Source organism: Haliotis rubra, unplaced genomic scaffold, assembly GCF_003918875.1.
Source record: "Haliotis rubra isolate DU_JTF1 unplaced genomic scaffold, ASM391887v1 Scf1444, whole genome shotgun sequence".
NCBI classification, from domain to species: Eukaryota; Metazoa; Mollusca; class Gastropoda; order Lepetellida; family Haliotidae; genus Haliotis; species Haliotis rubra.
Genome location: NW_025765386.1, coordinates 42060 through 114148, shown reverse-complemented (window position 1 = coordinate 114148; position 72089 = coordinate 42060). Strand labels below are relative to the sequence as shown.

General features: G+C 40.6%; 2 protein-coding genes and 1 long non-coding RNA gene across 4 annotated transcripts in view; 2 read left to right on the top strand and 1 right to left on the bottom strand.

Moving 5' to 3' along the window:
• Nucleotides 1–13963: 13963 nt before the first annotated feature.
• LOC124269377 lies at nucleotides 13964–22337 on the bottom strand (the record flags this gene model as incomplete). Its single annotated transcript, XM_046704394.1, has 4 exons — nucleotides 22320–22337; nucleotides 21097–21220; nucleotides 16767–20278; nucleotides 13964–14864 (listed from the first exon to the last, which is right to left on the bottom strand). Coding segments are annotated over exons 1-4 (4555 nt in total), but the record flags the coding sequence as incomplete, so codon positions are not given.
• Nucleotides 22338–34073: 11736 nt separating this feature from the next.
• On the top strand, nucleotides 34074–41014 carry LOC124269375. The gene is made up of 3 exons (XR_006896498.1): nucleotides 34074–34085; nucleotides 34222–34223; nucleotides 40799–41014. It is a non-coding gene; the product is annotated as an uncharacterized LOC124269375 (long non-coding RNA).
• Nucleotides 41015–63174: 22160 nt separating this feature from the next.
• LOC124269378 (scavenger receptor class F member 1-like) overlaps nucleotides 63175–72089 on the top strand; it is a 12841-nt gene continuing 3926 nt past the window's right edge. Inside the window, exons 1-4 of one of the 2 annotated variants that reach the window (XM_046704395.1) lie at nucleotides 68779–68886; nucleotides 69762–69838; nucleotides 70065–70454; nucleotides 70987–71095. In XM_046704395.1, coding sequence (XP_046560351.1) covers nucleotides 69781–69838; nucleotides 70065–70454; nucleotides 70987–71095 — 557 coding nt within the window. In that variant the 5' untranslated portion in view covers nucleotides 68779–68886; nucleotides 69762–69780. Of the gene's footprint in view, nucleotides 63316–64030; nucleotides 64379–68778; nucleotides 68887–69761; nucleotides 69839–70064; nucleotides 70455–70986; nucleotides 71096–72089 lie in introns of those variants that run through there. The other variant, XM_046704396.1, reaches the window with a different exon arrangement.

Sequence of the window (72089 nt, the reverse complement as noted above, 5' to 3'; positions counted from 1 at the left end):
ATCATCCTTGGATCCGTCAGTGAAAATGGAACTATTTGTGTTAGACTTGGAATGTAACCGGTTGTATTCCTGCTGAAACACCAAAATATACTTTCGGGCTTTTTGAGTTTGGTAAGGGTAAGACCTGAGTGGGGAAAACAAAAGTTGATATGATATTGAGATTAGTGTTAGCTGCAGATATGAATTCTGATATCCAAGTGGTGGAAACTGGTTTTGATAGAAAGGGTTGAAATGACAACTCCTTGCTGAGTTTCACTCATTTTAACATAATGTATTGATATACTGCAGTGGAAGTTTAGAGCGGCGTTCTTCAGTTGTTCACTGGGAGGTTCTCGAGTCTCCGCATATAGACTCTCAAATGTAACGTCCTAAGGGCTCCCTGATGGTCAATAAAATCTGTTTCTTTCCTATACTGCCTTTGAATGCTCCACAATGGATTCATAATCTAGTTTACAGCGAATTAATGGTCTGTTCAAGTAAGGGAGGGTACTCTGAACCCCTTGGTGTAAGGTATGGTAAGAATGTCAAGTGGCGGTCAGATATGAGTTCGAGGATTCTGCCTCTCCTACTAATTTGATGGCAGTACCATCTAAAAATAAGTCTGGATATTTATGCGGTTTGTCCTTACAACAAAAGTGAATACAATTTGTTTTCGATTTTGAAAACGTGAACCTATTTTCATTAGCTCATTTTTTTCATAGCCGTTAAGACAGAGTTGTAGCTGCCTTTCTATGGCGTGCATATTTTTACCATGACATGAAATATTCAAATCGTCAACGAAAAGGGACCCATCAACAAAACTATTTAAAACGTTAACGAGACTTTAATTTTGATGTAAAAAAAGTAACAGACAGTATCCTGACTTGACGGACAACTTGTTGGAAATAATCAGTCAGCGGGGAACCCACTCTTACCTGAAATTGTCTGTTGATTAAAAACTGAGGTAATCTGCCCCTCAATCTAAATTCATGCAAATGTTTTAAGATACCATGTTTCCACGTCGTATATGTCTTAAAAGATAGATACAGAATGGTGATAATGGATGTTTTTATAACTGATTCCTGACGCGCCAGATGGTCAGTGATACCTCGGTTTTTACAGAAACCACATTGGAGGTCACTAAGGAGGTTATTGGTCTCCAAGTACCAGATTAATCGACTGTTGACCATGCGCCGATGGTTTTACAAACACAGCCATTTAGTGAAAAAGGACGGTAATTTGAGGGATCAGTATGATACCGGCCAGACTCTTCTACCATGATGTCAGGCGCCAGTATACATTTTCATACGTGCCCTGTTGTTGACATCGTGTCTTAAGACCGAATTCTTCACGATGAATTGCCCATCTTTGCAACATTGCAATGCCACCTTGCAGTTCTATAGGCGACTAATGGTTTCAAGTAACCATGTTTGTAAACAGAACAGTCAATCCTGATTTAATAAACTGAAAACACAGCGTTAAATCCCTCCACAGAAAATCACGTGACACTGCCCAAACCATGCAGGGTGCATGTGAAGTTACGGCAATAGTCACTCTTCATGTAATTCTGTTCCCTTCCTGCTGTATAGCATGTTTTAACTATCATAACACATGTTTTCATCAAGACTTAATCAAGCATATGATTGCCTGAAATTTAAGGTCAGCGTATTGCAAGCGGAAGTGCATGTGACTTTCTGTTGTAAAGGTGTCTTGCGCTTTGCTGGTGTTTCTCAAAATGGCAGTCAAGTCAATAAAACTGTACTGGATTACTAGATCAGATATGTAAGCTGAAAGGAGGGGGTTTCTATTTTAGATTCAGACATTACTGTACACGTGCATCTTTGATCATAATTTGGTATTACAATAGCGAGTGTCACAGAACCCCGTTTTTCTGCATTCGACTTCGTTTGGCAGCAAAAATGAAACGATTTGACTTGCTGAGGCGAGATAGCTGTCGCAAGATGAATGATACACGTTTGTGGTGTGTGGCTATTCAGAAAATGTAAGTGGTGAGGTTGTTTCAGTTGCAAACACAGTTAGACATGTTCCCTTCCTCGCTGTCTTTAATCGGGAAGACGTTTTTAAGTGAATCGATTGTTGGTAAGCAGTGTAGCAGAGAATAATAAACTAATGATCTCTTACGACAAACGCGGGTAGCTGAAGACCAGTCCTAACCCGGATCTTCACACCACAGGGTTCGATTCCCCAAATGGAATAAGCCGTATAGCCCATTCCCAGTGTACCCTGATTTGATGAATGAGTGAGCTTGCTACCTGCTGATTTGATGAGGAATGGAACAGTTAACAAACAACTTTAACAATACACATTCAATCAGGTAAGTGAGTGGATACTTTCCCAGCCTACAGATCATGTTCCAGTAAAAACTGTGCAGAGAGACTCCCTGTTGAACGGAAGGGAGATATTAGGCTGAATGGACACAATCAAGTGAGTGAGTGAGTTAAGATTTTAAGTCACATCGGCAATATTTCAGCCATATCGTGACTAAAGCAAGTTATAAATCTATCAACAATTTAAGTGAAATGATAAAATTCTGCCGACGAAGGACAGTAAAATAACTAGATTATCACAGATATACATGTAAAACTAGTAATTGAATCTAAAACATTTTAACTAGAGGGGACAACACAATATAAAAATGGGCTATAGATCGCTAACAACTGAAGTTAGATCACCATACTAGAGACCATGGGGACTTACAGTACATTTGCTTCCTGCATGGGCCCTAGCTGGATTTACATCATCCCTTCAGCTGTTAGCAATTGAGATAAATCTAGCCATACGTTAAAATTACACATATTCTACGATTAAAAAAACCCCGAAAGTTGAAATTTACTTTGAATGTTTGGGGACTTACGTACCCTCTCGGGAGGACAATAATTTTACAGTACTTTAACCCCCCTCGAGGATACAGCCACTAACAATCTGTTACTAATTCGAACTTCCAATCATAAAATATTTAGCTATTTACAAATCTGTTAACAAATCTAATTCTTTTAAAAAGGCAATAACTAAATGAGAACTGACATTATTAAAAAGATCTTTCAATGTTTTGACATTAAAATACTTATCCCTTGTGATGGAGTATTCAATGCAGTCAAGCAAGACATGCTTGACTGTGATCCTTTCATCACAAGGGATACAAAACGGAGGATCTTCGCCTTTCAATAAATATTCATGAGTATATCTGGTATGGCCAATGCGACATCGTCGCATAATGACCTCTTCAAATCTGGACTGACAACCCAAGTAGGTGTAACCAATATAGGGTTTTATTGCATGTAACTTATTAATACCTACTTGGGCGTCCCACTTCTTCTGCATCAGATCACGGATGTAAGTTCTAATGCCAGCTTTATAATCAGAGTATGGAATAAGAAGTGGTGTCACAGATTTGTTGAGTGCTGCCTTGGCAGCAAGATCAGCCATGGTATTCCCAGAAATGCCAACGTGGCTGGGTAACCAACAAAAGACGAGGACACAATCAAGGTAAAAGTCAAGCATTTTATGGTATCAGAGCTATGGATGGTCTCGGAAGAGACGTGAAGTTAACTTTCCTTACACTTGAATAATTTGACGCCTGTAACACGTACATGTGCCACTCAACTAAGTAAGCGAGCGTGACCACCCGACTCACAAGAACATATTTACCTTTGGACACGAATATTTACAAATATGTTTACCTGAGATGGAGGATTCGTATCACCGACTTTACGCACCTTGAGAGAAGCATCTCTGAATAACAACATTTGGACATGGCCCCAACGGACTCGAACCCCTTCGCCCTGATCCCCTTAAAATAACTTAAAAATACTTACAAAAACTACACTAAGGATTGCTTAACAGGTTTTGAAAATAGGATCGCCAGATATAATGAGGAATAGAACAGCTTTAATAGATGACAATAACAACACACGTTCAATCAGGCAAGTGAGTGGATGCCTCCTAAGGCTACAGATCCAGTAAACACATTTCAGAAGGACGCCTTGTTTAACGGAAGGAATCTGTTTTCAAAGTGGTTTGTACTTAACGGATAGCATTGCTTCATGCTAAACTAATAATGAAGTTTGAAAAAGCAAAACCACACTGCAAGCATTTTATGGCATCATAGCTATGAATAGTCTGTAATAGGACTTAATATTAACTTGCCTTACAGTTGAATAATTAGACTCATGCAATACGTACATGTGCCACTCGTGCAAATGGCTTACATAAAGATAACCCTGTCTGTAAAGTATGTTTCTACTGTACATATTTAATCCAATAACTTTTCTCTCTTTTTCTGTTTTGAACAACTCCAATCTCACAATATCTTTCTTTCCATTATAATACATCACATTTCCCTGATCGCCTAATGTGAGACCTAACGTGTTGTCTGATCTTATTATTCTATTCAAATTCTGCCCAGAGTATGAGGATGAAAATATAGACCTAGAGTCCGCTGCATACAAAATATTTCTCCCTGTATCAAGGCAAAGTACCTTGGGTTGAATCTGACTGGTGATTTTCCTGACATTTCTTCCATCAGGTGCCATACTAGCAACACCGCTATATGGCGTCCTTGTTGCCAGGAAAACAAGCTGTTTGGTATCATCCACAGCGATTGACAAGATGAACATTTCCCTCCCTACGGTAACAATGACAGGATTATGTAATGAGAAGGCTTGGATAGTCAAGGGGTCTAAAGTTGCCATCAGCACTTGTCGGATTGTTGGTACGTATGCCATGGCAGTGACATGTTGTGGGCGTATATGACGATATGTTGTAATGGAGTTGTCCTCAAGGTGGAACACCTGAAATAGAGCTATCGGACCACTGGTCATGTATGGTGAAACCAGGACACATGTCTGATCTTCTGTTTTCACTGTGAAATATAGCTGTGTTATTGTTATTTGGACTGATTGTTTACATGTACAAATATTTCGGCTGATGACGTCATGACTGTAAAACAAGTTCATTATCTGCATGCACCTTTCCTGGTTCAAGTAGTTTTCTAAATTGACCAAATTGATAGTCAGCTGTAGAACCATTCTCTGTCTTATACACTTATTATCTTAACACCTTATTAATAGGACACCAATATATGCATAATCATGGTTGTCGGAACAAGTGTTACTGACAGGGTAAGTGTGGACTATGATCTGATGGATCCTGACTTTCTAGGTGAGTTTCTTAAAACATTTACAGCAGCAAATTATCAACACTTACGTTTTATACACCGAAGGTCTTTCGGCCGGGAAAGAATCACCCTTGATGGTCCCTCTGTGCATAGCTCTTTTCTTTGTGAAGAGGTCTTGAGTATTTCCTAAGACAGAAACTGTATGTACTCACTGATACCAATTGCTAACAATGTTTACAAGACACCTTAAGCGTATAATTATGGTAATTAGCATAATGTCATCTCATGGCTACAAAAAGGGGAGGCTGATGGACTGTAACCATCACAAGGCTTTTGAGTAAGTATCTGTTGACTTGCCCTGATGTTGACTCCAATGCTTTGTGACACACGCGCACACACACACACACACACACACACACACATATATATGTTCATATGTACGATTATACGTATTAGTTGAATTCCATTTCTTTTATTAACTGTCATAACATGCTTTTTCAAGTAGACACGGATCCCAAAATGCATTGATAAGAACAAAGATGTTTAGTCACTGTTGAGTTAATTATTGTCAAGTTGCATCTGCAAAGCCTTAAGTGTGTTTTCACAACTTGTCATGCAAATATGAGACCTAAATCTGTACTTTGGTATTCCAGAGAGTCATAGAAAACAACCGTTACCTTGGTGATATCTAAGGAGACTGTCCTCTCTCCTTTAGTGTGTGGCGGGGCTTTGGACCATGCAGCAATGCAGGCTAGCCTGTGTAATAGAAACATGCAAAATGTGCACCCATTGATTTTGGCACAGTGATATTTACACAATTCAGGTCCAACCGGCTGCATCTTTAGGTCAAAGGTTCCCGTGACGGTCGTGATAAAAACTGCGCAAACTATCTGGAATATGAAGTCACGTCCTCTGTAAGGAAACATCTTTCTGTACGTCGATGCGTCTGCAAGTAAAGTCATATACTGCTGAACTCACTGACTTGAAGGCATGTCCATCGTAATCAGCAAATACAATCAACAAGTGTATCAATGTTCCGCCGTGATGCTAATAATGTTTTGACAATATGTAAACCAGTTTAAAATACAGTGCACAAAAGCAATTAGGTGCATCACGGACGGTGAATATAAGAAACTATAAGGAAGCATCTTTCTTTATCGGATATTACTACAAGTTAAGTAAAATATTGTGAGGCTCGACGCATGCAGTAATATATAAAATAATGCTTGTAATGACCAATGCAAACGGTCCACTATAGATTTGTTGATGTTACGATGATATGCTACCAGTTTAGAATGCAATGAAGAAGATTTACGTAAATAACGAAGAGTTCTTGGAAAGATAAGAAATAATCACAGCACGTAAAGGCCGATTTCTTCACGTTTGGAATAGTTTTGTTATTGATGGAAATGTATTGATTTGCAGGAAATCCAACTCATTTGGTCATCTTCAGATCTATGCCTTGCCCGGGAATGTTTGTAAATGTTGTAGAAATGCACTCATTTACATCAGTGTCCATACCCGTTCTGTACATTACAGGGGGTGCTTAATTGCTTATAGTCACAGTTTCTGAGGTTATTTTCAACATTGTATGCACGTACTTACGCGCACGCACATACACACACGCACACGGAAACGTACCCGTATTTGATTGTTGGTAACTCCCACATCTTGAGTTTCATAATACACAAAATTGAATTATATGTCATCAATAGCAGCTCATCTTCACAGCAAGACTTCATAAACACAACAGCAAATTATATGTCATCAATAGCAACTAATCTTCACATAAACTGTATCTTACAGAACGACTTCATAAACACAACAGCACATTATATGTCATCAATAGCAGCTAATATTCACAGAAACTGTATATTACAGAAAGACTTCATAAACACAACAGCACATTATCGAGTTACATATACGTCGGTACAGACATTGACAAACGTTTACATTAGACACATTAAGCACATACACGAAGCAGTACCCGATGGCCTGACCTGACTAGTCTGTCACACAGACCCTGAAATATAACGACGGAAAGAAAATCTACATGCAAGGCTATAACATTCCAGCAAGTACTAATACCTTGGGGTAACACAAACAAATTCCAAGCATTTATCTCACTCAAAGGGGATTTCTTGTAGAATTTCAGTTGAGTTTAGCTGAATTTTATGTCGCATTGCCATTAATTCAGCCATATAACGACGAGACCAAGTCAACAGACAAACACATTTTAAGTACAGAGTTTAAATGTGTTTCTTGAAATACATATTTAATAACAGTGAACAAAAGCAATTAGGTGTATCACGGACAGTGAAAATAAGAAACTACAAGGAAGGATCTTTCTTTATCTGGATATTATTACAAGTTAAGTAAACCAAATGGAAAATGTCATGGCACAAAATGTAAAAACAAGCAATTTGTCTGAAACATTACACAATTACAATTTATCATACAGATCAATCTCTCTCAAGTAGTGAGCAATGAGATGGCCACCTCATGCGGGGAAATATATCTTTCAAATTTATTGCGTCATAATGTGAGTCCTTTTGCCTTATAATGTGAGTCCCTCGCAGTTGAAAAATCCACACAGTGAAGCAGAATATCCGTGATGGTGAATACTTTATCGCAAGAGATACACGTAGGAGGTCCATCTCAGAATTTGAGGGGTGGTGGGATAGCCTGATGGTTAAAGGTTCACTCGTTCACTCGAAAACGAGTTCGATTCCTCACTTGTGTAAAATGTACTTGCTGGAATATTGCTTAAAACTAAAAAGCTAAACTAAATTTGAAGCGTTTGATACATTGCCAGTAAAAATGTTCGAGTTACTTAATGACATGGCATAGAACAAACTACCAAATACTTACAGAACAAAATATATACTGGACAAAATAAGTAAGGGATATTGGTATTTTTTTGATTGATATTTTATCAGTGTGTCAATGAATTAAATAGATCATTATTCATAATTTCAAAATTTACATATATCCCTAACTATTTTTGTCCAGTATATATAAAAATAATAAAACACCACTACTACCGTCTGTATTTTCTACGAATACTTCATCATTATCGTGAGTAACTCATCACAGATGTTACTTTCACCAATATCGGTACACAACATTTCAGCCACCAAGCCTGTTTTACTGCAAACGACGTACACAGCCGCAGTAGTGGGAACATTTCGCTCATAGGGAAAGCAGGACAATAACACTGACGAGTTCACTAAATTTATAATCACAATCAGAAGAGTACGCTTTGTTTTATGCAATAGACAGATACACTTGAGAGTTTTATCAAAAGCTTCTAAATTACCGACAGGTGGAAAGTGACATAAACATCAGATATTTCTTGTATTTCTACATTCAGGCTACACAAAGTGAAGCAAAATACATACGTTTTCCGTCAGTGTATTCTTCGCCCGAGTTGTTTCCACGAAAGAATCTCTTTTTCTGAAAAGGAAATATTTATCCCACATCCAAGAAGACGTTTCGTTAAAAGGTTTGTGAATAAAGAAGCATCTGAATATCTATTTTGAAAACTCGTTTGACTCCAGGCCATTGCCTTTTCAAGATGCGTCTGTCAGATAAAATTCCTGAATGTTAAAAATGTACCTCTGGAGTGGTCTTGCAATCGATTGGTCCATTTCAACATAATTACTTTTCCCCATGATACTTTAAGACATTGTTTGGCTAATGCAGAGTTTGTCTGTCTGAAACTTCTAAGGTGCCACTCTAAGAAATTGTTTTGTTAGTTCTGTGTCGCCACAAGTGAACATGAGAATGGTCAAACAATGAATATATGGACCCGTTAATCTTTTCCAGGATTACGTTCACGTTAATTACTTTTACTGATACTGGTGAGCAGAGTAATGTTAGTGAATTTAATTCTTTTTTCACAGACTGGTGAGTTTTTTGTTTGTTGTTTAACGCCGCATCCAGCAATATTCCAGCTATATTGTGTGTGTGTGTGTGTTATGGGGTGTCTGTAAATAATTGAGTCTAAAACCAGTGATCAACATCATGAACATTAATTTACGCATTTTTGGACGTGTCAACCGAGTCAGCGAGCCTGACTACCCGAACTCGTGAGTCATCTCCTACGTTGAGCATGAGTTGCTGAAAGACCAATTCTAACCGCAATTCATCTCTTTAAATAATTATTATGAAAATAAGTGAAGCAACGCAACATTTCCTATGTAAACTTAAAGACGCTGCTAAAGGGAGATTCCCCCTGTCTGACTACGACTTTCTTGTAAGTATGACTAAGAATAAACAAGCATTCATCTCTTTTATATTGTATGTGAACTGAATGTATGGCAAAGACTAATTACCAATTCACCAGCACACCTATCTATGTGCCCCGTTTGGTGTAGAAACATGGAACAGTTTTAGAGATCTGTTCCGGCAAAGAGCACTACCACCAATTTCAGTCACTGTATGAGTGAGTGAGTGAGTGAGTGAGCTAGTTAAGATTTAAAGTCACATCGGCAATATTTCAGCCATATCGTGACTAAAACTAGTTCTAAATTCATAATACATACCACAGTATGAGTAAGTGTGAGTAGGAGTAAACAAGTATTCAACTGTTTTATATTGTCCGCTATTGTCCGAATGTACGGCAAAGACGCATCTATTTACAAGCTGCACGGATGTGTCAAACATAAGCTATCAAATGACTGCATTAATTAAAAGCGTTTTAAGACTTTATTAAAATACAGACAAGGTAAGATAAGGTCTAAGTGTCTATGTGCTGAATGATACATATCGAAAGTAGACTAGCTTCACTACAGACCTTTTGGCTTACTGGCAGTGTATGTCTTCGACTTTACAAGGTGAAAGAATAACAGAAACAAAGGATGGATAGGTTCTGAGATGAATAATAAAGCCCCTACGTGTACATTTAAAATAGTCATCATCGAACTATTTTACCCAGATGTTGCTTAATGTATGTTGTGAGCCTAAACTAAATCAAACAAACTGATCGTTAGTTGCAAGATGAGGAAAGCAGATGTTTGTGTCGGTTGCCAGCAGAAAGGCGGGATGCTCTCATCGCATTGTCGATGCAATGTATAATCGTTACCTACACCACTGACACCTCTGACGTAAATGACTTGCTGTAACTTGTGGATTGGCTCGTGAACACCGTTCACTCAAATGGCATATGTGGACACCTATTTTGCGTTTAATGGCGCACTCATCAATATTCCAGCTGTGTGGCTCTAGTCTGTAAATAATCGAGTCTGGATCATACAATCCAGTGATCAACAATGACATGTGTCAAAGTAAGTCAGTGAGCCGGACCACCTGATCCCAGAAGTCGTCGCTTGTCTTAAGCATGGGTTGCTGAAGATCAGTTCTAACCTGGGTCCTCACGGATCCAATATTCTGACGTCTACCTGTTAAACGTAACACTCCAGCATGTAGCACTTGATTCATGATCTTAACTTTTCCTTCCCTAATGACTAAATGTGTAAAATATATTACGGTTCCAAGAAAACAACGTAAATCAGGCAGTCCACCTTGCATCTGCTATCAGGAGCCACATCATTCATGACTATGTTGTTATGGAGAACTATGAACTGTTCTTCTCGGTGGAACAGTTTTCTTCATTGCCTGATTTTGGTCCTATCGTGTGATCCCAAAACCTACTTTTTCGCATCTATTGGATGTATAATTTGTCTTTGAGGAAGGTTTGGTAGCCTAATGGTTTTCATTTTTATCACTCACTCAAGTAAAAAACAAGACATTGACCAAAATAGTGATGTGTCGATTCATTTTATTAACACAGAATTACTTCAAGCCATAAACCGCTACAGTAAGTTGGGCAGCTATTTGGATTTTGTGTCTATAACTGAATATTCAAGACGAAATGAGGGCAGCTCCAAATCCGGAATAAAGGTTTCCATAAATGTTCTGTGATCCTTTCCACTTTTCAAACCATACTTCATCCCCAGCAGAGAGATACATGACTGTTGTTATGGAAACAACGCCGTATACTGTTTCCTTTGAGGTCTCTGCATACCCTTTGCCTTTGATGTGGCCATTCTGGACTAGGTATATCTCCAGATATGATTCCACTTGATCTAGCATTACTTGAGCCCAGAAAATGTACGATCCAGACACAGGTGCTGTGAATATACCAGATGAAGCTTCAAATCCGCCACCATTGTTGTACAGTAACGTATCAAAAATGAGCTTTCCACCCATTTGCACAGAATGGATTTCCTTCTGTAGCCGTACTTCAAAGGCAACGTGTCTTGCACCAGATCCTGTATAAAGAAACATGAGTGACTTAGGGGGTGAAGTTCTAAATGTTCATTAAACAGGTGTTTGTTATGTCACAGTTTGCTGTCTTCAGAATGCAAGGGGAAACACAAGCGAGCATGGTATGACTTTGAGGTTAACACAGAAATCAATCTTGGGTTTGAGCCTAACCCAGTTCAAAAAACAGTTTGTGAATGTTGGCCATCTGATGAATGAAGTTCATAATATATACTCGGCGCCATTAAGGAATCAATCTATTGGTAACACTATTTCTTAAAAGTAAAATATTCATTTTTGAACTATACCCCTCTTTTAAAGTTTAGACTCACCTGAAACACTCAGTTTATGTTATGTATAAATATATGGTTACATTGACAATTGATTTCTCCATTAACTTGGGTGCATCAACTGCAAACTTTATGCGGATGAATTGCACGAGGATCATGCATCGAATTAGAGAAGAGCATGTGCAAATATCATGCACGTGAACAGCTGCGTTTTGCTGTAAACGTCTGTTAAGAATTTGCCAATGTTCACTGATATTTATCATTTACTGAACTGATGACAATAATCTTTTCAACGTTACGAATTTGTGTTACAATACATCAGTTCATGTGTAAATAGTACCTTAAAACAGTATGGAATATGTTGCAAAATTTAGTTTAGAACAGTTGCCTTAAGTGGCTCTATTTACACTAGTGAGTCTAAACTTTTGATGAGAAGTATATATACAACTGATTTACAAACATTCAATATGACAATTTCCACCTGCCGTTTAATGTCAATGATTTGCACGTGCAAGTCACTGTATCCATGGAAAGTGGAGGACAATACACGTGTATTGATGCTTTTTCACTGTCGTTCACTGTTCAGTTACCTGTTTGAAGTCGCAGCTTAAAATGAGAGTAGTTTGACGCTTGATGAAAAGGGTCATGCTATAGTCCTTTTTGAATCTGGTCAAACTGAGCAGCAGGTAGCTGTCCACTTTAATGTGAGTCGGGGTGCTGTTGGTAGACTGTGGCAGAGATTCCAAGCCAATGGGTCCGTGAAATATGCACGTCGACCATGGTTAAGACTGCATTACGTAACATATTCATTTACGCAGCAGACCTTCAGACAGAACTCTTGAATGCTAACAATATCAGGATAAAGTGGATCACAATTTGTCAACAAGGGCAACCGGACTCTGCTGTAGGCGACCTGCAGTTCGTCCATTACTAACACCACGTAACAGGCAGGCACGTTTGAGATGGAGTAGACATGGCCGGTGGAATCAACGTCAGTAGTCTCGCGTGCTCTTCACAGAAGAAAACACATTTAATTTGTCCTCCGGTGATGGTCGGTCATTCTTGATTCTGGCTCCTATAGCAGTACCATTCCTGCAAGCTATGCATGGTTTTAATGGTCGACCCTCGTTACTGACCCGACCTCATAGGGCCACGATTGTCACAGGATTTCCTTAGGCAGCAGGGTGTAGAGCGGATGGAGTGACCAGCATGCTCACCAGACCTCAACCCAATTGAGCATGCCTGGGATGACCTCTGTCATGGGATGACCCAGCACCAGTGTATCTCCCATGACTCCTCAGAACTCTAGTAGATGAATGGAATGCGATTCCGCAAGCTTGCTGTATGAACTTGATAAGGAGCATGAGAACAAGGTGCACCTGTCTCTTGGACACGCGAGGACGGTACAAAAGATATTGAATAACCGAGTGCTTCATGTTTGTCATTTTCATTTTTTTTACTGATGTTTGCTAGCGCTGTTTGAACTGTTTGTCTGTATGTCACGATATTTTGCTTTTGACAATACATGAAACATTATACTGATACTCTCAGCTCTATTATTTCTCAGAAACGTTTCTTTATATGTGCTGCATATCATTTGATCCATTATTAATTCCGCCTAGTATATTTCACTGAATCAGTCGATGCATGCATGTTGTGTTAAGCAACAAACTAACTAACAAACAAACAAACAAACAAAGCTAACAACTTTGGAAACAATTTGATGTAGGAATAAATGTTTCGAGTAACATGACACATAATCATCCGTCCTGTGTAAACAAATACACATTGAAAGGGAGCGCGACCAATCAACTCAATTTATCCACATAAACTACCTATGCATAAAAGACCGCCTCCGTGGTGGAGTGGTTACTTGTCCGCCCGGAGAGCGGAAGGTCGCGGGTTCGATCCCCGGCCGCGTCATACCAAAAGACGTTACAATATGGTACTTGTTGGTCCCTGCCTGGCGCCCGGCATTGATGGGTACAACAAGGACTGGTCGGTTTGGAGTCAGTATAATGTGTCTGAGTGGGGTATTCTTGCTTCACTGCGGCATGGTATCTCAGTGGGCTAGCACTATAAAACCAGCTTCAGTCCGGGCTAGTACAAGCAGCCGCACATACACATACACACACATGCACGTCGTCATATGAGAGAAACATTCTCAAATACGACGTTAAACCCAATTTCACCTCACCTCACCCCACATATGTATAAAATGGTTGTGTGAAGAGTATAACTCTGGGAGGTTACATTGATTTTAACCTCTGACAGTAACCCTCATACGTACCTGTCATGTTTGATACGCTGTGCACGAGAGACTGAAGTGTTTGATTAAGGCCATTTATACCATATCTTGATGAGACCAGTTCAGTCTCCAAGGACACCACTGCATGTTTCATGTTTCCCAACGCATCCGAAGTAGAGTTGAGCTTCAGGTAGATCTCCTGTTGTAATGTTTCACGGTTTCCATCTCCCAGGAGAGAAGTCTTGATCCTACTAACTTCTGAAGACACATTGAATTGAAATTCTGTCACATTTGAAGCTAATTTCCAAAGATCTGAATTCATTACCAGAACGTCGTTGTTAGCCCTGTGAAGATTCAATTCAAGGATAGCAACTTTGTTTGCAGTTGTCTTCACGTCGGCAGATATTGCATTCAGTTTAGACGTGTTGACTTTGGACAACAGGGAATCCAAATTGACACTCTTTACATTAGCCATGTCTGTTTGAAGGTTTCGCAAATCTGTGTGAATGTTGTCTATATTCGTTGTTTGTTGTGAACTCAAATATTTGGCTACAGCTAGATCGCCTTCTACACTCTTCAGGTCTGTGTGGAGAATGCTGAACTCAGTTTCTAGCCTTACCTGGCTGTCGTGGCTTGCCCAAAGTTGAGACTTCAGAGCATCAAGGTCGTTGATTGTTTTATTATGTTCCATTTGCAGGTTATTTACGTGTCTCTGAAGAGTATCCAGAGATGATTCTGTCGTCGCCCGTTTTATCTTTTCATCAGTAGGTTCTTCCGAGGTAGATCTGTAGTCTGTCAAAGTAGCGTTCTGTTCAGCCAGCACATCTTGCATCTGAATTGTCATGTTATGAATTGTGTCCTCTGCCATCCTGAGCTCAGATTTGACCGCTCTTAATTCATCTGCGGTCGACTTCTGTTCAGCTTGGGTTAACTGCAGCTGAAACTGCACAGATGACAAAGTGTTTTGCAACATTGTCAAATGTCTCACCATGTCACTGTTATCTACACTGGTTGTAGTAGAAGACGTCAGTTTAACGCCACACAAAAGACAAACGAAGACAACTTTAAAAACGTCCATGGCTGCTTTGGTGGTCTTTCCCTTATCTAATGACCCATATATCTCCAGATAGGAGTGTCTCAAATCTGAACTACTTGCTTAAATTAGAAGCCAGATAACGTTATCTGTAAATTGACGTGATAATACACGAGGGTAACAGAGAGAGATTGAAAATTGTTTTGAAATACCAGCATTATCGTTTTGTGTAATTCACATCGGAATGTTGCCATAATGGAAGGAAGCATTGATTCTATAATTTTTGGTCACTGGCCGGTATATTGAACATTAGTATCTGAAAGTGGTCATGATCTCTTTTCCCACACAGTGTCAATGTTCGCCATTTTGGTTTTTTAAATTGACAGCGTATAGCGGGACACGGAATACAGACGTGCATACTAGACCATGCGTTATCTACCAGAAGAAACACAATGCTATGAAAAACCAACTGTTTACAATCTTGAAATTGGCACATATTCCACTTGGATATAACCTGATTTCATCTTAACAACTGTCGTGGCGTAAGGGAGGCTACACTTACTTTGAAACAATGGAATCCAAGATGGCTTCAATGTTTTCGCCAATCTCTTGTCAACCACTCCTTGAAAGGTATCATGGTCCATATGTTACTGTTAGGAAAGTCAGTGAATAAGTAAATGTTATAAGAGACATTTACATCCGTAAGGCAATGGAAGAAAACATTGCTAGTATTTGATGAGCCACTTCATGGAAAAAATGGCAAGGAATTATGGATGTGAACTTCTTTATTTTGAAGGACACCACGTTTCGGAGTTCATTCTTACTCCTTCATCAGTTGAAACGTCCATGTTGCGCAGTTTGAAAAATTGCCCATATGTTCCTACTAATACTTTTCTCTCCTTTGTTCCCACGAAAAAAAGACACAAAACGGATTCCAAATTCTACGGAATTGGGAAATAAACTATGTGTAGTTTTCATACATTCTGGTCAGCAGGAATTGTACTAGTTGTGATATCAAACAAAACCACTAAATCAGAATCTAATATTTGTTTTAATTTACCTTTTATTACCTTTACAATATCTTACATTCCTAAGTTTCTATTACACTAAACCTCTGTCAAACAATCTAACACCCAAATGGTTACCACTAACGAACGATCTCAAGGCGTGCTGCCTTATCAACATATCGAAACGAACTAACTTCAATCCCACTTCGAACTACACACGTGGCGAAAATGCACGCTTTTTGCATGCTCGAGCTTTCCGCGAAGTAAGTTGTTGTCAGGTGTGTTTTCGCGAACTGTTCGTATGTACACAAACTGAAACCTAATAACCTGTCTGGTTAACAGTAGTGAATAAATCAGTACAACGAATGAACAATACATTTATGTGGACAATCCTTTTGTCCATATCCCCCTCCTTGATAGAACGGAGTTTATCAACACAAATAACGAACTTACTTGATTCAAAATAATATCCTAATAGCATCCACTAATATATCCAAACATTCTGCAAGTACAGCGAATAAATCCAATGTCACAAATGTCAGAATAAATCCATTGTCACAACATTTTCAGTGTCACAATAATTCCAATGTCACAATATATCTAGTGTCACAATAATCCAATGTCACAATAAATCCATCATTGCGAAAATACTTTTCCGGAATGTTATATCAAATGTTCACAGTTCAGTTCCACACATCCACGAATCTCAAAGTCCACGTTTTGAATGTCACAGTGTCCACAGAATCCTTTTCTTTTTTAATCCTTGAAACTAACAGTTGATGGAATCCATTTCCAGACTGCACACTTTCGTCACTGGCCTGGTCAAAACTGTTTTTCCAGTCTGTATGTCCACCACTCTTGTAAAACCATCCTTCCCAGGGTGAGTCTTGATAATTCGTCCCATAGGCCAGTGTCCACGTGGTGTGTTAGGCGATATCACCAGCACGATGTCATTCACGTTGATATCCTGTCGACGAGTGAGCCACTTCCTCCTTCTGTTAAGACTGGGTATCCACTCCTTCATCCACCTGCTCCAGAAGTGCCGTATAAGCTCCTGTATCCTTCTCCATCGTTTCCTTGGGTTGAAGGTCGTTGTATCCACCGATTCCGGAGCAAAGGCGCCTCCTGCCTGTCCGTGAAGAAAGTGATTCGGCGTCAGAGGTACATCATCCTGTGGATGTGCTGTCTGATAGGTCAATGGGCGGGAATTCATCAAGGCTTCTGCTCCAATGAACGCTGTCATGAGTTCTTCATCTGTTACATCACTGTTTCCCAGAATAGCGAAGATTGCTTTTTTGGCCGCTTTGACCATTGTCTCAAACGCACCTCCGAAGTGAGGTGCATATGGAGGGTTAAACTTCCATTTTGTTCCACGATTTGCTAATGTTCCTTTCACAGCATCACTGTCCAGACATTCAACGAGTTCTTTGAGCTCTTTCTCAGCCCCAACGAAGTTTGTTCCATTGTCACACACGATGTCCTCAGGGAGTCCTCTGCGACTGGCCATGCGATAAAATGCATTGAGAAAGGAATTCGTGTCCAGGCCATATGCGATCTCCAGATGTACAGCCCTCGACGCAAGGCACGTGAAGAGGCATAGATAGCGCTTCATTCTTGCTTTTCCTCTTCCCTGTACTGTCAGAAAAGGTCCAGCGAAGTCGAGTCCTGCTTGTGTGAAAGCACGGAGAGAAGGTTTGAGTCTCATGCTTGGAAGAGGAGCCATGATCTGGTGTGCTACTTTCGCCTTCTGCTTACGACATTGTGAACATTGTCGCTCCCAGGCTCTAATTTCCTCTCTGCCAGAAAGGATCCAAAATCTTGCAGAAAGTGCTGCTAATGTCTGATTGGTTCCTGTAATATGACGTCCTTCCTCATGGTAAGACTTCACAATCAATCTTGTGATCCAGTTTCTTCGCGGCAAGATGATCGGAAACCTTGAATCTTGAGAAAGGTGCTCAGCATAAGCCAATCGTCCATCAGATCTCATCACTCCATCTTCATCCAGCTTCGGTTGTAGTCCTAATAGCTTGCTATTAGATGGTAACGGTTTTCCCTTTTCAAGGCAGGAATATTCATCTGGAAATTCTTCTCTCTGCATCTGTGCTATTATCTTGAACTGTGCTGTTTCAATTTCTTCTGCAGTCAGTTCTCCATGAATCCTTTTGAGGCCCCCCTCAACACAGTTGTTCAAGAATCTGTATACCCATGCTTGGATTCTTGTCAGTCTTCTCCAATCTGAGTATCGTGTAGCTTTGAGTCTCCACTCTTCACAGGACGAGTCGTTCACTAACATGGTAATTATCTTGTTTTCCTTCAGAGTTTTAGTTTCTGGTAAACATTTCCTTCTGTCTTCTCTTTCAGACAGATTTCTGGGCCATTCACTTTCATCTCTAGCCAGGAAAAGGGGTCCTGACCACCACATCTGATTGTCAATCAACTTTGATGCAGCTATTCCTCTAGTCAACATATCTGCTGGATTTTGGTCTGTTGGCACATAGCGCCATTGACACGGATTTGTCAGTTCTTGAACTTCACTAACTCTATTTGCTACAAATGGTTTGAATGTTCGGCTATGGTTCTTTATCCATCCCAAAGCATTTGAACTGTCTGTCCAAAATGTAACCGTGTCAATCAACACGTCCAAAACCTTTGCTATTGCAACAACTAATCTGAGTCCAGTCACAGCAGCCATTAATTCCATGCGTGGAATGCTAATAGCTTTCAGTGGTGCTACTCGTCCTTTCGCAGCAATGATTACACTGGAGATTTCATTATTCTGGTAAGTATTCACAGCATACACAATGGCACCATAGGCATTTTCAGATGCATCTACAAAGCTGTGTAGTCTAGTTTCTTTCACCTTGTTACCACAACTCAAACATCTTGGAACCTGAATGTGTATTAAATCTTCCCGTTCCATAAGCCACTGATATGCTTTCTCTTTCAGATCATTGTCTAGTTCCTCGTCCCAGTCTAACCCTACTGTCCACATTTCTTGTAAGATGATCTTTGCCCTTACAGTGAAGGGTGCAAGAAATCCTAGAGGATCAAACAGTTTTGCTATTTGACGAAGGAAGATTCTTTTTGAGATTGTGTTGTTCATTTCAGGTAAGTTGGAAGTGAATGTAAAGACATCTCTTTCAGCTGCCCACATGAGGCCGAGTGTCTTTGTCGAGGGTAAGTAACCACTGTCTAACTTGACTTCTGATAGTCGTTCTTCAACAGGTATCTGACTGAGAACCTCGTGAGAATTTGAAAGCCACTTCCGAGGACGCATTCCAGCTCTATTCCAAAGCTCGATCAACTGTCTGTACAACTCAATGGCTGTTTTCTCATCCTCCACAGAGTCCATGCTATCATCCATATATGTAGCTTTTTTCACAGTTTCTGCAGCTAACGGAAGATCACCCTGATGTTTATTGGCATTTTCCTGACTCACAAACTGAGCTAAAAAAGGAGATGCATTCACCCCAAATACAACTCTACTGAACTCATACTCTATGGCCTGCTCATCTCGTTTCATGGATCTCCAAAGGAACCTATGATAGGGCCTATCATCTGGAGATAATTTGACCTGAAGGTACATCTCTGCTATATCGCTCATCACTGCAACTGGATTGCGTCTAAATCTCAACAAGACATCAAAAAGTTCCCTCTGTAGCTTTGGGCCCTGATGGATAACTTCATTAAGAGAAATACCCTTGTACTTGGCCGAAGCATCAAATACAATCCTCACTTTTGTTGTGAGACGATCTAAACGTACAACCGGAAAATGTGGCAGATACCACTTTCCAGTATGTGTCTTTTCTTCGGGAGATACTTTTCTTATATACCCTTTTTTGTGATACTGTGAGATGATATCATCATATGCTTGAGCTATTGTCTCATCCTTTGCTAATTTCTTTTCTGTGCTCTCAAGACGACTGAGAGCCATCTGATAGTTATCAGATGGTAAAGCATGTACCTCTTTCTTCCATGGTATGCCAATTTGATAGTGACCATCCTCATACACCAATGTATCTTTCACCCTATTGTGCACATTTTTGTCTTCAGGGCTCATATTTTCATTTTCTTTCGACTGGAATCGCTCAATTTCCCAAAACTTTTGCAACAACATATTTAGCTCTTGGTTATCAGCATTGGAACCAGAAAAGAAAGTACTGGTAAAGTGAGACTGAATGTCAGAGCCTGTCCCTGCAATATTTCCAATACAGGTCCAGCCTAGAGGAGTTAACCTTGCTAGAGGTTCACCTGGATTTCCGCCTACATCTGAGTAGGAATAATGAAGATCTGCATTGTCCATGCCTATTAGGATATCTACAATTGGAGGGGAGGCAATTTTAGGAAAATCTATGTCTTTTAAATGTGGCCATAACTTACCGTACGTCTTCCAATCAACAACCTGCAAATCACCTGTAACCTTGGTTGTTGTGAAAGCAGTTATACTAACGTCAACTTCTCCATCTCTACTCTCAAGTCCAAATGCCACTGGCATAGTTTCAAACGAGGCTTTCTCATCATTCAAAACTTTCACCGTCACTTTTTTGGTTTCACCTTGCAGTCCTAGCTCTGCAGCAACGTCTGCATTAATATATGACCTTGTGCTCGCGTCATCTAATAACGCATTAACTGTGACTCTGCGATTCCCATGTTTAAGTATCACTGGCACTGTTCTAAGCCCTATGAGTGAAGGTTTTGAAGCTACGTTGCATTCCATATTAGTTGCATGTGACCGTTCATGGTTTCCTTTTGAATTATTGTCTGTATTTTCCACTTTGCTTTGTTCAACGGAACCCTTTTCAGCTCTGACAGCTGAATGAACCCTGTCCCTATTTACATGCAAGAGCCTGTTGTGGTTGCTTGTGCATCCATCTATTCCACACAACGTTGTTCGCCAACAGTGTTTACCACGATGATTGCTTCCGAGGCAGCGGAAGCAAAGATTTAATTCCTTTGCTTTGTTCCATCTATCTTGAACTTTTAAAGTGATGAACTTTCTACAGTTCCATACATCATGAGGCTCTGTACATACTCTGCACAAGTACTTCTCACCAGCATAGTGTGTACCACGATTCTGGTTGCTATCATGCACTAGAAATGTACGAGGAGCTCGTTTGTACTCTGATTTTACTGACTTATCACAGACACCACGAATGGTCTCAGCTGCAATAGTTTGAAACTCTGCTTCTTGGAGCACCCATTCTCTGAGAGTTTCAACTGATTCTTGCCTTTGTCTATCATATACCCAACGTTGATACTCTGTAACCATGGCCTCAGTCATCTTTGTTTGCAACTTCATATAAAGTAAGCCATTTCCTAATTCTTCAACCCTGTCAGATTCGCGAAGATTAACTACAGCTACATCAAGCATGTCTGCAAATCTATCTAGGTCTTTTGCATGACCAGGTCGAATGGGTTTGAAATTGTCTATTTCTGCAAGATGTAATGCAATCTGTCGTCTCTTGCCGCCAAATTTTCTCTCAAGTCTTTCAAGAGCGACCTGATAAGCAATTGCATTATGTCCCAAATCTTTAACCACTCTAAGCGCTTCCCCTGCTAAATACTGACGCAACTGCAGTAGTTTGTATTCCGGTGTTGCTGGTGAATTATCAATGCATGCAATAAATGCTGCTTTCCATCCCTGATACGATCTAACATCGCCAGCAAACACTGGAATAGTAACTCTACCCAACTGCTTCCACATGTCACGTCCTATTGCACCTTTAGCGGTTTGTTCTGGGATATTTGTGCGTGTACTGTGCTCATAGTGTGGATTGACATTTAACATGACGTTTGGTTGATCAAATTCATCTTCATTTCCTGCAGTTTCTTTGTTAACTGTGGGTCTTGTTTTACCCTGTTTAGTTGGCTTCTGTGCGCCAGGTAAACTGTGCCCTTTACTATTGCCTTCATCACGACTAAACAGCATTGACATCCCTGTTCTTAAACTAAGTGCAGAACTAGCATCTGATCTAGAGTCTAAGTACTGCTGAGCATGTGCCTGTGCACTGTCATTTTCATCTTCAAGCCTAGTTATTTCCATGCTAATGTTTTTAACATTTGCTACATCATTGATTTTTGAATATTCTTCTGACAGTTTTATCATTATTTCCATTGCATGATCTTGCACAATGCACAATTGGTCCATTTGATTTCTAACAGCCCTACGGGTTTGAACATTCTGACCCTCGGTCATGTTGTAGAGTTTATTTCTAGCTTTCGTGAAAGCAGACTTTGCACTGGCTTTTTGCTTTTTAAGTTTTATCAAAACATCTTCAACGACTGTCCTCGACTGACTGTTTTGATCAGGGACCGGCTTAGTTTCCGTTTTTATTAAATCCGTTTCATCTGGACTTACCTGTTTAGGTTCTGACATTATTATTCTTTGTTTTTTAAAACTAACCTAACAAACTTTCTATCAGCTAACTTACCTTTCACAGTCTAGAACAATTCCTGCATCCAAACTAATTCTAACTTGCAACACCATGAACCACCATCAGGCAATAACCATGTGCAACAACTAATAAACCACGAACTAACCACGAAGACACCACGATAAACCACGCTCTGCTACCATTTTGGTCAGCAGGAATTGTACTAGTTGTGATATCAAACAAAACCACTAAATCAGAATCTAATATTTGTTTTAATTTACCTTTTATTACCTTTACAATATCTTACATTCCTAAGTTTCTATTACACTAAACCTCTGTCAAACAATCTAACACCCAAATGGTTACCACTAACGAACGATCTCAAGGCGTGCTGCCTTATCAACATATCGAAACGAACTAACTTCAATCCCACTTCGAACTACACACGTGGCGAAAATGCACGCTTTTTTGCATGCTCGAGCTTTCCGCGAAGTAAGTTGTTGTCAGGTGTGTTTTCGCGAACTGTTCGTATGTACACAAACTGAAACCTAATAACCTGTCTGGTTAACAGTAGTGAATAAATCAGTACAACGAATGAACAATACATTTATGTGGACAATCCTTTTGTCCACATTCCATGTTAAATATTTTAAAAAGCCAAAGACATTTATTTACTTGTGTTTTTCTCTCGCCAATTTGTTTCCAAGAATGAATCCTAATGTTCTGAACATTGTCTCGTTTCACTAAAAGGTTTCAATAATAAATGCCTCTAAATGTTCATTTTAAAAAGTTTAAAGCTTAAACTACTTCATGTTAACTACACATAGTTCACATTACAGAGATAAAGCACGACACGAAAGCCATACACGTCAATAGATTTCTACAAAATGGATCTAATGGAAAGGCAGCAGTGTATTTTTGAAGTAGTCAAGGTTTCAGTTATATATTGTGTTCAATGATGTTTTGGGTGATTGAGTTGTGAACACAGTGTAAATACCAGTAAGTATATGAATCTTGGTGCAAAGAACTTAATATATGTTACTATTTGTTTGGATTTCATGCGAGTTTTCAATTGCTAACTTTTGAAAATTTGAAATTGATTTGAGCATAGATGCGTCAGTGTGTTGAATCTTCAATCTGTGATACACATGTGTCTCACTGCCTTTCTCTATAGATAAACATGTCACTGTCAGATTAACACTTCTTGGTACATAGATGCTACTAGTGTGTTGTATCTTCAATCTGTGATACACATATGTCTCACTGCGTCTTCCTTATAGATAAACATGTCACTGTCAGATTAACACTTCTTGTTACATAGATGCTACTGGTGTGTTGTAAACTAATTCACTATTCTGTCAGGTTTTGTGAAACATGGAACAGAAAGTATAATCCTGACAGTAACATTAGCTCAATATGAGGAAACCTGTGAAGATCCGGGTTAGAATTGATCTTCAGTAACCCATGCTTGTCGTAAGAGGCGACTAACGGGATCGGGTGGTCAGGCTCTCAAACTTGGTTGACACATTTTATCGGTTTCCAATTGTGCAGATCGATACTCATGTTGTTCCTCACTGGATTGTCTGGTCCAGATTCGATTATTTATAGACCGCCGCCATATAGCTGGAATATTGCTGAGTGCGGCGTAAAACTAAACTCACTCACTCATTATGAGGGGGCGATGGGGTAGCTTAGTGGTGAAAGCGTTCGCTTGTCACGCCAAAGACCTGGGTTCGATTCCCCCATTCCCCCAAAGCAGTGATATTGCTGAAAGTTAACCTAAACTCACTCACTCACCCAATAGTCAACAGGTTTTGAGTCGAACCCAGGTTATTCTTCTGAAAACGCTTTCAAAATGAGGATTCCTTTAAAAGATTTATAAGAATACGGTGTACCTATGCTGCTGAAAGAACAGAATCGGTCCATTGCCTGTCGGCGAGCATCAGCTATCTTGCTGGGTGTATTTCTAGTCGGGATGTGCATGAAAATTTATCTTGAATTACTCGTGTGTAAATAACAAATGATTGTTTTCTTCCACTTTCTTTGAACATTATCCTGTCTCCTCGTTCATCATGTGTTTGTTTTTAAGGCCGCACCCAGCACCAGTCCAGCTGGAAGCGATCTGTAAATAATCCAGTCTGGACCACCCAATCCATTGATCAGCATGATGAGCATCGATCTACGCAACTGGGATACAATGACATGTGTCGACCAAGTCAGTGAGCCTGACCAGTCGATCCCGTAAATCGCTTCTTATGACAATCATGAGTTTTGGAACAGGTCGAGTGTTCCTGTGTATGGAGACTGGTAATGAAGGAGTTAATGGAGATCTGCATCTCTGATTCGCCAAGCTGATCCACTCATACACACTGTCATTGGCATGCTAAAGGTTTTATTTGTAGCCCATCATATGTTAGTAAAAGCTGCATCTAAAATGTGACGACATTGGCATATATTAACTCTTGTTACACACGTTTCATACCATAATTGCATGAGAATACTCTTCAGATATATTAGTGGATGTTTATTAACTGAATGACCATGCATCTTAAACCAAAGATACTGCTCAGTTGATTTCTGCTTCGGACGTAGTTTTAGTCTAATGCAAGTGAGCGAGCCGGTTAAAACATAAAGCCACATCGGCAGCATAAGCGTATTTGTTGTTTTGTTCATGGTTACACCCTGTACCTTGCAACGTCATTACATAAACGGATATCATGATCTAAAACATGTTAATATATAACACAATACTACATATCACATGTTACAGAACATGATGTTATATACGTCCCTTCTAAACATTTTACGGTGCCTTAGTGAAGAGTGTGTGATGGCTGCAATGGTGCTGTGAAGGTAGTCTGACACAAGTTGTTGATCCAACACTCAAAGCATTTATTTGGGATATGTATGTATCACTGTTCAACGTTCTGTTGGCTGATCATTCTGATCAATTTATGCTACACAAATCACTAGGGCTACTGCATGCAATACAGTCTGAAGTATATACTCAAATTATAAGAATTTCATTATTAAATCTGTTTGCACTTTATTCGGACTTTCAGATGCGGTATTCATAGGCATGTTAAATACTGATAATGAAGGTCAATTTCACTGCCATGGTTTTACATTGATGTATTATCTTTTTATTACGATTGCACACAATAACCCAAATGTTTGGCGTTGAATGGAACATTTATTGAACTTCAATGTATATCAAGATGAATACTCTGTTTCTTTGGTCTAACCCTCTGTGAGCTGAAAGCCTTGTTCGCAGGTGAAAATAGCCATACATTCAACTGGCATTTACAACAAAAGTCACATGGCCTGATGTACCAAGAGAATGAGGCCTTGTGTAAAGATGGCTTGTATTAATTTTTTTTATTTTTATACCCGATAATTTTATTCATAATCGTGAGTTTGTCTTAAATTCGGAGGTGATTATTTAACCTGTAGCTTAGCACTATGTCAGTTAGAGACAGAAGATCAAGTTTTTCCGCAAAATACATCATAAGGGACCAACGATGTTAGAGGACATATTGTTGTGATGCCCTGTGATGCGCCAAGGTCAAAACGTCTTATTATGCATGTTTCCTGTTTGGCATTCAGAAATGGCGGCGATGAGCCCGTTCCTGTTTGTACATGTGATGCAGACATCACACGTGTTTACTGTTGCTCTCGAACTGATAACTATAACAATTCCTTCACCTTTTAAGGTTTTTATTGCTACATAACTAGTGCAGTACAAGTATACTTCTATAGTTTTCTTCTTACACACTTCTAATATGATAGTGACGCGTGTTGATGGACTTGAAATCATAAGTCTTGTAAGGTGTTTGTGCACCCACAACTGAATCAGGAACATCACACGATCACTCAGGCTGTGTAGTTGAACTTGTTTGATAAGGAATAAAGAATACGAACCAATGACCCCTAACTCTCAACTCAACATCTGTGGTGATCACAGTCTAGCTTCAGATAGCTCACATAACAGTGTCACTCTTCTCCCACTCCCACTTCGTTCAGTGGTATGAGGATTACGAAGGATAGTGCTTGATACAATAATGAATTTGATGCCACATGATACTTTAAAAACAACAAAATACATCTACAAGCACGATGTTTCCCTTCTACCTACTCTTGATATTGTTCCTGCATACATGTTTCAGACAAACGACTGTTTGATGAACATATATGTATTAACAATGATAAAAATATAAAATGACATTTTTCTTCAATGAAGTTTAACAGCAAAAACGAGTCATTAATCAGTCATTTCTGATGCCAAAGCTATCAATTGTACACGTGTACTATCGTGATTAGTTCCCCTTAAAGGAGAATAACTTGACTGATACCACACGTGGATCTTGGTTTTGTCCCAAAAACTCATATACAAATAACCTTTATGAGAGACAATATTCTTAACCGAATAGCTCGGCCTGATTAATGTTTTTTTTGTTCTATTCTTGAACAACTCCAATTCCATGATTTTAGTATTGTCATTATAATACATCACGTCTCCATTATCACTCAGAGAGAGACTCTGCGAACGATGCGATGAGGCTAGCCAGTGTCTATCCTGCCCGTCATATGTGAGTGAATACATATGTCCACTGTCAGCGACATACAGGATTTGTCGCTTTGTATCAAGACAAAGAGCTCTTGCCTTTATCTCACAATTGATGATCTTGAAATATCTCCCATCCGGTGCCATATTAGATATACAGGGAGATGGCCATACAACAGCAAGGATCACCAACTGTTGAGCATCGTCCACTGCAATTGACACGACACGTATTGTCTTCTTTATTGTAAGGCTGCGATTAGTATTTAGTGAGAAGGCTCGGATGTTGTCCCCACGTAAAGCACTCAGAAGCACCTGTCGGAGTGATGGTACATATGCCATGACAGTGACAGATCGTGTTTTTATGTGATGATACGTTGTAATGGAGCTGTTCAGAAGATGTAACGCATGTAATGGTGTCCTCGATCTTCCGAGGTATGGTGCAATCAAGAGTCGTGTGTTTTCCTCTGTCCTCACTGGTACAATAAAAGTGTCTGTTATACACATGAAGCACTTGATCGCCACATTGTAATTGGTTTTGAGTGAGTGAGTTAATATTTATCGTCACTTCGGCAATAGTTCAGCCATATCGTGACGAGAACAGTTTATAAATATATCAAAGATCAATAAAGTTCGACATTAAAAACCTGTTGATGAAGAACAGTAAAGCTACTAGTGTATCACACATATCCATTTAAAACTAGTGACCCAATTTAGGAGTATGCGAGTGGAAAGTGACTGGTCCTGAGCAGCAAAAAGGAAGCATCCTTTTCACATTTAAGACGATGTGAAACTGAGCGAGTGCTCCTTCGCCTGGATGAAGTCAGTAGGATTGCTATTCTGTTCCATGCACTGCATGTACACACGATGCAATGGTTTCTCAGAAAGCTTCTCCATAAATGACCGACTCTGAGCAGACTTGGTGAATACCTTTACCTGGTTTACTGCCATTGCTGTACCCTCCAGCAGTACATTGCCATCAGCAAAATCAAATTTCAGATTCTGTCCAACAACCATGGCATGCTTAAAATAGCTGTGGAGTTCCTTGCCTGTATCTTGAGTCTTGACATGCATCACCAAAGGATCATCCGATAAATAAATATGTGCAAAAGTACACAATAAAATTATATCATGAAGAGCCTCAACATAAATCAAACCCCGACCTCCAGAATTGATTGGCATATATAAACGATTAAGAGAGGAACGTGGGTGGTGGGCTCTGGTATCAGACATGATCCTTCTGGTCAGGCGGTCAAGACTCTGAATGTCTTGTTTTGTCCAATCAACTACTCCAAAGGAATAGGAAAGAACTGGCACAGCAAAAGTATTGGTGGCTTTCACCTTGTTTCAAGCATTTAGCTCGGAGCTCCAGATTTCCTTGAAGCGAGCTTTATACTCGGCCCGAAGTTTGTCTTGAATGTTGGCATTCTGAAGCTTGTCTCAAACTTGCATTCCAAGATAGGTGTAGGCCTGATCTTCCACAAGATACTCAATAAATCTTCTCCCCTGTAACATGACTGATCCATCATTAAGTACCTTGCCACGTCTCAAATGAAGAGTCTTACATTATTATTATTACCTATGCATACTGAGGTCACCCAGGTGCGTCATTAAATAAGCAAAATGGCAGACTTTTCTGCTTAACCCCCCAGTCTACAACACAACTGCTTCAAGTAACTTGCAATGACGGGAAACTATTTTTTTCCTTTCTATAGCTGGATACTCTACATCCCTTGTAATTGCAAGGTCCAAGAAAAGAGTAAAACATCTGTGATGGTGAACCATTATCAGGGATATCCTCGGAAGGCTCGTCCCGATCTGTTTTCAGCAGATATCCGGGGGTAAACCGACTGTGGTCATTGCAGGCAGCAAACCTACTGTAAATCCCCATATTCCCTGGGATAGTGATTATATAGTCCTTTTCTGAATAGAGACATCTTGTTGATGATTACATCTTAGTTTCAAGTCAAAATCTGTGATACTCAAGTTGTATTGCTTTATATTGACAATATGTTTTGAAGTCTAAATGTATTCCTTCTTAACATATCCATTGTCATGATATAGCATCACTCTTGCTAATGTGACACTGAATGTTATCTCACAAATGAACACAAACTAACACTTACCTTTCATACACTGTAAGCCATTCGTTCTTGTAAGAACAATCCTTGACTGTCTCTCTGCACATAGCTCCGTTTTTTGTGAACCAGACCCAAGCCTTGCCTAGGACATGTACGTGAAAATTATAAATGTGTTCATAGTTTATACAACTTTTTACAGGGTTTTATTGTGCCCTACCAAGTCCAGGTGACCCACAGTTACTAACATCTAGGGTCCTTACATGAGGTATGAGGTCCCTGTAAAGTAACAGGGTAGTATAGTGTAGTGAACTGTAAGAAGTAATGACTATGTATAAACAGGAACTGTATATCCTTAGGCAAGCATAGGTACAGTGATTATTGTTTAGCTTTATCTGTTGTATTTTTTCAGTGTTTGACTCCGCACTAATCAATATTCCAACCATATGGCGGTGGCTTGTAGATTTTCGAGTCTGCACATAGCACCGTTTTTTTGTGAAATAGACCCAAGCCTTCCGGATAGAAATGTACGTTAAATTATAAATGTGTTCATAGTTTATACATTTTTTACAGTGTTTTATCTTGCCCTACAAAGTCCAGGTGACCCACAATTACAAATATAATGGGCCGTACATGAAATATGAGGGCTGTGCAAAGTAACAGGGTAGTATAGTGTAGTGAACTGTAAGAAGTAATGATAGTATTGAGTCTGGACCAGACAATCGAGTGATCAAACTCCTGAGGAACAATCTACGGTATTGGGACACGCTAACATATATCAACATGTGTCAAACAATGCCTAAACTCCATTGTACATTTGGGTAGTTATTTATGTGATCATTTGTAATATCAGCCATGTTTACTCTGAACGTTTTAAATGAAAATTTTAAATCAGTGAAACATCAATTACACTGATTAAAAACTGATTGTGATGTTGTGTTACTGCAAGGATGTAAAGTCAACCTTAGTATTTGTTCACGCATGATAGTTTTGCGAACTTGGACGTTTTTCAGAGTAAAACCGATACCTTGCTGAAGTTCAGATGGATTGACTCCTCTCCCTTAGTTTGTGGCAGATATCTGGACCATGTAGCAATACAGGTTAACCTTCGTATCAAAAATGTGCAAAATGTACACTCATAAAACTGGCCACAATGATTTCTGCACATTTCAGGTCCGACTGGCTGTTTCTCTTGGTCAAGTGTTGCAGTGGCCACCGTTATGAACACTGTGCAAACTATTTGAAGTGTGTTGCCACATCCTCTGTAAGGAAGCATTTTCCCCTTTTTGGATGTTGTTGCTGGAAGCAGATAGTTTAATATAACACAGACCATTGACCCTGGCAGGCGTGTGACCAGTAATCAACATAAAACAAAAATCAGCCCCTTTGATTAGCATTTAAGAATCACATGTTTGACAACGACATTAAAATCTGTGACTAAACGTCGAAAAGTCGCTTTTCACCAAATATTGAAGTTGTATATCCAGAAAATTTTCATTATTCTTCAACAAAAAACACGTTTTTTTCAGTTTAAGGCATACTTTGGCAAGTGGAAAGTAATTGTCAGCCTGTGATATGAGCGTCTAACTTAATAATAAGTTATTCTTTGCTTTTCTTTTTATAAGCAACGATATTAATATCTTCGAGTATATATTGTTGAGTGAATGACTTAAGATTTTACGTCACATCGTTCGAGGACGACCCAGAAACGACTCTGAACAAATGCATGATTGGCGAAAGGGAGACTTAATCCGTACCATACTGGCTGAATGTGTTCCACGTACATGCCGTAATCAATACGAATGTGTTCATGAAAAAATAATCTATATTTCCTCGAAGGTACAACTTATGTATTCGTAATCTGATATTTCATGATCCCAGACTAAACTCAACAGAAAGGATGACCATCTCAGTCTCATCTTGATCAAACAGAAACTTCAGAACATATTTGCAAAATTACATATTGAAAAAACAAAAGATGTTGTTGAACCACTGGAAGTCAAATTGTGAATTGAAACAGGACCAAAACCGGGCCGGAATATCTTGAATACAGGAGCGCGCTAATCTACACCAAAATGGAAGTCTGACAACTGGTAGTGGATAACTTTAAGTATATCACACTTGTGTGAAACTTTGAAACTCTGTGAACATACAAAGGCTTTTAGAAAGTGTTCAGAGGAAAAATCAAATACCTGAATAACAATTTGCCCTCAGTCAAGAGCACTCACAAGGGAGCCCATTATATTTTCCCCCGAAGTTTTGCCTTGAACGAAACAAAATGCATGGAGTTCAACTACTCCGTTGATTTCTAATTCCATGCCAGGCACTATGCTTATCATTGCCATTAACTTGCAAAAGATATGCAGCATTCACACACAATTTGAAAACATTGTACATACGTTTTTGTTCGTTGTGACTTCTCTCCCCAGTTTGTTCCAACGAACAAATTTCAGTGACGATATGAGAACAACAAATTTTACCCACGTGACAAAGTAAATGCTTCACTGCACTAAAAGGTTTTGGTTAATTTTATTTTTTATTTCGTTTCTTTCACAAAGATAAAGTATGTTGATAAGACAACTTATAAGCTTATGTTTGACGTGTACTTGGCTCTTGATATATTTTCCTCAAATCTGTCCTAGCTTTGTTTTGATAAAACTATGTGATAAGTGCACTTGCTCTCCGGGGCAAGACCTACCCTTAAACAAACCAAGCGCGGGGCATGGTTGCCGCAAACCCATCATTCAAAGATTAAGGACAAAGGAATAGAATCTGGTGTTCGCCATCTCAAAGATGGTGACTCTTTATTAAGGAATAACTCTGACATTGCAAACAGACATGGTGAAACTTTTGCAAACCAATCCTCATCATCAAACTACAGTATCAGGGGTAACAAACCGAAAAACGAAGAAATCAGTCAATTTTAACTCTGACGATGGCGAGGATTACAAGGAATTTTTTTCTCTCCATGAATTCCGTACGGCCCTGGGGGCAGGCTCACGACACTGCAGCAGGAGCTGATGATATTCATTATCAGCTTCTCAAACACCTACCTGATTCAAGTTTGGAAACACTACTCAATATATTTGATGACATTTAGACAACAGTATACTTTCCTTCTTCGAGGCATAATGCCATTATCATCCCTATACCAAAACCTGGCTGGGATTATATGGATCCCTTAAACTACCGTCCTATAGCACTAACTAGCTGTGTTTTTTAAAACCATGGAGCGCATGGTCAACAATCTATTAATCTGGTACTTGGAGACCAATAACCTCCTTAGTGACCTCCAATGTGGTTTCCGAAAGAACCAAACTACCATTGACCATCTGTTGCGTCTGAAATCATTTATCAAATATAATTTTGTGAACAAACAATATACTGTATCTATCTTTTTCGACTATGATACAACGTGGAAACATGGTATCTTAAAAGATTTGCACGAAAGTAGATTGAGGGGGCCGACTACCCCAATTCATATCCCATCAAGATCAGGGAGTCCCTCACAGCAGCATCCTGTCTGTCACACTTTTTAGCATCAAAATTAACAGCCTCATTAACGTTTTGAACATTAACGTATTGACAGGTCCCTTTTCGCTGATGATTTCAATATTTCATGTCGTGGTAAGAATATGCACGCAAAAAGAAAGGCAGCTACAACTCTGGGACACATATTTGACAGTCACTTGACATTCCTACCACACATAAAATACGTGAAACCAAGTGCTTGAAGGCTCTTGACTTGCGAAAAGGCGTTTCAAATACTGAGTGGGGAGGGGATCAGACTACCCTCCTTCACTTGTACAGATCTCTAATTCGCCCTAAACTAGATTATGGTTCCATTGTCCAAGGTGGAACCTGTAAAAGCTATTTAGAAAAATTAGATTCTATCCACCACCAAGGCCTTAGGTTCTGTTTCGGAGGTTTTAGGACCTCTCCGGTAGACAGGCTCCACTTGTACAACGCCACATTAAACTGCAGTCCAATCCAGCATACAATTGTGTTTTCAAACCTCTATGAAAACGTGTTTCCTAATTCTGCCAAGCCTGGTTCCACCACTTGGAATCAGAATACAGCCACACATATCTGCAGTTAAAATCGACCTCAACATCATAATACCTTACCGGCTTCAGTCTTCGCCACCCCGGTAGATCTTACCCTTACCAAACTGAAAAAAGAGTCAGAAAGAAAGTATTGGTGTTCCAACAGGAATACAACCAGTTACAGTCCTGCTATAACACCCATAGATCCATGTTCATAGTCATTGGATCAAAGACTGTCTCCCCATGAATACCCAACAATACATCCATTTTCATTGCTGAGGCCAAAGCTATCTTCACGGCTGTAACATATAATGACACACATTGAAAACGCAAAACCCATTTTAGCAATTTCTAACAAAGTTTTATGAAGCAATTTCATTTATCACACGAAAATATAGTGATGTGAGGTTGCCGAATAAAACCATATGCACATCTGGGTTCGATCCCTTTTCGTTTTTCTGGCTTGGGTACAGTTCATGAAAACACAACTCTGGCAAATTCCTTGGATCTGTTGGGGTGCATGATTTACATTCATTCTAAGAATACCATAAACTCAATTCTCAAATAATTTAGAAGGTATTTTCACTTCTGTGAGATGCTGACATGGTTCCCCCATACATTTCAACCGGAAGTAAGTGACTGGGGAGGTCAAATGAGGTCAAAATGTCTGCGTTGGCGCTGCGGTGTTTACTAACGAATTGAGCTGTGTAGAGATAATGTTGCCCAAAGTTTTGAAAGTAATAAGTACTTGCACTTGTTTAATGAATGTACATTCAAATGTTGAGGGCAGTTTTCAAATTAATTGTAACATTATTTGTTCCGTAATTTCTAAAAGAAATATATCTTAAAATCCTGAAAATATTAGGGGTAAAAACACATGGCTTTCAACTAGGAAATTTCCTGGTTGAATGTAAACATAAGGAAGCACTGGTATTTCATTCTTTCAAGTTTATATATAAGTACATTGACTTTGTTTCAGTATATTTTATCTCTTATTCAGGTATTTCTTTTTTCTGACAGCTTGTACCTGTCTTAACTGGACATCAACTTGTCAACTTAGTGAAAGTAAAAATACAGGTCAAGTTTAAAATAACAAAATAAAGACGGTGATCGTATTATCTTCTACATGTGTGGTCAATAATTAAAACGTGTATTATAAAAAGACCTCATAAAGGCTTGATCGTGACGGTATTCTACGTAGATGTTCTAATGATTTGACGTCACGCTTCATGCTAAGAATGTAATAATGTTATCATTTCAGACCTTCAATCTAGAGCGCAGTAGCCACTAGTATTTGACACAAGTAATTCTTTACCTAGTGTAAGGGTCAATTAGTATTTGCGATCATAGTCAACATAATATCAAATACATTGGTTGGAGGACTTCAAGGAAACGACAACGAGCAAATCCATGAATTGCAGAGAGTGATGCTGTGTACAGTACCGGCTGATCCTGATTTAAGCATGTTGTTCATCTACAAATTTCCAACCTATTAAACAAGTGGTATCTTTGTCACTTACCTTTGTTTTTTGTCCTAAGTTACAGATATGAAAGAATGACACACTACCACTTTAAAAACGAACCTTCTGCCTTTTGAATGGTGTTGGTTCCTATATATTAAGAAACACTTCAGTGTCTACTTCAGATTTACTGGCTTAAAAGCACGCACTAGCAACAGGAACACATTCGAGTCCTAAGGAGCGGTCAATAACGAACATTAAGAACGCTTTGAAAAGAGTCATGTTTGCAATCTTATCATATGATCATGATACGTGAGATATTGTTTTCCTGGAAACTGATTACACTGCGGGATGAATGTGAAGTAGTTTATGAAAACCCAAGGGAAAAGACGCAATTCCAAAATATCTGCTGCATTCATATTTTTATATGTTTTTAAAGAAAATGTTCTTTTTGTTACCCATTTTGTCATAAACCAGGGAATTTCTAAACAATGAGTATTCTGAATATTCACTTTTAAGAAATCACTCACATCACAAAGATAAAAAGGATAGATAGGATAAAGGTCGTAGGCAGCCGTCAATTTACATCCCTTTATCTTTTACGTTTTATCAGGCTTCATATATTTTAGGGTTTTTTGCTTCTAAAACAACTTCAGGTAGGTACGCCAGGAAGTGAACGGTGATAATATTGATTCGTATTCTCTCTTCCGAAGCTGCTGATATTTCTGACAACTTCCGTGAAGGAAAAGGAAACAAGATATGTAGACACTTTAAAGTATACAGCAGGAAACCAGTACACCCATATACCGCAACCAACCAGTACACCCACATACACTGACAACCCAATTCACCTACATACACTGACAACCTAGTACACCTATATACAGAGACAACCCAGTACACCTACATACAGTGACAACCCAGTACAACTACATAGAATGACAACCTAGTACATCTACATACAATGACAACCCAGTACACCTACATACAGTGACAACTCAGTACATCTACATACACTGACAACCTAGTACACCTATATACAGAGACAACCCAGTACAACTACATACAATGACAAGCCAGTACACCTACATACAGTTACAACCTAGTACATCTACATACACTGACAACCTAGTACACCTATATACAGAGACAACCCAGTACACCTACATACAGAGACAACCCATTACATCTACATACAATGACAACCCAGTACATCTTCATACAGGGACAACCCAGTACACCTACATACAGTGACAACTAGGTACACCTACATACAGTGACAACCCAGTACAACTACATACAATGACAAGCCAGTACACCTACATACAGTTACAACCTAGTACATCTACATACACTGACAACCTAGTACACCTATATACAGAGACAACCCAGTACACCTACATACAGAGACAACCCATTACATCTACATACAATGACAACCCAGTACATCTTCATACAGGGACAACCCAGTACACCTACATACAGTGACAACTAGGTACACCTACATACAGTGACAACCCAGTACACCTACATACAATGACAACCTAGTACATCTACATACAATGACAACCCAGAACATCTACATACAATGACAACCCAGTACATCTACAAACAGGGACAACCCAGTACACCTACATACAGTGACAACTAAGTACACCTACATACAGTGACAACCCAGTACACCTACATACAATGACAACCCAGTACACCTACATACAGTGACAACCCAGTACACCTACATACAATGACAACCCAGTACACCTACATACAGTGACAACCCAGTACACCTACATACAATGACAACCTAGTACACCTACATACAATGACAACCCAGTACACCTACGTACAATAACAACCCAGGATACCTACATACAGGGACAACCCATTACACCTACATACAGTGACAACCCAGTACATCTACATACAATGACAACCTAGTACGCCTACATAGAATGACAACCCAGTACACCTACATACAGTGATAACCCAGTATACTTACATACACTGACAACCTAGTACACCTACATACAGAGACAACCTAGTACACCTACATACAATGACAACCCAGTACACCTACATACAGTGACAACCCAGTATACCTACATACAGTGACAACCCAGTACACCTACATACAGTGACAACCCAGTATACCTGCATACAGTGACAACCCAGTACACCTACATACAGTGACAACCCAGTATACCTACATACAGTGACAACCCAGTACACCTACATACAGTGACAACCCAGTATACCTGCATACAGTGACAACCCAGTACACCTAGATACAATGACAAGCCAGTACACCTGTCGTAAGAGACGAATTGGTTTTGATGAGACACTTGTCATCGTAACCCAGTGGCGTAGATCAATACTCATGTTGTTGATCACTGGATTGTCTAGCCGGGACTCGATTATTTGCTGACCGCTGCTCAACTCAACATACATGCAGTGACTGGACAAATGAAATATATTATAAACATCGTTCATCAGATAGCCAGCATTCACACACACTGGTGATTGTATGTTGTGCCGGGTTAGGCTCAAAACCAAGATTGGTTCCTGTGTTAACCTCCAAGTCATACCATCTTGCCTGTCTTTTTCTCTTGCAATTACAACATGTCATCTACCTGAAGCTGAACTCCACTTCGGATGTCCTGGGAAACATGGAACTTGCAGTTGCGTCCTTGGAGACTGGGCTGGTGTCTTCAAGACATGGTATAAATGACCTTAATCAAACACTGCAGTCCCTCATGCACAACGTATCAAACAGGTACGTGCGATTGTTACTGTTAGTTGTTATAATCAATATATGTGACGTTACATTTTAACTCACTCACTCACTATAATCAATATAACCACTAAGCGTTATACTCTTAATATTAAACAAATGTTGTTTATGTGGCTAAATTGTAGCAAACCCGCGAGTGACGACTACCATGGGTCGATTGCTCAAACTTGTTAATGTGTATTTGTTTTCATAGAAGTCTCAACTTGGGGCAAGCCACGACAGCCTGTTGAGGCTAGAAACTGAGTTCAGCATTCTCCACACAGACCTTAAGAGTGTAGAAGGCGATCTAGCTGTGGCCAAATATTTGAATTTACAATAAACAGCGAATATACACAACATTAACTCAGATTTGCGATGTTTTCCTCCATTGCCTCTGTTGTAAATGATTCTTATAACAATGACCTGGTGATTCACTTACTTTCCTAACAGTAACAAGTTACCATGATACCTTTCAAGGAGTGGTTGACAAGAGATTGGCGAAAACACTGAAGCCATCTTGGATTCGGTAGTTTCAAATTAAGAGTAGCCTCCCTTGCGCCACAGCAGTTGTTATGATGAAATCAGCTTATCTCCAAGCGGAATATATGCCATTTCAAGATTGTAAACAATTGTTTTTCATAGAATTGTGTTTCTTCTGGTAGATTACGCATAGTCTAGTATGCACGTGTGTATTCCGTGCACTGCTATACTCGGCTTGGTCACACTTGCAAAACAATTTTAACTTCCGTATATGTAACACTAACAATGTGTGGGAAAACATATCATTATCACTTTTAAATATTAATGTTCAATATGCCAGGCAGTGACCAATCATCATAGAATCAATGCTTACTTCCGTTATGACAACATTCTGATGTGAATTACACTAAATGCGAATGCTTGTGTTTCAAAACAATTTTCAATTTCCCTTTGTTAAACCATATATTTTGACACCAACGTACACCATTTGACAAAGATAACGTTATCTGACGTCTAATTTAAGCATGTGTTTCAGATTCTAAAAACTCTTATCTGGAGATATATGGGCCATTAGATAAGGGAAAGACCACCAAAGCAGCCATGGACGTTTTCAAAGTTGTCTTTGACTTTCAGAAGTCGACCGCAGATGAATTAAGAGCGGTCAAATCTGAGCTCAGGATGGCAGAGGACACAATTCGTAACATGACAATTCAGATGCAAGATGTGCTGGCTGAACAGAACGCAAATTTGGCAGACTACAGATCTACCTTGGATGAACTTACTGATGAAAAAATAAAACGGGCGACGACGGAATCATCTCTGGATACTCTTCAGAGACACGTAAATAACCTGCAAATGGAACATAATAAAACAATCAACGACCTTGATGCTCTGAAGTCTCAACTTGGGTTAAGCCACGACAGCCAGGTGAGGCTAGAAACTGAGTTCCAGCATTCTCCACACAGACCTGAAGAGTGTAGAAGGCGATTTAGCTGTAGCCAAATATTTGAGTTCACAAGAAACAGCGAATATAGACAACATTCACACAGATTTGCGAAACCTTCAAACAGACATGGCTAATGTAAAGAGTGTCAATATCGATTCCCTGTTCCCTAAGTCAATAGGTCTAAACTGGATGCAATATCTGCCGACGTGAAGACAACTGCAAACAAAGTTGCTATCCTTGAATTGAATCTTCACAGGGCTAACAACGACATTCTGGTAATGAATTCTGATCTTTGGAAATTAGCTTCAAATGTGACAGAATTTCAATTCAGTGTGTCTTCAGAAGTGAGTAGGATCAAGACTTCTCTCCTGGGAGATGGAAACCGTGAAACATTACAACAGGAGATCTACCTGAAGCTCAACTCCACTTCGGATGCGTTGGGAAACATGAAACAGGCAGTGGTGTCCTTGGAGACTGAGCTGGTCTCATCAAGATATGGTATAAATGGCCTTAATCAAACACTTCAGTCTCTCGTGCACAACGTATCAAACATGACAGGTACGTATGATTGTAACAATCATGTCAGAGGTTAAAATCAGTGTAACCTCCCAGAGTTATACTCTTCACACAACCATTTTATACATATGTGAGGTGAGGTGAGGTGAAATTGGGTTTAACGTCGTATTTGAGAATGTTTCGCTCACATGACGACGTGCATGTGTGTGTATGTGTACTTGCGGCTGCTTGTACTAGCCCGGACTGAAGCTGGTTTTATAGTGCTAGCCCACTGAGATACCATGCCGCAGTGAAGCATGAATACCCCACTCAGACACATATTATACTGACTTCGAGCCGACCAGTCCTTGTTGTACCCATCAATGCCGAGCGCCAGGCAGGGACCGACAAGTACCATATTTCAACGTCTTTTGGTATGACGCTGCCTGATTGAAGCCGCGACCTTCCGCTCTCCGAGCGGACGCTCTAACCACTCCACCATGGAGGCGGTCTTTTATACATATGTAGTTTATGTGGATAAATTGAGTTGATTGGTCGCACTCCCTTTCAACGTGTATTTGTTTACACAGGACGGATGATTATGTCTCATGTTACTCGAAACATTTATTCCTACATCAAATTGTTTCCAAAGTTGTTAGCTTTGTTTGTTTGTTTGTTCGTTGGGTTGAGGTCTGGTGAGCATGCCGGTCACTCCATCCGCTCTACACCCTGCTGCCTAAGGAAATCCTGTGACAATCGTGGCCCTATGAGGTCGGGCCAGTAAAGAGGGTCGACCATTAAAACCATGCATAGCTTGCAGGAATGGTACTGCTATAGGAGCCAGAATCAAGAATGACCGACCATCACTGGAGGACAAATTAAATGTGTTTCCGTCTGTGAAGAGCACACGAGACTATTGACGTTGATTCCACCGGCCATGTCTACTCCATCTCAAACATGCCTGCCTGTTACGTGGTGTTAGTAATGGACGAACTGCAGGTCGCCTACAGCAGAGTCCGGTTGCCCTTGTTGACAAATTGTGATCCACGTTATCCTTATATTGTTAACATTCAAGAGTTCTGTCTGAAGGTCTGCTGCGTAAATGAATATGTTACTTAATGCAGTCTTAACCATGGTCGACGTGCATATTTCACGGACCCATTGGCTTGGAATCTCTGCCACAGTCTACCACCAGCACCCCGACTCACATTAAAGCGGACAGCTACCTGCTGCTCAGTTTGACCAGATTCAAAAAGGCCTGTAGCATGACCCCTTTCAGCGAGTGTCAAACTAGTCTCATTTTAAGCTGCGACCTCAAACAGGTAACTGAACAGTGAAAGACAGTGAAAAAGCATCAATGCACGTGTATTGTCCTCCACTTCCCATGAATACAGTGACTTGCACGTGCAAATCATTGACATAAGTGGCAGGTGGATTTCCAAATTGACAATGTGGAAATTGTCATATTGAAACTTTGTAAATCAGTTGTATATATACTTCTCATAAAAGGTTTAGACTCACTAGTGTAAATAGATCAACTTCAGGCAACTGTTCTAAACTAAATTTTGCAAAATAACGTAACGTTGAAAAGAATATTGTCATGAGTTCAGTAAATGATAAATATCAGTGGCAAATTCTTAACAGACGTTTACAGCAAAATGCAGCTGTTCACGTGCATGATATTTGCACATGCTTTTCTGCAAATTGATGCATGATCCTCGTGCAATTCATCCGCATAAAGTTTGCAGTTGGTTCACCCAAGTTAATGGAGAAATCAATTGTCAATGTAACCATATATTTATACATAACATATAATGAGTGTTTCAGGTGAGTCTAAACTTTTAAAGAGGGGTATAGTTCAAACAAAAATGAATATTTTACTTTTAAGAAATAGGGTTACCAATAGATTGACCCTTCCTTAATGGCGCCGAGTATATATTATGAACTTCATTCATCAGATGGCCAACATTCACAAACTGTTGTTGAACTGGGTTAGGCTCAAACCCAAGATTGATTTCTGTGTTAACCTCCAAGTCATACCATGCTCGCTTGTCTTTCCCCTTACATACTGAAGACAGCAAACTGTGACATAACAAACACCTGTTTAAGGAAACTTACCTCACTCATATTTCTTTGTTTATCTTTGTCAAGGATCTGGTGCAAGACACGTTGCCTTTGAAGTGCGGCTACAGAAGGAAATCCATTCTGTGCAAATGGGTGGAAAGCTCATTTTTGATACTTTATTGTACAACAATGGCGGCGGATTTGAAGCTTCATCTGGTAAATTCACAGCACCTGTGTCTGGATCGTACATTTTCTGGGCTCAAGTAATGTTAGATCAAGTGGAATCATATCTGGAGATATACCTAGTCCAGAATGGCCACATCAAAGGCAAAGGGTATGCAGAGACCTCAAAGGAGACAGTATACGGCGTTGTTTCCATAACAACAGTCATGTATCTCTCTGCTGGGGATGAAGTATGGTTTGAAAAGTGGAAAGGATCACAGAACATATATGGAAGCCTTTATTCCGGATTTGGAGCTGCCCTCATTTCGTCTTGAATATTCAGTTATAGACACAAAATCCAAATAGCAGCGGAATTTACTGTAGCGGTTTATGGCTTGAGGTAATTCTGTGTTAATAAAATGAATCGACATATCTTTATTTTGGTTAATGTCTTTTTTTTTACTTGAGTGAGTGATAAGGATGAAAACCATTAGGCTAACAAACCCTCCACAAAGACAAATAATACATCCAATAGATGCGAAAAAGTAGGGGACTTTGTGTTTTGGGATCACACGATAGGACCAAAATCAGGCAATGAAGAAAACTGTTCCATCGACAAGAACAGTTCATAGTTCTCCATAACAACATAGTCATGAAGCATGTGGCTCCTGATAGCAGATGCAAGGTGGGCTGCCTGATTTACGTTGTGTTCTTGGAACCGTAATATATTTTACACATTTAGTCATTACGGAAGGAAAAGTTATGATCATGAATCAAGTGCTTCATGCTGGAGTGTTACGTTTAACAGGCAGACGTCTGAATATTGGATCTGTGAGGACCCAGGTTAGAACTGATCTTCAGCAACCCATGCTTAAGACAAGTGACGACTACTGGGATCAGGTGGTCCGGCTCACTGACTTGCTTGACACATGTCATTGTTAATCACTGGATTGTGTGGTCCAGACTCGATTTTTTACAGACTAGAGCCACATAGCTGGAATATTGATGAGTGCGCCATTAAACGCAAAATAGGTGTTCACATATGCCATTTGCGTGAACGGTGTTCACGAGCCATCCCACAAGTTACTGCAAGTCATTTACGTCAGAGGTGTCAGTGGTGTAGGTAACGATTATACATTGCATGGGCAATGCGATGAGAGCATCCCGCCTTTCTGCTGGCAACCGACACAAACATTTGCTTTCCTCATCTGGTAACTAACGATCAGTTTGTTTGATTTAGTTTAGGCTCACAAAATACATTAAGCAACATCTGGGAAAAATAGTTCGATGATGGCTATTTTAAATGTACACGTAGGTGCTATATTACTACGCAGAACCTATCCATCCTTTTGTTTACGTTATTCATTCACCTTGTAAAGTCGAAGACATACACTGCCAGTCAGCCAAAAGGTCTGTAGTGAAGCTAGTCTACATTCGATATGTATCATTCAGCACATAGACACTTAGACCTTATCTTACCTTGTCTGTATTTTAATAAAGTCTTAAAACGCTTTTAATTAATGCAGTCATTTGATAGCTTAGGTTTGGCACATCCGTGCAGCTTGTAAATAGATGCGTCTTTGCCGTACATTCGAACAATAGCGTACAATATAAAACAGTTGAATACTTGTTTACTCCTACTCACACTTACTCATACTGTGGTATGTATTATGAATTTAGAACTAGTTTTAGTCATTATATGGCTGAAATATTGCCGATGTGACTTTAAATCTTAACTCGCTAATTCACTCACTCACTCACTCATACTGTGACTGAAATTGGTGGTAGTGCTCTTTGCCGGAACAGATCTCTGAAACCGTTCCATGTTTCTACACCAAGCGGGGCACATATGTAGGTCTGCTGGTGAATTGGTTTATTATTGCTTGTTTATTCTTATTCATACTTACCAGAAAGTCGTAGTCAGACAGGGGAATCTCCCTTAAGCAGTGTCTTTAAGTCTACATAGGAAATGTTGCGTTGCTTCACTTATTTTCATAATAATTATTTAAAGAGATGAATTGCGGTTAGAATTGGTCTTCAGCAACTCATGCTCAACGTAGGAGATGACTCACGAGTTCGGGTAGTCAGGCTCGCAGACTCGGCTGACACGTCCCAAAATGCGTAAATTAATGTTCATGATGTTGATCACTGGATTGCGTGGTTCAGACTCAATTATGTACATACACCCACACACACCATATAGCTGGAATAGTGCTGGGTGCGGCGTTAAACAATAAACAGACAACTCACTGGTCTGTGAAAAAGAATTAAATTCCCTAACATTACTCTGCTCACCAGTATCAGTAAAAGTAATTAACGTCAACGTAATCCTGGAAAAGATTAACGGGTCCATATATTCATTGTTTGACCATTCTCATGTTCACTTGTGGCGACACAGAACTAACAAAACAATTTCTTAGATTGTCACTTTAGAAGTTTGGACGTTTCAGACAGACAAACTCTGCATTAGCCAAACAATGTCTTAAAGTATCATGGGGGAAAGTAACTATGTTGAGATGGACCAATCGATACCAAGATCACTCCAGAGGTACATTTTTAGCATTCAGGAATTTTATCTGACAGACGCATCTTGTAAAGGCAATGGCCTGGAGTTAAACGAGTTTTCAAAATAGATATTCAGATGCTTCTTTATTCACAAACCTTTTAACGAAACGTCTTCTTGGATGTGGGATAAATATTTCCTTTTCAGAAAAAGAGATTCTTTCGTGGAAACAACTCGGGCGAAGAATACACTGACGGAAAACGTATGTATTTTGCTTCACTTTGTGTAGCCTGGAATGTAGAAATACAAGAAATATGTGATGTTTATGTCACTTTCCACCTGTCGGTAATTTAGAAGCTTTTGATAAAACTCTCAAGTGTATCTGTCTATTGCATAAAACAAAGCGTACTCTTCTGATTGTGATTATAAATCTAGAGAACTCGTCAGTATTATTGTCCTGCTTTCCCTATGAGCGAAATGTTCCAACTACTATGACTGTGCACGTCGTTTGCAGTAAAACAGGCTTGGTGGCTGAAATGTTGTGTACCGATATTGGTGAAAGTAACATGTGTGATGAGTTACACTCACGATAATGATGAAGTATTCGTAGAAAATACAGACGGTAGTAGTTGGGTTTTATTATTGTTATATATACTGGACAAAAATAGTTAGGGATATATGTAAATTTTGAAATTATGAATGATCTATTTATTCATTGACACACTGATAAAATATCAATCATAAAAATACCAATATCCCTTACTTACTTTGTCCAGTATATATTTTGTTCTGTAAGTATTTGGTAGTTTGTTCTATGCCATGTGATTGAGTAACCCGAACATTTTTTACTGGCAATGTAGCAAACGCTGCAAATTCTACAAGAGTGTGTAGTATAGCTTTTAGCAATATTCCCGCAAATACAGTTTACACAAGTGGGAAATCGAACTCGTGTTCGAGTGAACGAGTGAACCTTTAACCATCAGGCTATCCCACAACCCCTCAAATTCTGAGATGGACCTCCTACGTGTATCTCTTGCGATAAAGTATTCACCATCACGGATATTCTGCTTCACTGTGTTTATTTTTCAACTGCGAGGGACTCACATTATACGGCAAAGGGTTCACATTATGAGGCAATGCATTTGAAAGATATATTTCCCCGCATGAGGTGGCCATCTCATTGTTCACTACGTGAGAGAGATTGATCTGTATCATAAATTGTAATTGTGTAATGTTTGAGACAAATTGCTTGTTTTTACATTCCATTTGTTTTACTTAACTTGTAATAATATCCAGATAAAGAAAGATCCTTCCTTGTAGTTTCTTATTTTCACCGTTCGTGATACACCTAATTGTTTTTGATCACATTTATAAACAAATATGTATTTTAAGAAACACATCTAAACTCTGTACTTAAAATGTGTTTGTCTGTTGACTTGGTCTCGTCGTTATACGGCTGAATTAATGGCAATGCGACGTAAAATTCAGCTAAACTCAACTCGAGTTCTACAAGAAATCCCCTTTGAGTGAGATAAATGCTTGGAATTTGTTTGTGTTACCCCAAGGTATTAGTACTTGCTGGAATGTTATAGCCTTGCACATAGGTTTTCTTCTGGTCGTTATATTTCAGGGTCTGTGTGACGGACTAGTCAGGTCAGGCCATCGGGTACTGCTTCGTGTGTGTGCTTAATGTGTCTAATGTACTTAATATGTCTAATGTACACGTTTGTCAATGTCTGTACCGACGTATATGTAACTCGATAATGTGCTGTTGTGTTTATGAAGTCTTTCTGTAAGATACAGTTTCTGTGAAGATTAGCTGCTATTGATGACATATAATTCAATTTTGTGTATTATGAAACTCAAGATGTGGGAGTTACCAACAATCAAATACGGGTACGTTTCCGTGTGCATGTGTGTGTGTGTGTGTGTGTGTGTGCGCGAGCGTAAGTACGTGCATACAATGTTGGAAAAAACCTCAGAAACTGTGACTATAAGCAATTAAGCACCCCGATGTAATGTACAGAACGGGTATGGACACTGATGTAAATGAGTGCATTTCTACAACATTTACAAACATTCCCGGGCAAGGCATAGATCTGAAGATGACCAAATGAGTTGGAATACCTGCAAATCAATACATTTCCATCAATAACAAAACTATTCCAAACGTGAAGAAATCGGCCTTTACGTACTGTGATTATTTCTTATCTTTCCAAGAACTCTTCGTTATTTCCGTAATTCTTCTTCATTGCATTCTAAACCGGTAGCATATCATCATAACATCAACAAATCTATAGTGGACCATTTGAATTGTTCATTACAAGCATTATTTTATATATTACTGCATGCGTCGAGCCTTACAATATTTTACTTAACTTGTAGTAATATCCAGACAAAGAATAATGCTTCCTTATAGTTTCTTATTTTCACCGTCCGTGATGCACCTAATTGCTTTTGTTCACTGTATTTTAAACTGGTTTACATATTGACAAAACATTATTAGCATCATGGCGGAACATTGATACACTTACTGTTGTTGATTGTATTTGCTGATTGTTATGGACATGCCTTCAAGTCAGTGAGTTCAGCAGTATATTCCTTTACTTGCAGACACATCGAGGTACAGAAAGATGTTTCCCTGTAGAGGACGTGACTTCATATTCCAGGTAGTTGGCGCAGTTTTTATCACGACCGTCACGGGAACCTTTCACCTAAAGATGCAGCCGGTTGGACCTGAATTGTGCAAATATCACTGTGCCAAAATCAATGGGTGCACATTTTGCATGTTTCTAGTACACAGGCTAGCCTGCATTGCTGCATGGTCCAAAGCCCCGCCACACACTAAAGGAGAGAGGACAGTCTCCTTAGATATCACCAAGGTAACGGTTGTTTTCTATGACTCTCTGGAATACCAAAGTACAGATTTAGGGTCTCATATTTGCATGACAAGTTGTGAAAAACACACTTAAGGCTTTGCAGATGCAACTTGACAATAATTAACTCAACAGTGACTAAAGATATCTGTTCTGATCAATGCATTTTGGGATCCGTGTCTACTTGAAAAAGCATGTTATGACAGTTAATAAAAGAAATGGAATTCAACTAATACGTATAATCGTACATATGAACATATATATATGTGTGTGTGTGTGTGTGTGCGTGTGTCAGAAAGCATTGGAGTCAACATCAGGGCAAGTCAACAGATACTTACTCAAAAGCCTTGTGATGGTTACAGTCCATCAGCCTCCCCTTTTTGTAGCCATAAGATGACATTATGCTAATTACCATAATTATACGCTTAAGGTGTCTTGTAAACATTGTTAGCAATTGGTATCAGTGAGTGCATACAGTGTCTGTCTTAGGAAAAGCTCAAGACCTCTTCACAAAGTAAGGAGCTATGCACAGAGGGACCATCAAGGGTGATTCTTTCCCGGTCGAAAGACCTTCGGTGTATAAAACGTAAGTGTTGATTATTTGCTGCTGTAATTGTTTTAAGAAACTCACCTAGAAAGTCAGGATCCATCAGATCATAGTCAACACTTACCCTGTCAGTAACACTTGTTCCGACAACCATGATTATGCATATATTGGTGTCCTATTAATAAGGTGTTAAGATAATAAGTGTATAAGACAGAGAATGGTTCTACAACTGACTATCAATTTGGTCAATTTAGAAAACTACTTGAACCAGGAAAGGTGCATGCAGATAATGAACTTGTTTTACAGTCATGACGTCATCAGTCGAAATATTTGTACATGTCAACAATCAGTCCATGTAACAATAACACAGCTATATTTTACAGTGAAAACAGAAGATCGGACATGTGTCCTGGTTTCACCATACATGACCAGTGGTCCGATAGCTCTATTTCGGGTGTTCCACCTTGAGGACAACTCCTTTACAACATATCGTCATATACGCCCACAACATGTCACTGCCATGGCATACGTACCAACACTCCGACAGGTGCTGATGGCAACTATGGATCCCACGACTATCCAAGCCTTCTCATTCCATACCACTGTCAGTCTTACCGTAGGGAGGGGAATGTTCATCCGGTCAATCGCTGTGGATGATGCCAAGCAGCTTGTTTTCCTGGCAACAAAGACGCCATATGGCGGTGTGTAGCTATTATGGCACCTGATGGAAGAAATGTCAGGAAAATCACCAGTCAGATTCAACCCCAGGTAATTTGCCTTGATACAGGGCGAAATATTTTGTATGCAGCGGACTCTGGATCTATATTTTCATCCTCATACTCTGGGCAGAGATGGCAGATAATAATAAGATCAGATAACACGTTAGGTCTCACATTAGGCGATCAGGGAAATGTGATGTATTATAATGAAAAGAAAAATATTGTGAGATTGGAGTTGTTCAAAAAAGAAAAAGAAAGAAAAGTTATTGGATTAAATATGTACAGTAGAAACCTACTTTACAGACAGGGTTATCTTTATGTAAGCCATCTGCACGAGTGGCACATGTACGTATTGCACGAGTCTAATTATTCAAGTGTTAGGCATGTTAATATTAAGTCCTATTACAGACTATTCATAGCTATGATGCCATAAAATGCTTGCAGTGTGGTTTGCTTTTCCAAACTTCATTATTAGTTTAGCATGAAGCAATGCTATCCGTTAAGTATAACAGATGCCTTCCATAAAACAAGGCGTCCTTCTGAAATGTGTTTACTGGATCTGTAGCCTTAGGAGGCACCCACTCACTTGCCTGATTGAACATGTATTGTTTTTGTCGTCTATTAAAGCTGTTCTATTCCTCATTATATCTGGCGATCCTATTTTCAATACCTGTTCATCAATCCTTAGTGTAGTTATTTTAAGTATTTTTAAGTTATTTTAAGGGGATCAGGGCGAAGGGGTTCGAGTCCGTTGGGGCCATGTCCAAATGTTGTTATTGAGAGATGCTTCTCTCAAAGGTGCGGAGATCGGTGATACGAATCCTCCATCTAAGGTAAACATATTTGTAAATATTCTTGTCCAAAGGTAAATATGTTCTTGTGAGTCGGGTGGTCGCGCTCGCTTACTTGGTTGAGTGGCACATGTACGTGTTACAGGCGTCAAATTATTCAAGTGTAAGGCAAGTTAACAACACGTCTCTTCCGAGACCATCCATAGCTCTGATACCATAAAATGCTTGACTTTTACCTTGATTGTGTCCGTTCAGCCCAATAACTCCCTTCCGTTCAACAGGGAGTCTCACTGCAATGTTTTTACTGGAACTGTAGGCTGGGAAAGTATTCACTCACTCACCTGATTGAATGTGTATTGTTATAGTTGTTTGTTAACTCTGTTCTATTCATCATCATATTAACTCACTCACTCATCAAATCAGCAGGTAGCAAACTCACTCACTCACTCATCAAATCAGGCGACCCTATTTTCAAAACCCGCCAATCAATCGTTAGGGTAGTATTCTTAGACGGTGTTTGAATCCTTTAGTGACATATTCAAATGTAGTTTGCTTCTCTCAAAGCGGGGAAGTCGGTGACACGAATCCTGCATCTCAGGTAAACATATTTGGGTATTTTGTAAATGTTCGGGTCCAAAGGTTTTGTTAGTCTGTGAATCAGTGAGCGTAATGAAAGTGGTAATTTGTAACGATTTCAGGTCTTTTGAATCATCATGCATAAGTGACAGAAACATTTTAGAAACGTAAGTTTCGCAAAAGAATACCCAGTCCTCAGAAACAAACTCCGAATGGACCACTGAAAATCAGTGATAACTTCTAGGTGTTCAGAAAAGGGTAAGCATGTTTTGTCCTAGCGTTTGAACTTACCATTCACAAAATATGTAAGCATGTCATAGAAGTACAAGAAGTCCATTCGACTTTGATGTGTTCACACCAGATTTTGCAAGTCATTTCTTAAGTTAGTAAAACTACCAACAACAACATGGTTCTGGAAGAGTGTGGGAGAGCTCCCCTCCAGTATCAATATATCTCAAGAGCAGTCAAGTACTGGTGCAGACTGATACGGCTTCCACGAAACAGACTTCCCTATCAGGCATATCTAATGATGGAAACTCTCGATGATAATGGTAAAACAACGTGGGCTTCTCATATTAGTCTGATATTATTCCAATATGGATTTGGTTTCTTATGGATATCTCAAGACATAGGCTGTATATCCACATTCATGGTAATTTTTAAACACAGATTCTATGACTACTTCACTCAAGACTGGCATGTATCACTATTTTCGTCACCCAAATGTAAATACTATTCACAATTTAAATCCTCTCTAAGCGTCGAACCATATTTAACCAGTGGATTGCTACCAAATCAACGTAAAATCATAACTCAGTTTCGGTGCTGTAACTTCGGACTCCCAGTGGAATGTGGCCGTCATACAAACACCCCGTATAATGGACGTCTCTGCCTCTTTTGTCATGCTGCTGGCCTTGATTACATCGAAGATGAACTCCATATTTTATTAATATGTCAAAAATATTCCCAACAAAGATTTGATTGTTTTTCAATAAATCTGACTCAACCACCGACAATTGAAACCTTCATCCGATTGTTGTTATCGGACAATATACATATTCTAAAATCATTCAGTAAATATCTTTCACAAGTTCGCCGTAGAAGGAATGAATAACTGTAAAACAAATCAATACTAAACTTTACTTAGCTTTACTCAGTATGTATTTACTTTTGCCAAATGTATGTATTATGGGCCTTGGGCCGTTCAGGTGCTACGCGTGTAGCGGGGAGCCAACAGTGGTACAAAACACACAAACGCCTGACAATTTGGTTGATCGTTTGAGACGACTTGATTCACTTGGCACATTGACCCTCTATATTGGCAGTTAGGAATAAATACTTACATTCAATTGTTCGTCGAAAGTATGTTTGTGACATCCTTACATTTTGTGTCACATCTTCTCTAACAAAAACTAGTTTTTGTCCTTTGTCCACCACGACAGTGTTAGGCTTGTGGCTGATAATTAGTGAATGGGTGAGTGTGGTTTTATGCCGCTGTCAGCAATATTCCATCCCTATCAGGGCAGGGGTACACTGGGAATGGGCTATACGCCTTATTCCATTTGGGAATCGAACCCTGTGGTGTGAAGATCCGGGTTAGGACTGGTCTTCAGTTACCCGCGCTTGTCGTTAGAGATCATTAGATTATTATTCTCTGCTGCACTGCTTACCAACAATCGATTCACTTAAAAACGTCTTCCCGATTAAAGACAGCGAGGAAGGGAACATGTCTTACTGTGTTTGCAACTGAAACAACCTCACCACTTACATTTTCTGAATAGCCACACACCACAAACGTGTATCATTCATCTTGCGACAGCTATCTCGCCTCACCAAGTCAAATCGTTTCATTTTGCTGCCAAACGAAGTCGAATGCAGAAAAACGGGGTTCTGTGACACTCGCTATTGTAATACCAAATCATGATTTGTTCCGGTTCCTTTTGAACAATCAAAGATGCACATGTACAGTAATGTCTGAATCTAAAATAGAAAACCCGTCCTTTCAGCTTACATTTCTGATCTAGTAATCCAGTACAGTTTTATTGACTTTACTTCCATTTTGGGAAACACCAGCAAAGCGCAAGACACCTTTACACCAGAAAGTCACATGCACTTCCGCTTGCAATACGCTGACCTTAAATTTCAGGCAATCATATGCTTGATTAAGTCTTGATGAAAACATGTGTTATGATAGCTAAAACATGCTATACAGCAGGAAGGGAACAGAATTACATGAAGAGTGACTATAGCTGTGACTTCACATGCACCCTGCATGGTTTTGGCATTGTCACGTGATTTTCTGTGGAGGGATTTAACGCTGTGTTTTTAGTATATTAAATCAGGATTGACTGTTCTGTTTACAAACATGGTTACTTGAAGCCATTAGTCGCCTATAGAACTGCAAGGTGGCATTGCAATAGTGCAAAGATGGGCAATTCAACGTGAAGAATTCGGTCTTAAGACACGATGTCAACAACAGGGCACGTATGAAAATGTATACTGGCGCCTGACATCATGGTAGAAGAGTCTGGCCGGTATCATACTGATCCCTCAAATTACCGTCCTATATCACTAAATGGCTGTGACCGTAAAACCATCGGCGCATGGTCAACAGTCGATTAATCTGGTACTTGGAGACCAATAACCTCCTTAGTGACCTCCAATGTGGTTTCTGTAAAAACCGAGGTATCACTGACCATCTGATGCGTCAGGAATCAGTTATAAAAACATCCATTATCACCATTCTGTATCTATCTTTTTAAGACATATACGACGTCGAAACATGGTATCTTAAAACATTTGCATGAATTTAGATTGAGGGGCAGATTACCTCAGTTTTTAATCAACAGACAATTTCAGGTAAGAGTGGGTTCCCCGCTGGCTGATTATTTCCACCAAGTTGTCCGTCAAGTCAGGATACTGGCTGTTACACTTATTAACATCAAAATTAAAGTCTCGTTAACGTTTTAAACAGTTTTCTTGATGGGTCCCTTTTCGTTGACGATTTGAATATTTCATGTCATGGTAAAAATATGCACGCCATAGAAAGGCAGCTACAACTCTGTCTTAACGGCTATGAAAAAAATGGGCTAATGAAAATAGTTTCACGTTTTCAAAATCAAAAACAAATTGTATTCACTTTTGTCGTAAAGACAAACCGCATAAATATCCAGACTTATTTTTAGATGGTACTGCCATCAAATTAGTAGGTGAGGCAGAATCCTGGAACTCATATCTGACCGCCACTTGACATTCTTACCATACCTTACACCAAGGGGTTCAGAGTACCATCCCTTACTTGAACAGACCATTAATTCGCTGTAAACTAGATTATGAATCCATTGTGGAGCATTCAAAGGCAGTATAGGAAATAAACAGATTTTATTGACCATCAGGGAGCTCTTAGGACGTTACATTTGAGAGACTATATGCGGAGACTCAAGAACCTCCCAGTGAACAACTGAAGAACGCTGCTCTAAACGTCCACTGCAGTATATCAATACATTATGTTCAAATCAGTGAAACTCAGCATAGAGTTGTCATTTCAACCCTTTCTATCAAAACCTGTTTCCACCACTTGGATATCAGAATTCATATCTGCAGCTAACACTGATCCCCACTCTGGCAGGTCTTACCCTTACCAAACTCATAAAGCCCGAAAGTATATTTTGGTGTTTCAACAGGAATACAACCAGTTACATTCCAAGTATAACACAAATAGTTCCATTTTCACTGTCGGATCCAAGGATGATGGCAAAGTTGCCAGTGCCACAGTCACTGAATCTAAGACTGTCTCCTCAAGAATTCCCGACAATCGTTCAATTTCACTGCTGAAGCCAAAGCTATCATTGCGGTTTTGACCCATATTAAACAGCAAAACAATTTCCAAAAGTTCATCGTATTTTTCAGATTCTACGTTTTGACTTAGGACACTCCAAAATACCGCTTCGATCCACCCTATCATGCTGAACAATACAATGAACTTTCCACAGGCCAACGTGACATCGTCCTCTGCTGGTTACCAGGTCACGTTGGCATAGCAGGAAGCACAAAGGCCGATGCTGCAGTTAAAGCAGCTCTTGACAAGCCCTTATCTCCGCTGCTAATCCTGTATACTGATTTCAAACTCACTATAAAAAGTTATACTCGGGATCTCATACAAACAAGGTGGGACACCCAAGTACGTAGAGACAAACTGTATGAATTGAAATCAACAACTGGTTATACCTTCTTGGGTTGTCAGTCAAGACGTAATGAGGTAGTTTTACCACGATGTCGTATTGGTCACCGTCGGTTTACTCATGACTATATGCTGGAAACGGATGTGGATAGATCTCCTAGGTGTGTCTCTTGCGATGAGGTGTTCCCCATCAAGCATATTCTGTTTGACTGTGGGGACTTTTCGACTGCAAGGGACTCACCTTATGATGTGAGGAATCTGAAAGATCTGTTTTTCCGTGTGGGCGGGCATCTCATTTTGAACAACCTGAGGGAAGTTGACATGTAGCATAAATTGTAACTGTGTAATGTGAACAACGAATTGCGTCCTTGCGTATTTGGTGCTATGACATCTTCTGCTTTTAAATACGAATATATATGTTTTGAAACTAAAACTCATTTACACGTTGTACTTGAAATGTTCATGAATGCAGACATGTGCTCGTCACTATATGGCTGAAATAATGCCCATGTGACGTAAAGCCCAACTCAACTCAACTCCAGAATTCGGTTTACATCAATAGTTGGAATCTACTTACTTCAAGCCACCCTGTCATCATGGACATCTTGGAATTTTACCACTTGGAATCAGAATTCCACATATCTGCAGCTAAAATTGGTCTCGATATCATAACACCTTACCGACTCCTGTCTTCACAACCCTGGCAGATGGTGAAACCACAGGTCTATCTTACCCTCACTAAACTCAAAAGTCCGAAACAAATCCTTTGGTGTTCCAGCAGGAGTACAGCCAGTTACGTTCCAAGTATGACACCCATAGATCAATTTCCACAGACGGATCCAAGTATGAGGGCCAAGTTGCCAGTGCTACATTCATTTGATCCAAGACTGTCTCCTCTAGGATTCCCGACAACAGCTCCATTTTCACTGCCGAGGCCAAAGCTATCTTCTCAGCATTGACCTACAGTAAACAGCAGCATCACTCCAAAAACCATCAAGCATATTCTGACGTACGAATAATGTGTTAGCAATTCAGAAATGAGATAATGTTCCTATTTGCATATGTGTAAATATCGATCAAAGGGAAATGAAAACTATGTTTATAACTTAAATTCATTTATGACATCACTATTACACGACTGATCCTATCTGTAAATATGTACATTTTAGCCAAAGACAGCGGTAACTATGTTGCTAATTACAGATTAATTTCTAGCATAAGAATGGCACTTTTCACAAATTTATTAATGTCGACCCAGGGAAAGTGGAAGCTATGTTAAACCGAAGGTTCATTTCTGACATAAGAATGGCAAGGAAAGCAGAAGCTATGTTAAACCGAAGCTTCATTTCTGACATTAGAATGGCAAGGAAAGCGGAAGCTATGTTCAACCGAATGTTCATTTCTGACATAAGAATGGCAGCGAGTCATCGCAACAGCAGGAGTATTCCTATTTGATCCTATTAAATCTCTAAATGACGACCCGAGGAATGCTGGAGCCATGTTAAACCGAAGGCAGCGATTCATCACAACAGCAGGAGTCTTCCTATTTCAGAACTGAGATAATGCTCGTATTTACATATATGTAAATATCGACTCAAAGGCAATGAAAACTATGTTAAGAACTGAACTTCAGTTATGACATAAACATAAGTCATCACTATTACATGAAGATTCATATCTGTAAATCTGTACATTTGGACCAAAGGCAGTGGTACCTATGATACTAACTAAAGATTCATATCCAGGGAGAGCGGAAGCCATGGTAAATCAAAGGTTCATTTCTGACATAAGAATGGCAGTGAGTCGGCACACGTTCGGTCATTCCAGGCTATTGGACCAAGAACACACCAACGAACTTCCACACAGTTCTCCTTCTGTCCTGCTTGACTCCAATGGCTTGTACACCAGCCTGTGAAGCTCAGAGGTGCCCCGTCGGTCCAGAGGAATGTGTCATTATCGTACAGGTCCTTCATCCCGATCCAGTGTGATGCATATATATCTGATAAGGAAAGGGTATGTATAACATAATGCACATAATCTCCCAAAACCCCAATCAGTGTAATAGCTATAACATCTCAGAATTCCTTGATTTAAAGCAACACAACCCTTTCGACACCCGCTAAAGGCAGAGGCGATTTGCAATTCCGACCATATTATAGCATGTTGTACAGACACAGCACACGTACGCACTACTAGTCACTCAACACATGTACCATCACAACACACACAATACTACACACACAGCACACATACGCACTACTAGTCACTTAACACATGTACCAACACAACACACACAATACTACACACACAGCACACATACGCACTACTAGTCACTCAACACATGTACCATCACAACACACACAATACTACACACACAGCACAGATACGCACTACTAGTCACTCAACACATGTACCAACACAACACACACAATACTACACACACAGCACACATATGCACAACTAGTCACTCAACACATGTACCATCACAACACACACAATACTACACACACAACACACATACGCACTACTAGTCACTCAAGACATGTACCAACACAACACACAATACTACACACACAGAACACATACGGACTACTAGTCACTCAACACATGTACGAACACAACACACACAATACTACACACACAGCACACATACGCACTACTAGTCACTCAACACATGTACCATCACAACACACACACAACAGCACACTACAGTCACACACACATACGCACTACTAGTCACTTAACACATGTACCACTACTAGTCACAACACACACAATACTACACACACACCACACATACGGACTACTAGTCACTCAACACATGTACCAACACAACACACACAATACTACACACACAGCACACATACGCACTACTAGTCACTCAACACATGTACCAAAACAACACACACAATACTACACACACAGCACACATACGCACTACTAGTCACTCAACACATGTACCAACACAACACACACAATACTACACACACAGCACACATACGCACTACTAGTCACTCAACACATGTACACATCATACACAATACTACTACTAGTCCTCTACAACACATCACTCAACACATGTACCAACAACACACACAATACTACACACACAGCACACATACGCACTACTAGTCACTCAACACATGTACCAACACAACACACACAATACTACACACACAGCACACATACGCACTACTAGTCACTCAACACATGTACCAACACAACACACACACTACACAGACACAGCACACATACGCACTACTAGTCACTCAACACATGTACCAACACAACACACACAATACTACAGACACAGCACACATACGCACTACTAGTCACTCAACACATGTACCAACACAACACACACAATACTACAGACACAGCACATATACGCACTACTAGTCACTCAACACATGTACCAACACAACACACACACAATACTACACACACACACACATACGCACTACTAGTCACTCAACACATCACTCAACACATGTACCATACACAACACACACACACACTACTACACACACACAGCACACATACGCACTACTAGTCACTCAACACATGTACCATCACAACACACACACAATACTACACACACAGCACACATACGCACTACTAGTCACTCAACACATGTACCATCACAACACACACAATACACACACACACACACATACGCACTACTAGTCACTCAACACATGTACCAACACAACACACACAATACTACACACACACTGCACACATACGCACTACTAGTCACTCAACACATGTACCAACACAACACACAATACTACAGACACACACACATACGCACTACTAGTCACTCAACACATGTACCAAACAACACACACAATACTACACACACAGCACACATACGCACTACTAGTCACTCAACACATGTACCAACACAACACACACAATACTACACACACACACACACATACGCACTACTAGTCACTCAACACATGTACCAACACAACACACACAATACTACACACACAGCACAGATACGCACTACTAGTCACTCATCACATGTACCAAACAAACACACACAATACTACACACACAGCACAGATACGCACTACTAGTCACTCAACACATGTACCAACACAACACACACAATACTACAGACACACCACACATACACACTACTAGTCACTTAACACTTGTACCAACACACAACACACACACACAGCACACATACGCACTACTAGTCACTCAACATATTTACCATCACAACTCACACAATACAATAAACTAAATACGGGTCATGTTATATGCAACACATATTTCCTTTTATTCTTGTGTTAGGAGAACAGCGTCGGTCAAAACCTACAACTGTTTTAAAACACATATATACATTTGTGGAGAGGTCATCTGTAGAACTTCAAGCATAAACAAATGCATCGAGGTCTGTTTTACAAACAGCGGAATGAATGCTATATACTGAATGCAGTTGGTCTCAGGTCAAGTTCATGACTTGAATCAGGGAAGTACGCACACAACTTTGTGAAAGCACACATAACGACTTGCAGAAGCTAAATGGGTCGTCCGCCTATAATCTGGGGGAAACGTATTAGCATATCTAAAGATGAATTGCAGCAAGTGTAAAGCATCTTTAACATACAGGTCATAGGTCAATACTAACTATTACTCAAGACAGAGCGTGTGTGTGGAAGGATGTTTGGAGGGTGCGGGTGTGGAGATTGGGAGGCTCGTTTGTTGATAAACACAATTACTTAAGCACCTGTCTTCATAATATTTGTGACGAGGGCATCACACCTGTCAGCTTGTATTTCTACCTGTCGGTAAAGTGTGTAACCTACGTCACTATAAAACCAAGTATCAGCGACACAACTGAAACAATAGCTGGAACATACATCCTGTTCTTCCTCTGCCACTGTGTTGTAATGTCTTGCCCAGCTGTGTACTCACTTGACAACCACGGACACAATACTGATTTAACATCTCGGTTTTTGACAAAGCGAGAAAACACAGGCGTATTCCTCCCATTTCGAAAGTGTTATACTTTTAGTGCATATGACATTTCTAAGATCTATGTCACCGACTGACAAGCTTTCCCAGATTGTATGTTACTTGTACATACACCAACTGTAGGTGGTGATAAGTGTCCCAGATTGTATGTTACTTGTAAATACACCAACAGTAGGTGGTGATAAGTGTCCCAGATTGTATGTTACTTGTAAATACACCAACAGTAGGTGGTGATAAGTGTCCCAGATTGTATGTTACTTGTAAATACACCAACAGTAGGTGGTGATAAGTGTCCCAGATTGTATGTTACTTGTAAATACACCAACAGTAGGTGGTGATAAGTGTCCCAGATTGTATGTTACTTGTAAATACACCAACAGTAGGTGGCGATAAGTGTCCCAGATTGTATGTTACTTGTAAATACACCAACTGTAGGTGGTGATAAGTGTCCCAGATTGTATGTTACTTGTAAATACACCAACAGTAGGTGGTGATAAGTGTCCCAGATTGTATGTTACTTGTAAATACACCAACAGTAGCTGGCGATAAGTGTCCCAGATTGTATGTTACTTGTAAATGCACCAACAGTAGGTGGTGATAAGTGTCCCAGATTGTATGTTACTTGTAAATACACCAACTGTAGGTGGTGATAAGTGTCCCAGATTGTATGTTACTTGTAAATACACCAACTGTAGGTGGTGATAAGTGTCCCAGATTGTATGTTACTTGTAAATACACCAACAGTAGGTGGCGATAAGTGTCCCAGATTGTATGTTACTTGTAAATACACCAACAGTAGGTGGCGATAAGTGTCCCAGATTGTATGTTACTTGTAAATACACCAACAGTAGGTGGCGATAAGTGTCCCAGATTGTATGTTACTTGTAAATACACCAACAGTAGGTGGCGATAAGTGTCCCAGATTGTATGTTACTTGTAAATACACCATCAGTAGGTGGCGATAAGTGTCCCAGATTGTATGTTACTTGTAAATACACCAACAGCAGCTGGCCATATGTGCCTGATTAAACATACATGTACTCTTCTTCCTGTTATGGCAGTCATGTTGCCCGTGGGTTCGCTACTACAAAACAGCGACGGTCTATAATGGGGTGACATTCACATACTAAGATACGTGTTTTTATTTCCTGGATTGAACCACCACTGACATGTTGATAGATTTATAAAATCCTCCAAGAAGAACAGGATTGCCTCCAACGAAACCGCGTGACACGCGCTGCAGCATACAAATACATATATTTCGGGGACAGAACTCAGGTTTTAGATTGCTGTAGATCCGAGTATGGTATGTCGTTGGTGTTGAGGATGGGGTGTTGTAGTGGGTCTGGGCTGTCTGTTGTTTAACGTCCTTGGGATGGGGTGTTGTGGTGAGTCTGGGCTGCCTGGTGTTTAACGTCCTTGAGGATGGGGTGTTGTAGTGAGTCTGGGCTGCCTGGTGTTTAACGTCCTTGAGGATGGGGTGTTGTAGTGAGTCTGGGCTGCCTGGTGTTTAACGTCCTTGAGGATGGGGTGTTGTAGTGAGTCTGGGCTGCCTGGTGTTTAACGTCCTTGAGGATGGGGTGTTGTAGTGAGTCTGGGCTGCCTGGTGTTTAACGTCCTTGAGGATGGGGTGTTGTAGTGATTCTGGGCTGTCTGATCTTTAACATCCTTGAGGATGGGGTGTTGTAGTGAGTCTGGGCTGCCTGGTGTTTAACGTCCTTGAGGATGGGGTGTTGTAGTGAGTCTGGGCTGCCTGGTGTTTAACGTCCTTGAGGATGGGGTGTTGTAGTGAGTCTGGGCTGCCTGGTGTTTAACGTCCTTGAGGATGGGGTGTTGTAGTGAGTCTGGGCTGCCTGGTGTTTAACGTCCTTGAGGATGGGGTGTTGTAGTGAGTCTGGGCTGCCTGGTGTTTAACGTCCTTGAGGATGGGGTGTTGTAGTGAGTCTGGGCTGCCTGGTGTTTAACGTCCTTGAGGATGGGGTGTTGTAGTGAGTCTGGACTGCCTGGTGTTTAACGTCCTTGAGGATGGGGTGTTGTAGTGAGTCTGGGCTGTCTGGTGTTTAACGTCCTTGAGGATGGGGTGTTGTAGTGTGGGGTGTGTAGTGAGTCTGGGCTGCCTGGTGTTTAACGTCCTTGAGGATGGGGTGTTGTAGTGAGTCTGGGCTGCCTGGTGTTTAACGTCCTTGAGGATGGGGTGTTGTAGTGAGTCTGGGCTGCCTGGTGTTTAACGTCCTTTGAGGATGGGGTGTTGTAGTGAGTCTGGGCTGCCTGGTGTTTAACGTCCTTGAGGATGGGGTGTTGTAGTGAGTCTGGGCTGCCTGGTGTTTAACGTCCTTGAGGATGGGGTGTTGTAGTGAGTCTGGGCTGCCTGGTGTTTAACGTCCTTGAGGATGGGGTGTTGTAGTGAGTCTGGGCTGCCTGGTGTTTAACGTCCTTGAGGATGGGGTGTTGTAGTGAGTCTGGGCTGCCTGGTGTTTAACGTCCTTGAGGATGGGGTGTTGTAGTGAGTCTGGGCTGCCTGGTGTTTAACGTCCTTGAGGATGGGGTGTTGTAGTGAGTCTGGGCTGCCTGGTGTTTAACGTCCTTGAGGATGGGGTGTTGTAGTGAGTCTGGGCTGCCTGGTGTTTAACGTCCTTGAGGATGGGGTGTTGTAGTGAGTCTGGGCTGCCTGGTGTTTAACGTCCTTGAGGATGGGGTGTTGTAGTGAGTCTGGGCTGCCTGGTGTTTAACGTCCTTGAGGATGGGGTGTTGTAGTGAGTCTGGGCTGCCTGGTGTTTAACGTCCTTGAGGATGGGGTGTTGTAGTGAGTGAGTCTGGGCTGCCTGTGAGTTTAACGTCCTTGAGGATGGGGTGTTGTAGTGAGTCTGGGCTGCCTGGTGTTTAACGTCCTTGAGGGGGGATGGGGTGTTGTAGTGAGTCTGGGCTGCCTGGTGTTTAACGTCCTTGAGGATGGGGTGTTGTAGTGAGTCTGGGCTGTCTGGTGTTTAACGTCCTTGAGGATGGGGTGTTGTAGTGAGTCTGGGCTGCCTGGTGTTTAACGTCCTTGAGGATGGGGTGTTGTAGTGAGTCTGGGCTGCCTGGTGTTTAACGTCCTTGAGGATGGGGTGTTGTTGTGAGTGAGTCGTGGGATGGGGTGTTGTAGTGAGTGTTGCCTGGTGTTTAACGTCCTTGAGGATGGGGTGTTGTAGTGAGTCTGGGCTGCCTGGTGTTTAACGTCCTTGAGGATGGGGTGTTGTAGTGAGTCTGGGCTGCCTGGTGTTTAACGTCCTTGAGGATGGGGTGTTGTAGTGAGTCTGGGCTGCCTGGTGTTTAACGTCCTTGAGGATGGGGTGTTGTAGTGAGTCTGGGCTGCCTGGTGTTTAACGTCCTTGAGGATGGGGTGTTGTAGTGAGTCTGGGCTGCCTGGTGTTTAACGTCCTTGAGGATGGGGTGTTGTAGTGAGTCTGGGCTGCCTGGTGTTTAACGTCCTTGAGGATGGGGTGTTGTAGTGAGTCTGGGCTGCCTGGTGTTTAACGTCCTTGGGGATGGGGTGTTGTAGTGAGTCTGGGCTGCCTGGTGTTTAACGTCCTTGAGGATGGGGTGTTGTAGTGAGTCTGGGCTGCCTGGTGTTTAACGTCCTTGAGGATGGGGTGTTGTAGTGAGTCTGGGCTGCCTGGTGTTTAACGTCCTTGGGGATGGGGTGTTGTAGTGAGTCTGGGCTGCCTGGTGTTTAACGTCCTTGAGGATGGGGTGTTGTAGTGAGTCTGGGCTGCCTGGTGTTTAACGTCCTTGGTATACGACAACCAACTGCCTAAAATGAACCATTGTGTGTGTTCTTCCTGTAAACATTTACACGAAAAAACATGTACAAGATATATTCTTGTGTGTCCTCGAGGTGAATTGAAATGGGGTTTAACGTCGTACTTACAAATATTTCGCTCATATGACGACGTGCATGCGTGTGTATGTGTGGCTGCTTTTATAGTGCTTGCACACTCAGATACCATGCCGCAGTTTTAAAGAATGCATACCCCACTCAGACACATTATGCTGACTCCGAACGGACCAGTCCTTGTTCTAACCATTAATGCCGAGCGCCAGGCAGGGACGAAACAAGTACCATTTTTTAACGTCTTTTGGTATGACGCGGCCGGGGTTCGAACCCGCGACCTTTCGCTCTCCTAACCACTACACCACAGTGGCGGTTGTGTGGCTTTGAAACACAGCAAGAATAATTTTGTGATTATGAAAGAAGGATGGTAAATCTACAGGATCGCATGAAGCACCAGCCTCGGCTGACATGTATGTGCTACAGGTAATTATTTGTTCACTGTTTCCATACGACCCCGTACAACACGTGCACTCTGTGTATTGTTCAGCTTCCTGAGGAATGTACGGGTCACTACTACTATATCGTATGTCTCTGTCAGTGAATCTGTGTAGTACTGTTTCGTCTCTTCACGTGATATTGTTTCCATCTTCCGTGTAAGGGGGAAATAATACAATCACAAACACATGAATTGTCTATCATCATGAAAAAAACTGGTCAGCTGATTACACATATACCCCATCCCAACCCACCCCACCCCACCCCAACCCCCATCACCGCTTCACATTTACCCCCACACTTGTACTTGTCTGCTTGACTGTGAAATTTCCTCATCTCCCCCCATCTTTCCTCATCAATTATAGTCAACAACATGGCTTCTCTCGTGGTCATGTGGATAGCAGACTGGATAACTGCCACTGAAGGTAAAACATGATGTTGCTAATTATGAGTGATCTAGAGATTGTATTTTTTAATATCGATAACTTATGTTGACATGAAGACATTGCTACATCATTGAAGAGAGGGTTTTCTTTCGTGATCAAGAGAGATGTGGAATATCGCGTTGTTCAGGTTCATTTGGCGTACATTGTAATTAGGAATATGCATGCATGCATGCATGTATGTGTGTGTGTGTGTGTGTGTGTGTGTGTGTGTGTGTGTGTGTGTGTGTGTGTGTGTGTGTGTGTGTGTGTGTGTTCATGTGCGTGTGTTCTCATGTGCGTGCGTGCGTGCATGTTAGTCCGGAATATAGTTGTAACAATAAAACAGTTAAACAGGACTCCACAAATCACACATCAGACGTCCTCTGTCCCTTTTGGTTGATTACCAGGCAAGGCAAAAACAAGTTTCATTTTTTAACATCTTTTGGTAAACTGTGGTCAGGTAACTGATACTCCCACATTCAGAGGTGCCAACCGATTGTCTACATCCCGCAATGTGGAGTTGGTGACTTATGTATCAATTTCAAATGTTTATATTATTTTACATGCTAATGAAGGTGCCAATATGTGTACAGAAATCTTCAACTGAAATTTATTACCGTCTTACTCGTGATCGTGCGTGTTGCTTATGTAAAAATAACATAAAATAAAAAAGTATATTCTCAGACACACATTTTAAGCATTTATCTATTTCCAGCGGGTCCATGCTTGAACGACCAGCACTGTTCAGACTGTGACGTCACGACGGGACATTGCCTCACTAAGTGTGACACGGGGTATTTTGATCTGAAATGTTTCTCTGTGTGCGATGGTCATTGTAAAGGTAGCCTGTGTAATCAATCTGGCGACGGTAGTGGACGGTGCACCGAGGGTTGTGAGCCAGGATATCAAGGCATTGGCTGCAACATACCATGTGACAGTCCAGGAGGTAACTGTACAGCATGTCCAGGTGGTTGTGATGGAGGATATTGTCAGCTGGGCTCATCCTGTGTGTCTGGATGTGTAGACTCCTTCTACGGGAGAGACTGCAGTTATGCTGTATCAGGTAGGTATTATCCAATGTCTGGGGTTAAAATGTTGTGAATACGACAACCATCAGACTGACTGGGAAAGTGGTAGTTTCTGACCCACTGTTCTTGAAGCGTCCACTGTATAATTCCTGACACATAGGTTTATTGACGGTGTGAAAATGATGTGATTCTTCCAAAATTTATGACGTTCTGCGTGTCTGGGTGTGTTGACTCCAGTCACGGCGACTGTGGATCTGTTGGAGTTTGTTTTTCAGTATAAATAGGTAATTACAGTATCCTCACAAGGAAGCAGGGGGTTCTACTTGTCTGTGGATCGGCGTGATAATGGTGGCGACTTCCCTAACCACGTTTGTCACATGTTTACGAATCATATACTGTTTTTAGTATTAGAGTTTTGAATTGGCCCTGGCTGTTCTTTAGGTATGGCAAGTTCACCTTGTTCCTTGTCAGATCGAAGCCCGGGACTCCCTGTTGGACTGTCCACAGTAGCTGTCAGTGTCCTCGTGTCGATCTTCCTGGCCGTGTACTGGAAGAATAGACAGCGCTGGAGGCGAAACCGGTAAGTGAACAAAATGTCTGCAGTCAACAATAGAGCTGCAGTCAACAATAGGGCTGCAGTCAACAATAGGGCTACAGTTAACAATAGGGCTGCACTCAACAATAAGGCTGCGTCTACCATAGGGCTGCAGTCAACAATAGGGCTGAAGTCAACAATAGAGCTGCACTCAACAATAGAGCTGCAGTCAACAATAGAGCTGCAGTCAACAATAGGGCTACAGACAACAATAGAGCTGCACTCAACAATAGGGCTGCAGTCAACAATAGGGCTACAGTTAACAATAGGGCTGCACTCAACAATAAGGCTGCGTCAACCATAGGGCTGCAGTCAACAATAGGGCTGCAGTCAACAATAGGGCTACAGTCAACAATAGGGCTACAGTCAACCATAGAGCTGCACTCAACAATATAGCTGCAGTCAACAATAGAACTGCAGTCAACAATAGGACTACAGTCAACAATAGAGCTGCACTCAACAATAGGGCTGCAGTCAACAATAGGGCTACAGTCAACAATAGGGCTACAGTCAACCATAGAGCTGCACTCAACAATATAGCTGCAGTCAACAATAGAACTGCAGTCAACAATAGGACTACAGTCAACAATAGAGCTGCACTCAACAATAGGGCTGCAGTCAACAATAGGGCTACAGTCAACAATAGGGCTACAGTCAACAATAGGGCTGCAGTCAACAATAGGGCTGCAGTCAACAATTGTGCTGCAGTCAACAATAGGGCTACAGTCAGCAATAGGGCTGCAGTCAACAATATGGCTACAGTCAGCAATAGGGCTGCAGTCAACAATAGGGCTGCAGACAACAATAGGGCTACAGTCAACAATAGGGCTGCACTCAACAATAGGGCTACAGTCAACAATAGAGCTGCAGTCAACAATAGGGCTACAGACAACAATAGAGCTGCACTCAACAATAGGGCTGCAGTCAACAATAGGGCTGCACTCAACAATAGGGCTGCACTCAACAATAGGGCTACAGTCAACAACACTGCCTCATAGCAGGACGTCAACTCAACCATGCTGGACATAAGACATGTTTACACGGGGGTCAGTGTGGACCACGCCATGCTGGACATACGACATGTTTACACGGGGGTCAGTGTGGACCACGCCATGCTGGTCATAAGACATGTTTACACGGGGGTCAGTGTGGACCACGCCATGTTGGACATAAGACATGTTTACACGGGGGTCAGTGTGGACCACGCCATGCTGGACATAAGACATGTTTACACGGGGTCAGTGTGGACCACGCCATGCTGGACATAAGACATGTTTACACGGGGGTCAGTGTGGACCACGCCATGCTGGTCATAAGGCATGTTTACACGGGGGTCAGTGTGGACCATGCCATGTTGGACATAAGACATGTTTACATGGGGGTCAGTGTGGACCACGCCATGCTGGACATAAGACATGTTTACACGGGGGTCAGTGTGGACCATGCCATGCTGGACATAAGACATGTTTACACGGGGGTCAGTGTGGACCATGCCATGCTGGACATAAGACATGTTTACACGGGGGTCAATGTGGACCACGCCATGTTTGACATAAAACAAGCTTATCTGGGGCCAGTGTGGACCACACCATGCTTTACCAGACTTAAGACGGGGTTCAGTGTGGTTGTTCATAAGTGTAAACGCCGACGGCTAGAAATCTTGTTCGTAGTTTCAGAAACTTGATTACAACACCAACATTTATGGATATCTAGGTCTATGTGGCAGAGCTGAAACATAGATGATGATAGAATTTCCCGGAAGAGTGGGACCTTCATCACTCCGGAATCTCCTCCACCATGACGCTGACGTACCATGAAATAAACAGAATGCTGTTCGATGCGCGTTAAATCTCACTCACTCACTCGAAACTGAATTTAAGGATTACCATAATCCCTCCAAACAAGAGTGTTTAGCTCAGCTGTGCATTCAAAGTAAATACCATGTATCGAGTACTGTTATGATCTAAGACAGGAAGACCAAGGTAGATCGATAGCCAGGCGTCTTAAGTTGTGGTTGTTCTTAACATGACATATACTGTATTGTGGCAAACATGCTTGTGTTGCTCCAGATAGTTTCAATGTATTTTTCAATTGGTCAGGGTTTGTTTAGACACACCGAATGTGTTATGACGTTGTATAGCTAATCACCCTTACTACAAATGCAGAAATATTCAGAACAAATAATTAAAATATAAACTTTGAAAATATAGAAATGAAGGACAAATAGAGAAAATGGTTGGCATATTTCATTAAATGCTGGTCGGCATATTACATCGTTCTCATTTCACAGCGTCACCCACACGGAAGAAGATGTGAGGAACAACGTTGCCGAGATGGACGACGCCTCTGTTGTTGAGCTGGAATGGTATACTGACATTCCAAGAACGGACACAGTCATGCCTTATCAATCATGTGGTCGCAACTACCGGGATGGAGGTGAAGCTGCTGGTGTAGCGGATGATGTTTATGACGTTGCAGATGGAGTCGAACGGCAATTACCTGCTGTTATTGACAATATATACTCCAAATTATCACATGCTTAGATGTTGAGTATTTCGAAAATGTCACGCATAACACTGTTTGCAGACTCATAGTTTGATCTGCTGCCTATGTATTCACATTGATGTTGTGTTTGCCTGCCGGTTTAATCCACTGGACTTGCCTTGCTCAAAGAGATTAAATAATTACTTACTTTGCAGCTATCTTGAGCGAGACATGAAACATAGTTTAGTTTCAAAAGACTTCTGGCAATATGCGGTAATTATTGCCCATAATATTAATACAATGCAACCGTATCTGACAGGAGCAGCACATTAATATTATTAAGTTTATTTTTAACGAAGCACTCAGCAACATGTAAACTGTTTGGCGGTGATATGTAAATAATCGAGTCTGTACCAGACAATCCAGTGTTCAACATCATCACCATCGATCGATTGCTATACAAAAACATGTGTCAATCAAGTCGGCGAGGTTGGCAAGCATGGGTTACTGAATTATAACCCGGATCTTCACGGGAGTTGTAAGCAACGGGTGCTTTAAGCTGTGATATGGCTTACGCAAATTGGTTACTTGCAAGTCTGTTGCCAGCTTAAGTCTATGACGCTTTGTTTTTATCGCTGCTGGGAAACTGGAAGGAGTTTCATATTTCCTTGTTTCACCTCTGCCAGTTTCCGTGTCACTGTGTTAACATAACCTGCTTCATCCTTGTCTGGTTCAAGTATTAAACGTATTTGTCATCTTGAAACTGTTTTATGTTTTTGTAAATTATGTTTAAACCCGCTTTAAGTGGCATGCTGTAGAGGGGAAGTTAAATGTCAATCCATGTATTTTGTGCTTCTTATATCTAACCGCTCCCAACACACCGGAAGTATGTACACTCGTTCATTGTGACCAGCAGCCCAAGGTTTCATATCATCAGATGTCTTCATCACGATTCCTCGAGTGCATCCACTCAAATGCTGCCCTAATTAACTCACGTCGCTCTGGAGTTGTGTTTAACTGGGAATCAGCTGTGACAAATGTTGGTCTGACCAATGTGCCAACGTGATGGCGTTATTCCCACAAACATATCATGTACAATATTTTACAGGAAACAGGCATAGTTTTCCGTTCGGACATTTCTTCAAAGCCAATGTTTACTTTGTTCCGTTTCATACAAAAGTGCTTTCTAAAGTCTCCAAGAATAAATCTTGCGAGTAACGCTTTCCATACCCATATGCACACACACTCTCTCTCAATATTTGAAACATTTAATTTGGGAAATATTTCCTTGACATTGATTACATGTTCATCATCCCTGAGAGAGGGAAATAATACTTACAACTCCAGACGCTATTGTTGTATAACAAAGGTTGCCTCCGACACAACAGAGACACAGATTTCTCCAGGGTCACCTGCAGATGGTCAGTTTTATATACAGGTCGGTCACATAAGTCCAACAACTAGGTGAGTATGGTGTGGCGTTGTAGTAGGGTGATTGAGGTTTACCGTTGTGTTCAACATTGTTGCTCATATGTAGCGAGTATGTACACACAAGTATGTGTGTGCGTGCGTGCGTGAGTGTGTGTGCTACATTGTGCCGAATGCATTCCTTAGTCTACAGTTATATCATGCCAGAATTTAAAACGGACGCTACATAATATACATACGAGAGCTTGTTTCATCCCATTTAGGGTCAGTAGGGTAGCCCAGCGGTTAAAGCGTTCGCTCCTCGTGCCTAAGGTCAGGGTTCGATTCCTCAAATAGATACATTGTGTGAAGGGCATTTCTGGTGTTTTCTGCATATCTCTTGGACGTTTATGCTTTTGCATATCTCTTGGACGGTGGACGTTGGACATTGGACGTTAATGTTTTCAGCATATCTCTTGGACGTTAATGTTTTCAGCATATCTCTTGGACGTTAATGTTTTCAGCATATCTCTTGGACGTTAATGTTTTCAGCATATCTCTTGGACGTTAATGTTTTCTGCATATCTCTTGGACGTTAATGTTTTCAGCATATCTCTTGGCCGTTTATGCTTTTGCATATCTCTTGGACGTTTTTGTTTTCAGCATATCTCTTGGACGTTAATGTTTTCTGCATATCTCTTGGACGTTAATGTTTTCAGCATATCTCTTGGCCGTTTATGCTTTTGCATATCTCTTGGATGTTGGATGTTGGATGTTGGACGATGGACGTTGGACGTTAATGTTTTCAGCATATCTCTTGGAGGTTAATGTTTTCAGCATATCTCTTGAACGTTCATGTTTTGCATTCAATGGTTGTTGTTTCCTTGTTTGCGTTGATGGGTCATGTTCCTCCTCACAAATTGTTCTTTCAGGTCAGTTTAGGTCAACGGAATGGCCGACCTGAAGAAGCTATACCTATGGATAACATACGTGGTACTTTATACTGAAGGTAGAACGTCTATCGTTAATATTGCTCATCTGGTCTCGTTACATAGTTGTAAGATATCACAGGCCTTGTTTCAATAACTTAGAGTTTGTCAGTTGTGTTGTTCAAAGCCATAGCGATCACTATATTAACTTTTAGAAAGGATCAGCCTTAGAACTACCAACGCTATTTACACATATTAAATCCTATTCAGTTATCATCTTGTCAATACCTATAGCCTTCATTTCAGCTGGCCCCTGTTTGAACGACCAGCACTGTTCAGACTGTGACGTCACAACGGGACATTGCCTCACTAAGTGTGACATAGGGTATTTTGATCTGAAATGTTTCTCTGTGTGCGATGGTCATTGTAACGGTAGCCTGTGTACTCAAGCTGCTGACGGTAGTGGACGGTGCACCGAGGGTTGTGAGCCAGGATATCAAGGCATTGGCTGCAACATACCATGTGACAGTCCAGGAGGTAACTGTACAGCATGTCCAGGTGGTTGTGATGGAGGATATTGTCAGCTGGGCTCATCCTGTGTGTCTGGATGTGTAGACTCCTACTACGGGACTGACTGCAGGAATCGTTCAAGTGGATGTACGTCATGCAACAAATTGACACGTGATGCTGTATCAGGTAGGTATTATCCAATGTCTGGGGTTAAAATGTTGTGAATACGACAACCATCAGGCTGACAGGGAAAGAGGTAGTTTCTGACCCACTGTTCTTGAAGCGTCCACTGTATAATTCCTGACACATTGGTTTATTGACGGTGCGAAAATGGTGTGATTCTTCCAAAATTTATGACGTTCTGCGTGTCTGGGTGTGTTGACTCCAGTCACGGCGACTGTGTGGATCTGTTGGGGTTTGATTTCAGTATGATAGGTAGGTATCAACGTGGCCACAGCACTATCTACAGGACTAGCTGTTGCCCCCCCTCCTTTATTGTATTAACTCGTTAACCCCGTTGCTTTGGTAGGTATCAACGTGGAACTAGCTACATCACTATCTACAGGACTAGCTGTTGCCCCTCTCCTTTATTGTATTAACTCGTTACTTCCGTTGTTTTGGTAGGTATCAACGTGGAACTGGCTACAGCACTATCTACAGGACTATCTGTTGCCTCTCTCCTATATTGTATTAACTCTATAACCCCGTTGTTTGGTAGGTATCAACATGGCTGCAGCACTATCTACAGGACTAGCTGTAGCCGCTCTCCTTTTCATTGTCACTTTGGCCGCGTGCTGCAGTTACTGTCAGCGTTTGAGATCAGAAAGGTGAGTGAGGGAATGTATGAACCACGATATTCTGTGATTCACAGTATCACGTGGTTGTTTAAAGAGTTCACCACGATATTCTGTGATTAACACTCCCACGTGGATGTTAAAAGAGCTCACTATGTAAACTGGGATCAAGGTGTTCAGTGTTCAGTGGACGAATGTGTCTCTGTTTGTATTGTCGAGGTCGAATGTAGTCCGTGGTATTAGCCGCTGGTTTACACAGCCCACCATAAGAATACTGACAGACTAACCTGGTGTCGCTGGTCTGACTGCGGCAGTACACGGAAGATTCAATGAATCATTACATTCCGGTTTTGCTTCCTGTTGAAGTGGTGTTACCATTTCCTTACCTCTTGTCATTAATGTAACACACAACTTAATTGGATCATAAGCTTGATAAAGCAAACCACACGTAGGCACACTGGAATTACTTGACGGAGTTTACTGACATTTTGAATGAATATGCATAATAAATATACATTCCACACTATTGTATACACCAGGAGGGATGTGTGTGGGTAGAACATAACTGGTTTGAATTGGGTAAGAACACTAGGCTGGTTGGGAGTTCTTCTAACACCTTTAATGTTGGAGTTCTGTGAAATACAGAAATAATAATACACAAACAGGAAACAGATTGACATAAATCTGTTTTAATATAGCTCAATATACAGTCGCAAACTATTCTTGCCTTGAAACAATGTTTATCTCCTCAAGGGAAGTAACTCTTGTGGGTCCTAATGCTTACCGATTCAGTTCACAAAGTGAGTAAAGCGCTAGTAATATCCCACTGACAAAGACCTGACAGCTTCTAAAAACCCTTAACTCTGCAAGGTATAAGTAATTACACAAAATAATCTCTGAAAAGTGCATTCAAATGAAAAAACTAGCGTGGCTTGAAACTCATGGAGTTGTCCACTTTGCCCAAAGGGAAAAAAATTATCTCATATTGAAAACAATGTAAAATTCTCTGTGCAAAATACAAATATAG